The sequence below is a fragment of the Diuraphis noxia genome, unplaced genomic scaffold (genome assembly GCF_037042655.1).
Source record: "Diuraphis noxia isolate RWA-SAM2 unplaced genomic scaffold, SU_Dnox_SAM2 contig0003, whole genome shotgun sequence".
Lineage (NCBI taxonomy): Eukaryota > Metazoa > Arthropoda > Insecta > Hemiptera > Aphididae > Diuraphis > Diuraphis noxia.
The window spans coordinates 83,350,187-83,422,275 of NW_028301713.1; positions in this window are offsets into that span (position 1 = coordinate 83,350,187).

Here is a 72,089-nt window from a genome sequence, read left to right on the forward strand (position 1 = left end):
GGGTGAATACAAAAAATAGAAAAAAAATTTGGGAAAAAATTGGGTAAATAATGGTGATAATTCCGCTAAATATCGTTTAAAGTCATTTGTATTGAACTAATCATACTTTTTATATTTTTAACGTTAAGTTCACATTATTTTACATCTAAAACACGTATTTACAATACATTTGGGTGAATATAAAAGGTCGTAAAAAACTTTTGAAATACAGGTGATGAATCCGCTAAATATCGTCTTAAGTCATTTCTATTAAACTAATCATACTTTTTATATTTTTAACGTTAAGTTCACATTATTTTACATCTAAAACACGTATTTACAATACATTTGGGTGAATACAAAAAATAGAAAAAAAATTTGGGAAAAAATTTGGTAAACAATGGTGATAATTCCGCTAAATATCGTTTAAAGTCATTTGTATTGAACTAATCATACTTTTTATATTTTTATCGTTAAGTTCACATAATTTTACATCTAAAACACGTCTTTACAATACATTTAGGTGAATATAAAAGGTCGTAAAAGAACTTTGAAATACAGGTGATGAATCCGCTAAATATCGTCTTAAGTCATTTCTATTAAACTAATCATACTTTTTATATTTTTAACGTTAAGTTCACATTATTTTACATCTAAAACACGTATTTACAATACATTTGGGTGAATAGAAAAAATAGAAAAAAAATTTGGGAAAAAATTTGGTAAAAAATGGTGATAATTTCGCTAAATATCGATTAAAGTCATTTCTATTAAACTAATCATACTTTTTATATTTTTAACGTTAAGTTCACATTATTTTACATCTAAAACACGTATTTACAATACATTTGGGTGAATATAAAAGGTCGTAAAAAACTTTTGAAATACAGGTGATGAATCCGCTAAATATCGTCTTAAGTCATTTCTATTAAACTAATCATACTTTTTATATTTTTAACGTTAAGTTCACATTATTTTACATCTAAAACACGTATTTACAATACATTTGGGTGAATACAAAAAATAGAAAAAAAATTTGGGAAAAAATTGGGTAAAAATGGTGATAATTCCGCTAAATATCGTTTAAAGTCATTTGTATTGAACTAATCATACTTTTTATATTTTTATCGTTAAGTTCACATAATTTTACATCTAAAACACGTCTTTACAATACATTTGGGTGAATATAAAAGGTCGTAAAAGAATTTTGAAATACAGGTGATGAACCCGCTAAATATCGTCTTAAGTCATTTCTATTAAACTAATCATACTTTTTATATTTTTAACGTTAAGTTCACATTATTTTAAAACTAAAACACGTATTTACAATACATTTGGGTGAATACAAAAAATAGAAAAAAAATTTGGGAAAAAATTGGGTAAAAATGGTGATAATTCCGCTAAATATCGTTTAAAGTCATTTGTATTGAACTAATCATACTTTTTATATTTTTATCGTTAAGTTCACATAATTTTACATCTAAAACACGTCTTTACAATACATTTGGGTGAATATAAAAGGTCGTAAAAGAATTTTGAAATACAGGTGATGAATCCGCTAAATATCGTCTTAAGTCATTTCTATTAAACTAATCATACTTTTTATATTTTTAACGTTAAGTTCACATTATTTTAAAACTAAAACACGTATTTACAATACATTTGGGTGAATACAAAAAATAGAAAAAAAATTTGGGAAAAAATTGGGTAAAAAATGGTGATAATTCCGCTAAATATCGTTTAAAGTCATTTGTATTGAACTAATCATACTTTTTATATTTTTATCGTTAAGCTCACATTATTTTACATCTAAAACACGTCTTTACAATACATTTGGGTGAATACAAAAAATAGAAAAAAAATTTGGGAAAAAATTGGGTAAAAAATGGTGATAATTCCGCTAAATATCGTTTAAAGTCATTTGTATTGAACTAATCATACTTTTTATATTTTTATCGTTAAGCTCACATTATTTTACATCTAAAACACGTCTTTACAATACATTTGGGTGAATACAAAAAATAGAAAAAAAATTTGGGAAAAAATTGGGTAAAAAATGGTGATAATTCCGCTAAATATCGTTTAAAGTCATTTGTATTGAACTAATCATACTTTTTATATTTTTAACGTTAAGTTCACATTATTTTACATCTAAAACACGTATTTACAATACATTTGGGTGAATATAAAAGGTCGTAAAAAACTTTTGAAATACAGGTGATGAATCCGCTAAATATCGTCTTAAGTCATTCCTATTAAACTAATCATACTTTTTATATTTTTAACGTTAAGTTCACATTATTTTACATCTAAAACACGTATTTACAATACATTTGGGTGAATACAAAAAATAGAAAAAAATTTGGGAAAAAATTTGGTAAACAATGGTGATAATTCCGCTAAATATCGTTTAAAGTCATTTGTATTGAACTAATCATACTTTTTATATTTTTATCGTTAAGTTCACATAATTTTACATCTAAAACACGTCTTTACAATACATTTAGGTGAATATAAAAGGTCGTAAAAGAACTTTGAAATACAGGTGATGAATCCGCTAAATATCGTCTTAAGTCATTTCTATTAAACTAATCATACTTTTTATATTTTTAACGTTAAGTTCACATTATTTTACATCTAAAACACGTATTTACAATACATTTGGGTGAATAGAAAAAATAGAAAAAAAATTTGGGAAAAAATTTGGTAAAAAATGGTGATAATTTCGCTAAATATCGATTAAAGTCATTTCTATTAAACTAATCATACTTTTTATATTTTTAACGTTAAGTTCACATTATTTTACATCTAAAACACGTATTTACAATACATTTGGGTGAATATAAAAGGTCGTAAAAAACTTTTGAAATACAGGTGATGAATCCGCTAAATATCGTCTTAAGTCATTTCTATTAAACTAATCATACTTTTTATATTTTTAACGTTAAGTTCACATTATTTTACATCTAAAACACGTATTTACAATACATTTGGGTGAATACAAAAAATAGAAAAAAAATTTGGGAAAAAATTGGGTAAAAATGGTGATAATTCCGCTAAATATCGTTTAAAGTCATTTGTATTGAACTAATCATACTTTTTATATTTTTATCGTTAAGTTCACATAATTTTACATCTAAAACACGTCTTTACAATACATTTGGGTGAATATAAAAGGTCGTAAAAGAATTTTGAAATACAGGTGATGAATCCGCTAAATATCGTCTTAAGTCATTTCTATTAAACTAATCATACTTTTTATATTTTTAACGTTAAGTTCACATTATTTTAAAACTAAAACACGTATTTACAATACATTTGGGTGAATACAAAAAATAGAAAAAAAATTTGGGAAAAAATTGGGTAAAAATGGTGATAATTCCGCTAAATATCGTTTAAAGTCATTTGTATTGAACTAATCATACTTTTTATATTTTTATCGTTAAGTTCACATAATTTTACATCTAAAACACGTCTTTACAATACATTTGGGTGAATATAAAAGGTCGTAAAAGAATTTTGAAATACAGGTGATGAATCCGCTAAATATCGTCTTAAGTCATTTCTATTAAACTAATCATACTTTTTATATTTTTAACGTTAAGTTCACATTATTTTAAAACTAAAACACGTATTTACAATACATTTGGGTGAATACAAAAAATAGAAAAAAAATTTGGGAAAAAATTGGGTAAAAAATGGTGATAATTCCGCTAAATATCGTTTAAAGTCATTTGTATTGAACTAATCATACTTTTTATATTTTTATCGTTAAGCTCACATTATTTTACATCTAAAACACGTCTTTACAATACATTTGGGTGAATACAAAAAATAGAAAAAAAATTTGGGAAAAAATTGGGTAAAAAATGGTGATAATTCCGCTAAATATCGTTTAAAGTCATTTGTATTGAACTAATCATACTTTTTATATTTTTATCGTTAAGCTCACATTATTTTACATCTAAAACACGTCTTTACAATACATTTGGGTGAATACAAAAAATAGAAAAAAAATTTGGGAAAAAATTGGGTAAAAAATGGTGATAATTCCGCTAAATATCGTTTAAAGTCATTTGTATTGAACTAATCATACTTTTTATATTTTTAACGTTAAGTTCACATTATTTTACATCTAAAACACGTATTTACAATACATTTGGGTGAATATAAAAGGTCGTAAAAAACTTTTGAAATACAGGTGATGAATCCGCTAAATATCGTCTTAAGTCATTTCTATTAAACTAATCATACTTTTTATATTTTTAACGTTAAGTTCACATTATTTTACATCTAAAACACGTATTTACAATACATTTGGGTGAATACAAAAAATAGAAAAAAAATTTGGGAAAAAATTTGGTAAACAATGGTGATAATTCCGCTAAATATCGTTTAAAGTCATTTGTATTGAACTAATCATACTTTTTATATTTTTATCGTTAAGTTCACATAATTTTACATCTAAAACACGTCTTTACAATACATTTAGGTGAATATAAAAGGTCGTAAAAGAACTTTGAAATACAGGTGATGAATCCGCTAAATATCGTCTTAAGTCATTTCTATTAAACTAATCATACTTTTTATATTTTTAACGTTAAGTTCACATTATTTTACATCTAAAACACGTATTTACAATACATTTGGGTGAATAGAAAAAATAGAAAAAAAATTTGGGAAAAAATTTGGTAAAAAATGGTGATAATTTCGCTAAATATCGATTAAAGTCATTTCTATTAAACTAATCATACTTTTTATATTTTTAACGTTAAGTTCACATTATTTTACATCTAAAACACGTATTTACAATACATTTGGGTGAATATAAAAGGTCGTAAAAAACTTTTGAAATACAGGTGATGAATCCGCTAAATATCGTCTTAAGTCATTTCTATTAAACTAATCATACTTTTTATATTTTTAACGTTAAGTTCACATTATTTTACATCTAAAACACGTATTTACAATACATTTGGGTGAATACAAAAAATAGAAAAAAAATTTGGGAAAAAATTGGGTAAAAATGGTGATAATTCCGCTAAATATCGTTTAAAGTCATTTGTATTGAACTAATCATACTTTTTATATTTTTATCGTTAAGTTCACATAATTTTACATCTAAAACACGTCTTTACAATACATTTGGGTGAATATAAAAGGTCGTAAAAGAATTTTGAAATACAGGTGATGAATCCGCTAAATATCGTCTTAAGTCATTTCTATTAAACTAATCATACTTTTTATATTTTTAACGTTAAGTTCACATTATTTTAAAACTAAAACACGTATTTACAATACATTTGGGTGAATACAAAAAATAGAAAAAAAATTTGGGAAAAAATTGGGTAAAAATGGTGATAATTCCGCTAAATATCGTTTAAAGTCATTTGTATTGAACTAATCATACTTTTTATATTTTTATCGTTAAGTTCACATAATTTTACATCTAAAACACGTCTTTACAATACATTTGGGTGAATATAAAAGGTCGTAAAAGAATTTTGAAATACAGGTGATGAATCCGCTAAATATCGTCTTAAGTCATTTCTATTAAACTAATCATACTTTTTATATTTTTAACGTTAAGTTCACATTATTTTAAAATTAAAACACGTATTTACAATACATTTGGGTGAATACAAAAAATAGAAAAAAAATTTGGGAAAAAATTGGGTAAAAAATGGTGATAATTCCGCTAAATATCGTTTAAAGTCATTTGTATTGAACTAATCATACTTTTTATATTTTTATCGTTAAGCTCACATTATTTTACATCTAAAACACGTCTTTACAATACATTTGGGTGAATACAAAAAATAGAAAAAAAATTTGGGAAAAAATTGGGTAAAAAATGGTGATAATTCCGCTAAATATCGTTTAAAGTCATTTGTATTGAACTAATCATACTTTTTATATTTTTATCGTTAAGTTCACATAATTTTACATCTAAAACACGTCTTTACAATACATTTGGGTGAATATAAAAGGTCGTAAAAGAATTTTGAAATACAGGTGATGAATCCGCTAAATATCGTCTTAAGTCATTTCTATTAAACTAACCATACTTTTTATATTTTTAACGTTAAGTTCACATTATTTTACATCTAAAACACGTATTTACAATACATTTGGGTGAATACAAAAAATAGAAAAAAAATTTGGGAAAAAATGGTGATAATTTTGCTTAATATCGATTAAAGTCATTTCTCTTAAACTAATCATACTTTTTATATTTTTATCGTTAAAGTCACATTATTTTACATCTAAAACACGTCTTTACAATACATTTGGGTGAATACAAAAAATAGAAAAAAAATTTGGGAAAAAATTGGGTAAAAATGGTGATAATTCCGCTAAATATCGTTTAAAGTCATTTGTATTGAACTAATCATACTTTTTATATTTTTATCGTTAAGTTCACATAATTTTACATCTAAAACACGTCTTTACAATACATTTGGGTGAATATAAAAGGTCGTAAAAGAATTTTGAAATACAGGTGATGAATCCGCTAAATATCGTCTTAAGTCATTTCTATTAAACTAATCATACTTTTTATATTTTTAACGTTAAGTTCACATTATTTTACATCTAAAACACGTATTTACAATACATTTGGGTGAATACAAAAAATAGAAAAAAAATTTGGGAAAAAATTGGGTAAAAAATGGTGATAATTCCGCTAAATATCGTTTAAAGTCATTTGTATTGAACTAATCATACTTTTTATGTTTTTATCGTTAAGCTCACATTATTTTACATCTAAAACACGTCTTTACAATACATTTCGGTGAATACAAAAAATAGAAAAAAAATTTGGGAAAAAATTTGGTAAAAAATGGTGATAATTTCGCTAAATATCGATTAAAGTCATTTGTATTGAACTAATCATACTTTTTATATTTTTATCGTTAAGTTCACATAATTTTACATCTAAAACACGTCTTTACAATACATTTGGGTGAATATAAAAGGTCGTAAAAGAACTTTGAAATACAGGTGATGAATCCGCTAAATATCGTCTTAAGTCATTTCTATTAAACTAATCATACTTTTTATATTTTTAACGTTAAGTTCACATTATTTTACATCTAAAACACGTATTTACAATACATTTGGGTGAATACAAAAAATAGAAAAAAAATTTGGGAAAAAATTGGGTAAAAAATGGTGATAATTCCGCTAAATATCGTTTAAAGTCATTTGTATTGAACTAATCATACTTTTTATATTTTTATCGTTAAGCTAACATTATTTTACATCTAAAACACGTCTTTACAATACATTTGGGTGAATACAAAAAATAGAAAAAAAATTTGGGAAAAAATTGGGTAAAAAATGGTGATAATTCCGCTAAATATCGTTTAAAGTCATTTGTATTGAACTAATCATACTTTTTATATTTTTATCGTTAAGTTCACATAATTTTACATCTAAAACACGTCTTTACAATACATTTGGGTGAATATAAAAGGTCGTAAAAGAATTTTGAAATACAGGTGATGAATCCGCTAAATATCGTCTTAAGTCATTTCTATTAAACTAATCATACTTTTTATATTTTTAACGTTAAGTTCACATTATTTTACATCTAAAACACGTATTTACAATACATTTGGGTGAATACAAAAAATAGAAAAAAAATTTGGGAAAAAATTTGGTAAAAAATGGTGATAATTTTGCTTAATATCGATTAAAGTCATTTCTCTTAAACTAATCATACTTTTTATATTTTTATCGTTAAAGTCACATTATTTTACATCTAAAACACGTCTTTACAATACATTTGGGTGAATACAAAAAATAGAAAAAAAATTTGGGAAAAAATTGGGTAAAAATGGTGATAATTCCGCTAAATATCGTTTAAAGTCATTTGTATTGAACTAATCATACTTTTTATATTTTTATCGTTAAGTTCACATAATTTTACATCTAAAACACGTCTTTACAATACATTTGGGTGAATATAAAAGGTCGTAAAAGAATTTTGAAATACAGGTGATGAATCCGCTAAATATCGTCTTAAGTCATTTCTATTAAACTAATCATACTTTTTATATTTTTAACGTTAAGTTCACATTATTTTACATCTAAAACACGTATTTACAATACATTTGGGTGAATACAAAAAATAGAAAAAAAATTTGGGAAAAAATTGGGTAAAAAATGGTGATAATTCCGCTAAATATCGTTTAAAGTCATTTGTATTGAACTAATCATACTTTTTATATTTTTATCGTTAAGCTCACATTATTTTACATCTAAAACACGTCTTTACAATACATTTGGGTGAATACAAAAAATAGAAAAAAAATTTGGGAAAAAATTGGGTAAAAAATGGTGATAATTCCGCTAAATATCGTTTAAAGTCATTTGTATTGAACTAATCATACTTTTTATATTTTTATCGTTAAGTTCACATAATTTTACATCTAAAACACGTCTTTACAATACATTTGGGTGAATATAAAAGGTCGTAAAAGAATTTTGAAATACAGGTGATGAATCCGCTAAATATCGTCTTAAGTCATTTCTATTAAACTAACCATACTTTTTATATTTTTAACGTTAAGTTCACATTATTTTACATCTAAAACACGTATTTACAATACATTTGGGTGAATACAAAAAATAGAAAAAAAATTTGGGAAAAAATGGTGATAATTTTGCTTAATATCGATTAAAGTCATTTCTCTTAAACTAATCATACTTTTTATATTTTTATCGTTAAAGTCACATTATTTTACATCTAAAACACGTCTTTACAATACATTTGGGTGAATACAAAAAATAGAAAAAAAATTTGGGAAAAAATTGGGTAAAAATGGTGATAATTCCGCTAAATATCGTTTAAAGTCATTTGTATTGAACTAATCATACTTTTTATATTTTTATCGTTAAGTTCACATAATTTTACATCTAAAACACGTCTTTACAATACATTTGGGTGAATATAAAAGGTCGTAAAAGAATTTTGAAATACAGGTGATGAATCCGCTAAATATCGTCTTAAGTCATTTCTATTAAACTAATCATACTTTTTATATTTTTAACGTTAAGTTCACATTATTTTACATCTAAAACACGTATTTACAATACATTTGGGTGAATACAAAAAATAGAAAAAAAATTTGGGAAAAAATTGGGTAAAAAATGGTGATAATTCCGCTAAATATCGTTTAAAGTCATTTGTATTGAACTAATCATACTTTTTATGTTTTTATCGTTAAGCTCACATTATTTTACATCTAAAACACGTCTTTACAATACATTTCGGTGAATACAAAAAATAGAAAAAAAATTTGGGAAAAAATTTGGTAAAAAATGGTGATAATTTCGCTAAATATCGATTAAAGTCATTTGTATTGAACTAATCATACTTTTTATATTTTTATCGTTAAGTTCACATAATTTTACATCTAAAACACGTCTTTACAATACATTTGGGTGAATATAAAAGGTCGTAAAAGAACTTTGAAATACAGGTGATGAATCCGCTAAATATCGTCTTAAGTCATTTCTATTAAACTAATCATACTTTTTATATTTTTAACGTTAAGTTCACATTATTTTACATCTAAAACACGTATTTACAATACATTTGGGTGAATACAAAAAATAGAAAAAAAATTTGGGAAAAAATTGGGTAAAAAATGGTGATAATTCCGCTAAATATCGTTTAAAGTCATTTGTATTGAACTAATCATACTTTTTATATTTTTATCGTTAAGCTAACATTATTTTACATCTAAAACACGTCTTTACAATACATTTGGGTGAATACAAAAAATAGAAAAAAAATTTGGGAAAAAATTGGGTAAAAAATGGTGATAATTCCGCTAAATATCGTTTAAAGTCATTTGTATTGAACTAATCATACTTTTTATATTTTTATCGTTAAGTTCACATAATTTTACATCTAAAACACGTCTTTACAATACATTTGGGTGAATATAAAAGGTCGTAAAAGAATTTTGAAATACAGGTGATGAATCCGCTAAATATCGTCTTAAGTCATTTCTATTAAACTAATCATACTTTTTATATTTTTAACGTTAAGTTCACATTATTTTACATCTAAAACACGTATTTACAATACATTTGGGTGAATACAAAAAATAGAAAAAAAATTTGGGAAAAAATTTGGTAAAAAATGGTGATAATTTTGCTTAATATCGATTAAAGTCATTTCTCTTAAACTAATCATACTTTTTATATTTTTATCGTTAAAGTCACATTATTTTACATCTAAAACACGTCTTTACAATACATTTGGGTGAATACAAAAAATAGAAAAAAAATTTGGGAAAAAATTGGGTAAAAATGGTGATAATTCCGCTAAATATCGTTTAAAGTCATTTGTATTGAACTAATCATACTTTTTATATTTTTATCGTTAAGTTCACATAATTTTACATCTAAAACACGTCTTTACAATACATTTGGGTGAATATAAAAGGTCGTAAAAGAATTTTGAAATACAGGTGATGAATCCGCTAAATATCGTCTTAAGTCATTTCTATTAAACTAATCATACTTTTTATATTTTTAACGTTAAGTTCACATTATTTTACATCTAAAACACGTATTTACAATACATTTGGGTGAATACAAAAAATAGAAAAAAAATTTGGGAAAAAATTGGGTAAAAAATGGTGATAATTCCGCTAAATATCGTTTAAAGTCATTTGTATTGAACTAATCATACTTTTTATATTTTTATCGTTAAGCTCACATTATTTTACATCTAAAACACGTCTTTACAATACATTTGGGTGAATACAAAAAATAGAAAAAAAATTTGGGAAAAAATTGGGTAAAAAATTGTGATAATTCCGCAAAATATCGTTTAAAGTCATTTGTATTGAACTAATCATACTTTTTATATTTTTATCGTTAAGTTCACATAATTTTACATCTAAAACACGTCTTTACAATACATTTGGGTGAATATAAAAGGTCGTAAAAGAATTTTGAAATACAGGTGATGAATCCGCTAAATATCGTCTTAAGTCATTTCTATTAAACTAATCATACTTTTTATATTTTTAACGTTAAGTTCACATTATTTTACATCTAAAACACGTATTTACAATACATTTGGGTGAATACAAAAAATAGAAAAAAAATTTGGGAAAAAATTTGGTAAAAAATGGTGATAATTTCGCTAAATATCGATTAAAGTCATTTGTATTGAACTAATCATACTTTTTATATTTTTAACGTTAAGTTCACATTATTTTACATCTAAAACACGTATTTACAATACATTTCGGTGAATACAAAAAATAGAAAAAAAATTTGGGAAAAAATTTGGTAAAAAATGGTGATAATTTCGCTAAATATCGATTAAAGTCATTTGTATTGAACTAATCATACTTTTTATATTTTTATCGTTAAGTTCACATAATTTTACATCTAAAACACGTCTTTACAATACATTTGGGTGAATATAAAAGGTCGTAAAAGAACTTTGAAATACAGGTGATGAATCCGCTAAATATCGTCTTAAGTCATTTCTATTAAACTAATCATACTTTTTATATTTTTAACGTTAAGTTCACATTATTTTACATCTAAAACACGTATTTACAATACATTTGGGTGAATACAAAAAATAGAAAAAAAATTTGGGAAAAAATTGGGTAAAAAATGGTGATAATTCCGCTAAATATCGTTTAAAGTCATTTGTATTGAACTAATCATACTTTTTATATTTTTATCGTTAAGCTAACATTATTTTACATCTAAAACACGTCTTTACAATACATTTGGGTGAATACAAAAAATAGAAAAAAATTTGGGAAAAAATTGGGTAAAAAATGGTGATAATTCCGCTAAATATCGTTTAAAGTCATTTGTATTGAACTAATCATACTTTTTATATTTTTATCGTTAAGTTCACATAATTTTACATCTAAAACACGTCTTTACAATACATTTGGGTGAATATAAAAGGTCGTAAAAGAATTTTGAAATACAGGTGATGAATCCGCTAAATATCGTCTTAAGTCATTTCTATTAAACTAATCATACTTTTTATATTTTTAACGTTAAGTTCACATTATTTTACATCTAAAACACGTATTTACAATACATTTGGGTGAATACAAAAAATAGAAAAAAAATTTGGGAAAAAATTTGGTAAAAAATGGTGATAATTTCGCTAAATATCGATTAAAGTCATTTGTATTGAACTAATCATAATTTTTATATTTTTAACGTTAAGTTCACATTAAATTACATCTAAAACACGTATTTACAATACATTTCGGTGAATACAAAAAATAGAAAAAAAATTTGGGAAAAAATTTGGTAAAAAATGGTGATAATTTCGCTAAATATCGATTAAAGTCATTTGTATTGAACTAATCATACTTTTTATATTTTTATCGTTAAGTTCACATAATTTTACATCTAAAACACGTCTTTACAATACATTTGGGTGAATATAAAAGGTCGTAAAAGAACTTTGAAATACAGGTGATGAATCCGCTAAATATCGTCTTAAGTCATTTCTATTAAACTAATCATACTTTTTATATTTTTAACGTTAAGTTCACATTATTTTACATCTAAAACACGTATTTACAATACATTTGGGTGAATACAAAAAATAGAAAAAAAATTTGGGAAAAAATTTGGTAAAAAATGGTGATAATTTTGCTTAATATCGATTAAAGTCATTTCTCTTAAACTAATCATACTTTTTATATTTTTATCGTTAAAGTCACATTATTTTACATCTAAAACACGTCTTTACAATACATTTGGGTGAATACAAAAAATAGAAAAAAAATTTGGGAAAAAATTGGGTAAAAATGGTGATAATTCCGCTAAATATCGTTTAAAGTCATTTGTATTGAACTAATCATACTTTTTATATTTTTATCGTTAAGTTCACATAATTTTACATCTAAAACACGTCTTTACAATACATTTGGGTGAATATAAAAGGTCGTAAAAGAATTTTGAAATACAGGTGATGAATCCGCTAAATATCGTCTTAAGTCATTTCTATTAAACTAATCATACTTTTTATATTTTTAACGTTAAGTTCACATTATTTTACATCTAAAACACGTATTTACAATACATTTGGGTGAATACAAAAAATAGAAAAAAAATTTGGGAAAAAATTGGGTAAAAAATGGTGATAATTCCGCTAAATATCGTTTAAAGTCATTTGTATTGAACTAATCATACTTTTTATATTTTTATCGTTAAGCTCACATTATTTTACATCTAAAACACGTCTTTACAATACATTTGGGTGAATACAAAAAATAGAAAAAAAATTTGGGAAAAAATTGGGTAAAAAATTGTGATAATTCCGCAAAATATCGTTTAAAGTCATTTGTATTGAACTAATCATACTTTTTATATTTTTATCGTTAAGTTCACATAATTTTACATCTAAAACACGTCTTTACAATACATTTGGGTGAATATAAAAGGTCGTAAAAGAATTTTGAAATACAGGTGATGAATCCGCTAAATATCGTCTTAAGTCATTTCTATTAAACTAATCATACTTTTTATATTTTTAACGTTAAGTTCACATTATTTTACATCTAAAACACGTATTTACAATACATTTGGGTGAATACAAAAAATAGAAAAAAAATTTGGGAAAAAATTTGGTAAAAAATGGTGATAATTTCGCTAAATATCGATTAAAGTCATTTGTATTGAACTAATCATACTTTTTATATTTTTAACGTTAAGTTCACATTATTTTACATCTAAAACACGTATTTACAATACATTTCGGTGAATACAAAAAATAGAAAAAAAATTTGGGAAAAAATTCGGTAAAAAATGGTGATAATTTCGCTAAATATCGATTAAAGTCATTTGTATTGAACTAATCATACTTTTTATATTTTTATCGTTAAGTTCACATAATTTTACATCTAAAACACGTCTTTACAATACATTTGGGTGAATATAAAAGGTCGTAAAAGAACTTTGAAATACAGGTGATGAATCCGCTAAATATCGTCTTAAGTCATTTCTATTAAACTAATCATACTTTTTATATTTTTAACGTTAAGTTCACATTATTTTACATCTAAAACACGTATTTACAATACATTTGGGTGAATACAAAAAATAGAAAAAAAATTTGGGAAAAAATTGGGTAAAAAATGGTGATAATTCCGCTAAATATCGTTTAAAGTCATTTGTATTGAACTAATCATACTTTTTATATTTTTATCGTTAAGCTAACATTATTTTACATCTAAAACACGTCTTTACAATACATTTGGGTGAATACAAAAAATAGAAAAAAATTTGGGAAAAAATTGGGTAAAAAATGGTGATAATTCCGCTAAATATCGTTTAAAGTCATTTGTATTGAACTAATCATACTTTTTATATTTTTATCGTTAAGTTCACATAATTTTGCATCTAAAACACGTCTTTACAATACATTTGGGTGAATATAAAAGGTCGTAAAAGAATTTTGAAATACAGGTGATGAATCCGCTAAATATCGTCTTAAGTCATTTCTATTAAACTAATCATACTTTTTATATTTTTAACGTTAAGTTCACATTATTTTACATCTAAAACACGTATTTACAATACATTTGGGTGAATACAAAAAATAGAAAAAAAATTTGGGAAAAAATTTGGTAAAAAATGGTGATAATTTCGCTAAATATCGATTAAAGTCATTTGTATTGAACTAATCATAATTTTTATATTTTTAACGTTAAGTTCACATTAAATTACATCTAAAACACGTATTTACAATACATTTCGGTGAATACAAAAAATAGAAAAAAAATTTGGGAAAAAATTTGGTAAAAAATGGTGATAATTTCGCTAAATATCGATTAAAGTCATTTGTATTGAACTAATCATACTTTTTATATTTTTATCGTTAAGTTCACATAATTTTACATCTAAAACACGTCTTTACAATACATTTGGGTGAATATAAAAGGTCGTAAAAGAACTTTGAAATACAGGTGATGAATCCGCTAAATATCGTCTTAAGTCATTTCTATTAAACTAATCATACTTTTTATATTTTTAACGTTAAGTTCACATTATTTTACATCTAAAACACGTATTTACAATACATTTGGGTGAATAGAAAAAATAGAAAAAAAATTTGGGAAAAAATTTGGTAAAAAATGGTGATAATTTCGCTAAATATCGATTAAAGTCATTTCTATTAAACTAATCATACTTTTTATATTTTTAACGTTAAGTTCACATTATTTTACATCTAAAACACGTATTTACAATACATTTGGGTGAATACAAAAAAAAGAAAAAAAATTTGGGAAAAAATTTGGTAAAAAATGGTGATAATTTCGCTAAATATCGATTAAAGTCATTTGTATTGAACTAATCATACTTTTTATATTTTTATCGTTAAGTTCACATTATTTTACATCTAAAACACGTATTTACAATACATTTGGGTGAATACAAAAAATAGAAAAAAAATTTGGGAAAAAATTGGGTAAAAATGGTGATAATTCCGCTAAATATCGTTTAAAGTCATTTGTATTGAACTAATCATACTTTTTATATTTTTATCGTTAAGTTCACATAATTTTACATCTAAAACACGTCTTTACAATACATTTGGGTGAATATAAAAGGTCGTAAAAGAATTTTGAAATACAGGTGATGAATCCGCTAAATATCGTCTTAAGTCATTTCTATTAAACTAATCATACTTTTTATATTTTTAACGTTAAGTTCACATTATTTTACATCTAAAACACGTCTTTACAATACATTTGGGTGAATACAAAAAATAGAAAAAAAATTTGGGAAAAAATTGGGTAAAAAATGGTGATAATTCCGCTATATATCGTTTAAAGTCATTTGTATTGTTTTTATCATACTTTTTATATTTTTAACGTTAAGTTCACATTATTTTACATCTAAAACACGTATTTACAATACATTTGGGTGAATACAAAAAATAGAAAAAAAATTTGGGAAAAAATTTGGTAAAAAATGGTGATAATTTCGCTAAATATCGATTAAAGTCATTTCTATTAAACTAATCATACTTTTTATATTTTTAACGTTAAGTTCACATTATTTTACATCCAAAACACGTATTTACAATACATTTGGGTGAATACAAAAAATAGAAAAAAAATTTGGGAAAAAATTGGGTAAAAAATGGTGATAATTCCGCTAAATATCGTTTAAAGTCATTTGTATTGAACTAATCATACTTTTTATATTTTTAACGTTAAGTTCACATTATTTTACATCTAAAACACGTATTTACATTACATTTGGGTGAATACAAAAAATAGAAAAAAAATTTGGGAAAAAATTTGGTAAAAAATGGTGATAATTTCGCTAAATATCGATTAAAGTCATTTCTATTAAACTAATCATACTTTTTATATTTTTAACGTTAAGTTCACATTATTTTACATCTAAAACACGTATTTACAATACATTTGGGTGAATACAAAAAATAGAAAAAAAATTTGGGAAAAAATTGGATAAAAAATGGTGATAATTCCGCTAAATATCGTTTAAAGTCATTTGTATTGAACTAATCATACTTTTTATATTTTTATCGTTAAGCTCACATTATTTTACATCTAAAACACGTCTTTACAATACATTTGGGTGAATACAAAAAATAGAAAAAAATTTGGGAAAAAATTTGGTAAAAAATGGTGATAATTTCGCTAAATATCGATTAAAGTCATTTGTATTGAACTAATCATACTTTTTATATTTTTATCGTTAAGTTCACATAATTTTACATCTAAAACACGTCTTTACAATACATTTGGGTGAATATAAAAGGTCGTAAAAGAATTTTGAAATACAGGTGATGAATCCGCTAAATATCGTCTTAAGTCAGTTCTATTAAATTAATCATACTTTTTATATTTTTAACGTTAAGTTCACATTATTTTACATCTAAAACACGTATTTACAATACATTTGGGTGAATACAAAAAATAGAAAAAAAATTTGGGAAAAAATTTGGTAAAAAATGGTGATAATTTTGCTAAATATCGATTAAAGTCATTTCTCTTAAACTAATCATACTTTTTATATTTTTAACGTTAAGTTCACATTATTTTACATCTAAAACACGTATTTACAATACATTTGGGTGAATACAAAAAATAGAAAAAAAATTTGGGAAAAAATTGGGTAAAAAATGGTGATAATTCCGCTAAATATCGTTTAAAGTCATTTGTATTGAACTAATCATACTTTTTATATTTTTATCGTTAAGCTCACATTATTTTACATCTAAAACACGTCTTTACATTACATTTGGGTGAATACAAAAAATAGAAAAAAAATTTGGGAAAAAATTTGGTAAAAAATGGTGAGAATTTCGCTAAATATCGATTAAAGTCATTTGTATTGAACTAATCATACTTTTTATATTTTTATCGTTAAGTTCACATAATTTTACATCTAAAACACGTCTTTACAATACATTTGGGTGAATATAAAAGGTCGTAAAAAAATTTTGAAATACAGGTGATGAATCCGCTAAATATCGTCTTAAGTCATTTCTATTAAACTAATCATACTTTTATATTTTTAACGTTAAGTTCACATTATTTTACATCTAAAACACGTATTTACAATACATTTGGGTGAATACAAAAAATAGAAAAAAAATTTGGGAAAAAATTTGGTAAAAAATGGTGATAATTTCGCTAAATATCGATTAAAGTCATTTCTATTAAACTAATCATACTTTTTATATTTTTAACGTTAAGTTCCCATTATTTTACATCTAAAACACGTCTTTACAATACATTTGGGTGAATATAAAAGGTCGTAAAAAACTTTTGAAATACAGGTGATGAATCCGCTAAATATCGTCTTAAGTCATTTCTATTAAACTAATCATACTTTTTATATTTTTAACGTTAAGTTCACATTATTTTACATCTAAAACACGTATTTACAATACATTTGGGTGAATACAAAAAATAGAAAAAAAATTTGGGAAAAGATTTGGTAAACAATGGTGATAATTCCGCTAAATATCGTTTAAAGTCATTTGTATTGAACTAATCATACTTTTTATATTTTTATCGTTAAGTTCACATTATTTTACATCTAAAGCACGTCTTTACAATACATTTAGGTAAATATAAAAGGTCGTAAAAAAATTTTGAAATACAGGTGATGAATCCGCTAAATATCGTCTTAAGTCATTTCTATTAAACTAATCATACTTTTTATATTTTTAACGTTAAGTTCACAATATTTTACATCTAAAACACGTATTTACAATACATTTGAGTGAATAGAAAAAATAGAAAAAAAATTTGGGAAAAAATTTGGTAAATAATGGTGATAATTCCGCTAAATATCGTTTAAAGTCATTTGTATTGAACTAATCATACTTTTTATATTTTTATCGTTAAGGTCACATTATTTTACATCTAAAACACGTCTTTACAATACATTTGGGTGAATACAAAAAATAGAAAAAAAATTTGGGAAAAATTTGGTAAAAAATGGTGATAATTTCGCTAAATATCGATTAAAGTCATTTCTATTAAACTAATCATACTTTTTATATTTTTAACGTTAAGTTCACATTATTTTACATCCAAAACACGTATTTACAATACATTTGGGTGAATACAAAAAATAGAAAAAAAATTTGGGAAAAAATTGGGTAAAAAATGGTGATAATTCCGCTAAATATCGTTTAAAGTCATTTGTATTGAACTAATCATACTTTTTATATTTTTAACGTTAAGTTCACATTATTTTACATCTAAAACACGTATTTACATTACATTTGGGTGAATACCAAAAATAGAAAAAAAATTTGGGAAAAAATTTGGTAAAAAATGGTGATAATTTCGCTAAATATCGATTAAAGTCATTTCTATTAAACTAATCATACTTTTTATATTTTTAACGTTAAGTTCACATTATTTTACATCTAAAACACGTATTTACAATACATTTGGGTGAATACAAAAAATAGAAAAAAAATTTGGGAAAAAATTGGATAAAAAATGGTGATAATTCCGCTAAATATCGTTTAAAGTCATTTGTATTGAACTAATCATACTTTTTATATTTTTATCGTTAAGCTCACATTATTTTACATCTAAAACACGTCTTTACAATACATTTGGGTGAATACAAAAAATAGAAAAAAATTTGGGAAAAAATTTGGTAAAAAATGGTGATAATTTCGCTAAATATCGATTAAAGTCATTTGTATTGAACTAATCATACTTTTTATATTTTTATCGTTAAGTTCACATAATTTTAAATCTAAAACACGTCTTTACAATACATTTGGGTGAATATAAAAGGTCGTAAAAGAATTTTGAAATACAGGTGATGAATCCGCTAAATATCGTCTTAAGTCAGTTCTATTAAACTAATCATACTTTTTATATTTTTAACGTTAAGTTCACATTATTTTACATCTAAAACACGTATTTACAATACATTTGGATGAATACAAAAAATAGAAAAAAAATTTGGGAAAAAATTTGGTAAAAAATGGTTATAATTTTGCTAAATATCGATTAAAGTCATTTCTCTTAAACTAATCATACTTTTTATATTTTTAACGTTAAGTTCACATTATTTTACATCTAAAACACGTATTTACAATACATTTGGGTGAATACAAAAAATAGAAAAAAAATTTGGGAAAAAATTGGGTAAAAAATGGTGATAATTCCGCTAAATATCGTTTAAAGTCATTTGTATTGAACTAATCATACTTTTTATATTTTTATCGTTAAGCTCACATTATTTTACATCTAAAACACGTCTTTACATTACATTTGGGTGAATACAAAAAATAGAAAAAAAATTTGGGAAAAAATTTGGTAAAAAATGGTGAGAATTTCGCTAAATATCGATTAAAGTCATTTGTATTGAACTAATCATACTTTTTATATTTTTATCGTTAAGTTCACATAATTTTACATCTAAAACACGTCTTTACAATACATTTGGGTGAATATAAAAGGTCGTAAAAAAATTTTGAAATACAGGTGATGAATCCGCTAAATATCGTCTTAAGTCATTTCTATTAAACTAATCATACTTTTATATTTTTAACGTTAAGTTCACATTATTTTACATCTAAAACACGTATTTACAATACATTTGGGTGAATACAAAAAATAGAAAAAAAATTTGGGAAAAAATTTGGTAAACAATGGTGATAATTCCGCTAAATATCGTTTAAAGTCATTTGTATTGAACTAATCATACTTTTTATATTTTTATCGTTAAGTTCACATTATTTTACATCTAAAGCACGTCTTTACAATACATTTAGGTAAATATAAAAGGTCGTAAAAAAATTTTGAAATACAGGTGATGAATCCGCTAAATATCGTCTTAAGTCATTTCTATTAAACTAATCATACTTTTTATATTTTTAACGTTAAGTTCACATTATTTTACATCTAAAACTCGTCTTTACAATACATTTGGGTGAATACAAAAAATAGAAAAAAAATTTGGGAAAAAATTGGGTAAAAAATGGTGATAATTCCGCTAAATATCGTTTAAAGTCATTTGTATTGATTTAATCATACTTTTTATATTTTTAACGTTAAGTTCACATTATTTTACATCTAAAACACGTATTTACAATACATTTGGGTGAATACAAAAAATAGAAAAAAAATTTGGGAAAAAATTTGGTAAAAAATGGTGATAATTTCGCTAAATATCGATTAAAGTCATTTCTATTAAACTAATCATACTTTTTATATTTTTAACGTTAAGTTCACATTATTTTACATCTAAAACACGTATTTACAATACATTTGGGTGAATACAAAAAATAGAAAAAAAATTTGGGAAAAAATTTGGTAAAAAATGGTGATAATTTCGCTAAATATCGAATAAAGTCATTTCTATTAAACTAATCATACTTTTTATATTTTTAACGTTAAGTTCACATTATTTTACATCTAAAACACGTATTTACAATACATTTGGGTGAATACAAAAAATAGAAAAAAAATTTGGGAAAAAATTGGGTAAAAAATGGTGATAATTCCGCTAAATATAGTTTAAAGTCATTTGTATTGAACTAATCATACTTTTTATATTTTTAACGTTAAGTTCACATTATTTTACATCTAAAACACGTATTTACATTACATTTGGGTGAATACAAAAAATAGAAAAAAAATTTGGGAAAAAATTTGGTAAAAAATGGTGATAATTTCGCTAAATATCGATTAAAGTCATTTCTATTAAACTAATCATACTTTTTATATTTTTAACGTTAAGTTCACATTATTTTACATCTATAACACGTATTTACAATACATTTGGGTGAATACAAAAAATAGAAAAAAAATTTGGGAAAAAATTGTATAAAAAATGGTGATAATTCCGCTAAATATAGTTTAAAGTCATTTGTATTGAACTAATCATACTTTTTATATTTTTATCGTTAAGCTCACATTATTTTACATCTAAAACACGTCTTTACAATACATTTGGGTGAATACAAAAAATAGAAAAAAAATTTTGAAAAAATTTGGTAAAAAATGGTGATAATTTCGCTAAATATCGATTAAAGTCATTTGTATTGAACTAATCATACTTTTTATATTTTTATCGTTAAGTTCACATAATTTTACATCTAAAACACGTCTTTACAATACATTTGGGTGAATATAAAAGGTCGTAAAAGAATTTTGAAATACAGGTATTGAATCCGCTAAATATCGTCTTAAGTCATTTCTATTAAACTAATCATACTTTTTATATTTTTAACGTTAAGTTCACATTATTTTACATCTAAAACACGTCTTTACAATACATTTGGGTGAATATAAAAGGTCGTAAAAAAATTTTGAAATACAGGTGATGAATCCGCTAAATATCGTCTTAAGTCATTTCTATTAAACTAATCATACTTTTATATTTTTAACGTTAAGTTCACATTATTTTACATCTAAAACACGTATTTACAATACATTTGGGTGAATACAAAAAATAGAAAAAAAATTTGGGAAAAAATTTGGTAAAAAATGGTGATAATTTCGCTAAATATCGATTAAAGTCATTTGTATTGAACTAATCATACTTTTTATATTTTTATCGTTAAGTTCACATTATTTTACATCTAAAGCACGTCTTTACAATACATTTAGGTAAATATAAAAGGTCGTAAAAAAATTTTGAAATACAGGTGATGAATCCGCTAAATATCGTCTTAAGTCATTTCTATTAAACTAATCATACTTTTTATATTTTTAACGTTAAGTTCACAATATTTTACATCTAAAACACGTATTTACAATACATTTGAGTGAATAGAAAAAATAGAAAAAAAATTTGGGAAAAAATTTGGTAAATAATGGTGATAATTCCGCTAAATATCGTTTAAATTCATTTGTATTGAACTAATCATACTTTTTATATTTTTATCGTTAAGGTCACATTATTTTACATCTAAAACACGTCTTTACAATACATTTGGGTGAATACAAAAAATAGAAAAAAAATTTGGGAAAAAATTGGGTAAAAAATGGTGATAATTCCGCTAAATATCGTTTAAAGTCATTTGTATTGATTTAATCATACTTTTTATATTTTTAACGTTAAGTTCACATTATTTTACATCTAAAACACGTATTTACAATACATTTGGGTGAATACAAAAAATAGAAAAAAAATTTGGGAAAAAATTTGGTAAAAAATGGTGATAATTCCGCTAAATATCGTTTAAAGTCATTTGTATTGAACTAATCATACTTTTTATATTTTTATCGTTAAGCTCACATTATTTTACATCTAAAACACGTCTTTACATTACATTTGGGTGAATACAAAAAATAGAAAAAAAATTTGGGAAAAAATTTGGTAAAAAATGGTGATAATTTCGCTAAATATCGATTAAAGTCATTTGTATTGAACTAATCATACATTTTATATTTTTAACGTTAAGTTCACATTATTTTACATCTAAAACACGTATTTACATTACATTTGGGTGAATACAAAAAATAGAAAAAAAATTTGGGAAAAAATTTGGTAAATAATGGTGATAATTCCGCTAAATATCGTTTAAAGTCATTTGTATTGAACTAATCATACTTTTTATATTTTTATCGTTAAGGTCACATTATTTTACATCTAAAACACGTCTTTACAATACATTTGGGTGAATACAAAAAATAGAAAAAAAATTTGGGAAAAAATTGGGTTATAAAATGGTGATAATTCCGCTAAATATCGTTTAAAGTCATTTGTATTGATTTAATCATACTTTTTATATTTTTAACGTTAAGTTCACATTATTTTACATCTAAAACACGTATTTACATTACATTTGGGTGAATACAAAAAATAGAAAAAAAATTTGGGAAAAAATTTGGTAAAAAATGGTGATAATTTCGCTAAATATCGATTAAAGTCATTTCTATTAAACTAATCATACTTTTTATATTTTTAACGTTAAGTTCACATTATTTTACATCTAAAACACGTATTTACAATACATTTGGGTGAATACAAAAAATAGAAAAAAAATTTGGGAAAAAATTGGGTAAAAAATGGTGATAATTCCGCTAAATATAGTTTAAAGTCATTTGTATTGAACTAATCATACTTTTTATATTTTTAACGTTAAGTTCACATTATTTTACATCTAAAACACGTATTTACATTACATTTGGGTGAATACAAAAAATAGAAAAAAAATTTGGGAAAAAATTTGGTAAAAAATGGTGATAATTTCGCTAAATATCGATTAAAGTCATTTCTATTAAACTAATCATACTTTTTATATTTTTAACGTTAAGTTCACATTATTTTACATCTATAACACGTATTTACAATACATTTGGGTGAATACAAAAAATAGAAAAAAAATTTGGGAAAAAATTGTATAAAAAATGGTGATAATTCCGCTAAATATCGTTTAAAGTCATTTGTATTGAACTAATCATACTTTTTATATTTTTATCGTTAAGCTCACATTATTTTACATCTAAAACACGTCTTTACAATACATTTGGGTGAATACAAAAAATAGAAAAAAAATTTTGAAAAAATTTGGTAAAAAATGGTGATAATTTCGCTAAATATCGATTAAAGTCATTTGTATTGAACTAATCATACTTTTTATATTTTTATCGTTAAGTTCACATAATTTTACATCTAAAACACGTCTTTACAATACATTTGGGTGAATATAAAAGGTCGTAAAAGAATTTTGAAATACAGGTATTGAATCCGCTAAATATCGTCTTAAGTCATTTCTATTAAACTAATCATACTTTTTATATTTTTAACGTTAAGTTCACATTATTTTACATCTAAAACACGTCTTTACAATACATTTGGGTGAATATAAAAGGTCGTAAAAAAATTTTGAAATACAGGTGATGAATCCGCTAAATATCGTCTTAAGTCATTTCTATTAAACTAATCATACTTTTATATTTTTAACGTTAAGTTCACATTATTTTACATCTAAAACACGTATTTACAATACATTTGGGTGAATACAAAAAATAGAAAAAAAATTTGGGAAAAAATTTGGTAAAAAATGGTGATAATTTCGCTAAATATCGATTAAAGTCATTTGTATTGAACTAATCATACTTTTTATATTTTTATCGTTAAGTTCACATTATTTTACATCTAAAGCACGTCTTTACAATACATTTAGGTAAATATAAAAGGTCGTAAAAAAATTTTGAAATACAGGTGATGAATCCGCTAAATATCGTCTTAAGTCATTTCTATTAAACTAATCATACTTTTTATATTTTTAACGTTAAGTTCACAATATTTTACATCTAAAACACGTATTTACAATACATTTGAGTGAATAGAAAAAATAGAAAAAAAATTTGGGAAAAAATTTGGTAAATAATGGTGATAATTCCGCTAAATATCGTTTAAATTCATTTGTATTGAACTAATCATACTTTTTATATTTTTATCGTTAAGGTCACATTATTTTACATCTAAAACACGTCTTTACAATACATTTGGGTGAATACAAAAAATAGAAAAAAAATTTGGGAAAAAATTGGGTAAAAAATGGTGATAATTCCGCTAAATATCGTTTAAAGTCATTTGTATTGATTTAATCATACTTTTTATATTTTTAACGTTAAGTTCACATTATTTTACATCTAAAACACGTATTTACAATACATTTGGGTGAATACAAAAAATAGAAAAAAAATTTGGGAAAAAATTTGGTAAAAAATGGTGATAATTCCGCTAAATATCGTTTAAAGTCATTTGTATTGAACTAATCATACTTTTTATATTTTTATCGTTAAGCTCACATTATTTTACATCTAAAACACGTCTTTACATTACATTTGGGTGAATACAAAAAATAGAAAAAAAATTTGGGAAAAAATTTGGTAAAAAATGGTGATAATTTCGCTAAATATCGATTAAAGTCATTTGTATTGAACTAATCATACTTTTTATATTTTTATCGTTAAGTTCACATAATTTTACATCTAAAACACGTCTTTACAATACATTTGGGTGAATATAAAAGGTCGTAAAAGAATTTTGAAATACAGGTGATGAATCCGCTAAATATCGTCTTAAGTCATTTCTATTAAACTAATCATACTTTTTATATTTTTAACGTTAAGTTCACATTATTTTACATCTAAAACACGTATTTACAATACATTTGGGTGAATACAAAAAATAGAAAAAAAATTTGGGAAAAAATTTGGTAAAAAATGGTGATAATTCCGCTAAATATCGTTTAAAGTCATTTGTATTGAACTAATCATACTTTTTATATTTTTATCGTTAAGCTCACATTATTTTACATCTAAAACACGTCTTTACATTACATTTGGGTGAATACAAAAAATAGAAAAAAAATTTGGGAAAAAATTTGGTAAAAAATGGTGATAATTTCGCTAAATATCGATTAAAGTCATTTGTATTGAACTAATCATACTTTTTATATTTTTATCGTTAAGTTCACATAATTTTACATCTAAAACACGTCTTTACAATACATTTGGGTGAATATAAAAGGTCGTAAAAAAATTTTGAAATACAGGTGATGAATCCGCTAAATATCGTCTTAAGTCATTTCTATTAAACTAATCATACTTTTATATTTTTAACGTTAAGTTCACATTATTTTACATCTAAAACACGTGTTTACAATACATTTGGGTGAATACAAAAAATCGAAAAAAAATTTGGGAAAAAATTTGGTAAAAAATGGTGATAATTCCGCTAAATATCGTTTAAAGTCATTTGTATTGAACTAATCATACTTTTTATATTTTTATCGTTAAGTTCACATTATTTTACATCTAAAACACGTCTTTACAATATATTTGGATGAATATAAAAGGTCGTAAAAAAATTTTGAAATACAGGTGATGAATCCGCTAAATATCGTCTTAAGTCATTTCTATTAAACTAATCATACTTTTTATATTTTTAACGTTAAGTTCACATTATTTTACATCTAAAACACGTATTTACAATACATTTGGGTGAATACAAAAAATAGAAAAAAAATTTGGGAAAAAATTTGGTAAAAAATGGTGATAATTTCGCTAAATATCGATTAAAGTCATTTCTATTAAACTAATCATACTTTTTATATTTTTAACGTTAAGTTCACATTATTTTACATCTAAAACACGTATTTACAATACATTTGGGTGAATACAAAAAATAGAAAAAAAATTTGGAAAAAATTGGGTAAAAAATGGTGATAATTCCGCTAAATATAGTTTAAAGTCATTTGTATTGAACTAATCATACTTTTTATATTTTTAACGTTAAGTTCACATTATTTTACATCTAAAACACGTATTTACATTAAATTTGGGTGAATACAAAAAAAAGAAAAAAAATTTGGGAAAAACTTTGGTAAAAAATGGTGATAATTTCGCTAAATATCGATTAAAGTCATTTCTATTAAACTAATCATACTTTTTATATTTTTAACATTAAGTTCACATTATTTTACATCTAAAACACGTATTTACAATACATTTGGGTGAATACAAAAAATAGAAAAAAAATTTGGGAAAAAATTGGATAAAAAATGGTGATAATTTCGCTAAATATCGATTAAAGTCATTTGTATTGAACTAATCATACTTTTTATATTTTTATCGTTAAGTTCACATAATTTTACATCTAAAACACGTCTTTACAATACATTTGGGTGAATATAAAAGGTCGTAAAAGAATTTTGAAATACAGGTGATGAATCCGCTAAATATCGTCTTAAGTCATTTCTATTAAACTAATCATACTTTTTATATTTTTAACGTTAAGTTCACATTATTTTACATCTAAAACACGTATTTATAATACATTTGGGTGAATACAAAAAATAGAAAAAAAATTTGGGAAAAAATTTGGTAAAAAATGGTGATAATTTTGCTAAATATCGATTAAAGTCATTTCTCTTAAACTAATCATACTTTTTATATTTTTAACGTTAAGTTCACATTATTTTACATCTAAAACACGTATTTACAATACATTTGGGTGAATACAAAAAATAGAAAAAAAATTTGGGAAAAAATTGGGTAAAAAATGGTGATAATTCCGCTAAATATCGTTTAAAGTCATTTGTATTGAACTAATCATACTTTTTATATTTTTATCGTTAAGCTCACATTATTTTACATCTAAAACACGTCTTTACATTACATTTGGGTGAATACAAAAAATAGAAAAAAAATTTGGGAAAAAATTTGGTAAAAAATGGTGATAATTTCGCTAAATATCGATTAAAGTCATTTGTATTGAACTAATCATACTTTTTATATTTTTATCGTTAAGTTCACATAATTTTACATCTAAAACACGTCTTTACAATACATTTGGGTGAATATAAAAGGTCGTAAAAGAATTTTGAAATACAGGTGATGAATCCGCTAAATATCGTCTTAAGTCATTTCTATTAAACTAATCATACTTTTTATATTTTTAACGTTAAGTTCACATTATTTTACATCTAAAACACGTATTTACAATACATTTGGGTGAATACAAAAAATAGAAAAAAAATTTGGGAAAAAATTTGGTAAAAAATGGTGATAATTCCGCTAAATATCGTTTAAAGTCATTTGTATTGAACTAATCATACTTTTTATATTTTTATCGTTAAGCTCACATTATTTTACATCTAAAACACGTCTTTACATTACATTTGGGTGAATACAAAAAATAGAAAAAAAATTTGGGAAAAAATTTGGTAAAAAATGGTGATAATTTCGCTAAATATCGATTAAAGTCATTTGTATTGAACTAATCATACTTTTTATATTTTTATCGTTAAGTTCACATAATTTTACATCTAAAACACGTCTTTACAATACATTTGGGTGAATATAAAAGGTCGTAAAAAAATTTTGAAATACAGATGATGAATCCGCTAAATATCGTCTTAAGTCATTTCTATTAAACTAATCATACTTTTATATTTTTAACGTTAAGTTCACATTATTTTACATCTAAAACACGTGTTTACAATACATTTGGGTGAATACAAAAAATAGAAAAAAAATTTGGGAAAAAATTTGGTAAAAAATGGTGATAATTCCGCTAAATATCGTTTAAAGTCATTTGTATTGAACTAATCATACTTTTTATATTTTTAACGTTAAGTTCACATTATTTTACATCTAAAACACGTATTTACATTAAATTTGGAAGAATACAAAAAATAGAAAAAAAATTTGGGAAAAAATTTGGTAAAAAATGGTGATAATTTCGCTAAATATCGATTAAAGTCATTTCTATTAAACTAATCATACTTTTTATATTTTTAACGTTAAGTTCACATTATTTTACATCTAAAACACGTATTTACAATACATTTGGGTGAATACAAAAAATAGAAAAAAAATTTGGGAAAAAATTGGATAAAAAATGGTGATAATTTCGCTAAATATCGATTAAAGTCATTTGTATTGAACTAATCATACTTTTTATATTTTTATCGTTAAGTTCACATAATTTTACATCTAAAACACGTCTTTACAATACATTTGGGTGAATATAAAAGGTCGTAAAAGAATTTTGAAATACAGGTGATGAATCCGCTAAATATCGTCTTAAGTCATTTCTATTAAACTAATCATACTTTTTATATTTTTAACGTTAAGTTCACATTATTTTACATCTAAAACACGTATTTACAATACATTTGGGTGAATACAAAAAATAGAAAAAAAATTTGGGAAAAAATTTGGTAAAAAATGGTGATAATTCCGCTAAATATCGTTTAAAGTCATTTGTATTGAACTAATCATACTTTTTATATTTTTATCGTTAAGCTCACATTATTTTACATCTAAAACACGTCTTTACATTACATTTGGGTGAATACAAAAAATAGAAAAAAAATTTGGGAAAAAATTTGGTAAAAAATGGTGATAATTTCGCTAAATATCGATTAAAGTCATTTGTATTGAACTAATCATACTTTTTATATTTTTATCGTTAAGCTCACATAATTTTACATCTAAAACACGTCTCTACAATACATTTGGGTGAATATAAAAGGTCGTAAAAAAATTTTGAAATACAGGTGATGAATCCGCTAAATATCGTCTTAAGTCATTTCTATTAAACTAATCATACTTTTATATTTTTAACGTTAAGTTCACATTATTTTACATCTAAAACACGTGTTTACAATACATTTGGGTGAATACAAAAAATAGAAAAAAAATTTGGGAAAAAATTTGGTAAAAAATGGTGATAATTCCGCTAAATATCGTTTAAAGTCATTTGTATTGAACTAATCATACTTTTTATATTTTTATCGTTAAGTTCACATTATTTTACATCTAAAACACGTCTTTACAATATATTTGGATGAATATAAAAGGTCGTAAAAAAATTTTGAAATACAGGTGATGAATCCGCTAAATATCGTCTTAAGTCATTTCTATTAAACTAATCATACTTTTTATATTTTTAACGTTAAGTTCACATTATTTTACATCTAAAACACGTATTTACAATACATTTGGGTGAATACAAAAAATAGAAAAAAAATTTGGGAAAAAATTTGGTAAAAAATGGTGATAATTTCGCTAAATATCGATTAAAGTCATTTCTATTAAACTAATCATACTTTTTATATTTTTAACGTTAAGTTCACATTATTTTACATCTAAAACACGTATTTACAATACATTTGGGTGAATACAAAAAATAGAAAAAAAATTTGGGAAAAAATTGGGTAAAAAATGGTGATAATTCCGCTAAATATAGTTTAAAGTCATTTGTATTGAACTAATCATACTTTTTATATTTTTAACGTTAAGTTCACATTATTTTACATCTAAAACACGTATTTACATTACATTTGGGTGAATACAAAAAATAGAAAAAAAATTTGGGAAAAAATTTGGTAAAAAATGGTGATAATTTCGCTAAATATCGATTAAAGTCATTTCTATTAAACTAATCATACTTTTTATATTTTTAACGTTAAGTTCACATTATTTTACATCTAAAACACGTATTTACAATACATTTGGGTGAATACAAAAAATAGAAAAAAAATTTGGGAAAAAATTGGATAAAAAATGGTGATAATTTCGCTAAATATCGATTAAAGTCATTTGTATTGAACTAATCATACTTTTTATATTTTTATCGTTAAGTTCACATAATTTTACATCTAAAACACGTCTTTACAATACATTTGGGTGAATATAAAAGGTCGTAAAAGAATTTTGAAATACAGGTGATGAATCCGCTAAATATCGTCTTAAGTCATTTCTATTAAACTAATCATACTTTTTATATTTTTAACGTTAAGTTCACATTATTTTACATCTAAAACACGTCTTTACAATACATTTGGGTGAATACAAAAAATAGAAAAAAAATTTGGGAAAAAATTTGGTAAAAAATGGTGATAATTTCGCTAAATATCGATTAAAGTCATTTGTATTGAACTAATCATACTTTTTATATTTTTAACGTTAAGTTCACATTATTTTACATCTAAAACACGTATTTACAATACATTTGGGTGAATACAAAAAATAGAAAAAAAATTTGGGAAAAAATTGGGTAAAAAATTGTGATAATTCCGCTAAATATCGTTTAAAGTCATTTGTATTGAACTAATCATACCTTTTATATTTTTATCGTTAAGCTCACATTATTTTACATCTAAAACACGTCTTTACATTACATTTGGGTGAATACAAAAAATAGAAATAAAATTTGGGAAAAAATTTGGTAAAAAATGGTGATAATTTCGCTAAATATCGATTAAAGTCATTTGTATTGAACTAATCATACTTTTTATATTTTTATCGTTAAGTTCACATAATTTTACATCTAAAACACGTCTTTACAATACATTTGGGTGAATATAAAAGGTCGTAAAAGAATTTTGAAATACAGGTGATGAATCCGCTAAATATCGTCTTAAGTCATTTCTATTAAACTAATCATACTTTTTATATTTTTAACGTTAAGTTCACATTATTTTACATCTAAAACACGTATTTACAATACATTTGGGTGAATACAAAAAATAGAAAAAAAATTTGGGAAAAAATTTGGTAAAAAATGGTGATAATTCCGCTAAATATCGTTTAAAGTCATTTGTATTGAACTAATCATACTTTTTATATTTTTATCGTTAAGCTCACATTATTTTACATCTAAAACACGTCTTTACATTACATTTGGGTGAATACAAAAAATAGAAAAAAAATTTGGGAAAAAATTTGGTAAAAAATGGTGATAATTTCGCTAAATATCGATTAAAGTCATTTGTATTGAACTAATCATACTTTTTATATTTTTATCGTTAAGCTCACATAATTTTACATCTAAAACACGTCTCTACAATACATTTGGGTGAATATAAAAGGTCGTAAAAAAATTTTGAAATACAGGTGATGAATCCGCTAAATATCGTCTTAAGTCATTTCTATTAAACTAATCATACTTTTATATTTTTAACGTTAAGTTCACATTATTTTACATCTAAAACACGTGTTTACAATACATTTGGGTGAATACAAAAAATAGAAAAAAAATTTGGGAAAAAATTTGGTAAAAAATGGTGATAATTCCGCTAAATATCGTTTAAAGTCATTTGTATTGAACTAATCATACTTTTTATATTTTTATCGTTAAGTTCACATTATTTTACATCTAAAACACGTCTTTACAATATATTTGGATGAATATAAAAGGTCGTAAAAAAATTTTGAAATACAGGTGATGAATCCGCTAAATATCGTCTTAAGTCATTTCTATTAAACTAATCATACTTTTTATATTTTTAACGTTAAGTTCACATTATTTTACATCTAAAACACGTATTTACAATAGATTTGGGTGAATACAAAAAATAGAAAAAAAATTTGGGAAAAAATTTGGTAAAAAATGGTGATAATTTCGCTAAATATCGATTAAAGTCATTTCTATTAAACTAATCATACTTTTTATATTTTTAACGTTAAGTTCACATTATTTTACATCTAAAACACGTATTTACAATACATTTGGGTGAATACAAAAAATAGAAAAAAAATTTGGGAAAAAATTGGGTAAAAAATGGTGATAATTCCGCTAAATATAGTTTAAAGTCATTTGTATTGAACTAATCATACTTTTTATATTTTTAACGTTAAGTTCACATTATTTTACATCTAAAACACGTATTTACATTACATTTGGGTGAATACAAAAAATAGAAAAAAAATTTGGGAAAAAATTTGGTAAAAAATGGTGATAATTTCGCTAAATATCGATTAAAGTCATTTCTATTAAACTAATCATACTTTTTATATTTTTAACGTTAAGTTCACATTATTTTACATCTAAAACACGTATTTACAATACATTTGGGTGAATACAAAAAATAGAAAAAAAATTTGGGAAAAAATTGGATAAAAAATGGTGATAATTTCGCTAAATATCGATTAAAGTCATTTGTATTGAACTAATCATACTTTTTATATTTTTATCGTTAAGTTCACATAATTTTACATCTAAAACACGTCTTTACAATACATTTGGGTGAATATAAAAGGTCGTAAAAGAATTTTGAAATACAGGTGATGAATCCGCTAAATATCGTTTTAAGTCATTTCTATTAAACTAATCATACTTTTTATATTTTTAACGTTAAGTTCACATTATTTTACATCTAAAACACGTATTTATAATACATTTGGGTGAATACAAAAAATAGAAAAAAAATTTGGGAAAAAATTTGGTAAAAAATGGTGATAATTTTGCTAAATATCGATTAAAGTCATTTCTCTTAAACTAATCATACTTTTTATATTTTTAACGTTAAGTTCACATTATTTTACATCTAAAACACGTATTTACAATACATTTGGGTGAATACAAAAAATAGAAAAAAAATTTGGGAAAAAATTGGGTAAAAAATGGTGATAATTCCGCTAAATATCGTTTAAAGTCATTTGTATTGAACTAATCATACTTTTTATATTTTTATCGTTAAGCTCACATTATTTTACATCTAAAACACGTCTTTACATTACATTTGGGTGAATACAAAAAATAGAAAAAAAATTTGGGAAAAAATTTGGTAAAAAATGGTGATAATTACGCTAAATATCGATTAAAGTCATTTGTATTGAACTAATCATACTTTTTATATTTTTATCGTTAAGTTCACATAATTTTACATCTAAAACACGTCTTTACAATACATTTGGGTGAATATAAAAGTTCGTAAAAAAATTTTGAAATACAGGTGATGAATCCGCTAAATATCGTCTTAAGTCATTTCTATTAAACTAATCATACTTTTATATTTTTAACGTTAAGTTCACATTATTTTACATCTAAAACACGTATTTACAATACATTTGGGTGAATACAAAAAATAGAAAAAAAATTTGGGAAAAAATTTGGTAAAAAATGGTGATAATTTCGCTAAATATCGATTAAAGTCATTTGTATTGAACTAATCATACTTTTTATATTTTTAACGTTAAGTTCACATTATTTTACATCTGAAACACGTATTTACAATACATTTGGGTGAATACAAAAAATAGAAAAAAAATTTGGGAAAAAATTTGGTAAAAAATGGTGATAATTTCGCTAAATATCGATTAAAGTCATTTCTATTAAACTAATCATACTTTTTATATTTTTAACGTTAAGTTCACATTATTTTACATCTAAAACACGTATTTACAATACATTTGGGTGAATACAAAAAATAGAAAAAAAATTTGGGAAAAAATTGGATAAAAAATGGTGATAATTTCGCTAAATATCGATTAAAGTCATTTGTATTGAACTAATCATACTTTTTATATTTTTATCGTTAAGTTCACATAATTTTACATCTAAAACACGTCTTTACAATACATTTGGGTGAATATAAAAGGTCGTAAAAGAATTTTGAAATACAGGTGATGAATCCGCTAAATATCGTTTTAAGTCATTTCTATTAAACTAATCATACTTTTTATATTTTTAACGTTAAGTTCACATTATTTTACATCTAAAACACGTATTTACAATACATTTGGGTGAATACAAAAAATAGAAAAAAAATTTGGGAAAAAATTGGATAAAAAATGGTGATAATTTCGCTAAATATCGATTAAAGTCATTTGTATTGAACTAATCATACTTTTTATATTTTTATCGTTAAGTTCACATAATTTTACATCTAAAACACGTCTTTACAATACATTTGGGTGAATATAAAAGGTCGTAAAAGAATTTTGAAATACAGGTGATGAATCCGCTAAATATCGTTTTAAGTCATTTCTATTAAACTAATCATACTTTTTATATTTTTAACGTTAAGTTCACATTATTTTACATCTAAAACACGTATTTATAATACATTTGGGTGAATACAAAAAATAGAAAAAAAATTTGGGAAAAAATTTGGTAAAAAATGGTGATAATTTTGCTAAATATCGATTAAAGTCATTTCTCTTAAACTAATCATACTTTTTATATTTTTAACGTTAAGTTCACATTATTTTACATCTAAAACACGTATTTACAATACATTTGGGTGAATACAAAAAATAGAAAAAAAATTTGGGAAAAAATTGGGTAAAAAATGGTGATAATTCCGCTAAATATCGTTTAAAGTCATTTGTATTGAACTAATCATACTTTTTATATTTTTATCGTTAAGCTCACATTATTTTACATCTAAAACACGTCTTTACATTACATTTGGGTGAATACAAAAAATAGAAAAAAAATTTGGGAAAAAATTTGGTAAAAAATGGTGATAATTACGCTAAATATCGATTAAAGTCATTTGTATTGAACTAATCATACTTTTTATATTTTTATCGTTAAGTTCACATAATTTTACATCTAAAACACGTCTTTACAATACATTTGGGTGAATATAAAAGGTCGTAAAAAAATTTTGAAATACAGGTGATGAATCCGCTAAATATCGTCTTAAGTCATTTCTATTAAACTAATCATACTTTTATATTTTTAACGTTAAGTTCACATTATTTTACATCTAAAACACGTATTTACAATACATTTGGGTGAATACAAAAAATAGAAAAAAAATTTGGGAAAAAATTTGGTAAAAAATGGTGATAATTTCGCTAAATATCGATTAAAGTCATTTGTATTGAACTAATCATACTTTTTATATTTTTAACGTTAAGTTCACATTATTTTACATCTGAAACACGTATTTACAATACATTTGGGTGAATACAAAAAATAGAAAAAAAATTTGGGAAAAAATTTGGTAAAAAATGGTGATAATTTCGCTAAATATCGATTAAAGTCATTTCTATTAAACTAATCATACTTTTTATATTTTTAACGTTAAGTTCACATTATTTTACATCTAAAACACGTATTTACAATACATTTGGGTGAATACAAAAAATAGAAAAAAAATTTGGGAAAAAATTGGATAAAAAATGGTGATAATTTCGCTAAATATCGATTAAAGTCATTTGTATTGAACTAATCATACTTTTTATATTTTTATCGTTAAGTTCACATAATTTTACATCTAAAACACGTCTTTACAATACATTTGGGTGAATATAAAAGGTCGTAAAAGAATTTTGAAATACAGGTGATGAATCCGCTAAATATCGTTTTAAGTCATTTCTATTAAACTAATCATACTTTTTATATTTTTAACGTTAAGTTCACATTATTTTACATCTAAAACACGTATTTATAATACATTTGGGTGAATACAAAAAATAGAAAAAAAATTTGGGAAAAAATTTGGTAAAAAATGGTGATAATTTTGCTAAATATCGATTAAAGTCATTTCTCTTAAACTAATCATACTTTTTATATTTTTAACGTTAAGTTCACATTATTTTACATCTAAAACACGTATTTACAATACATTTGGGTGAATACAAAAAATAGAAAAAAAATTTGGGAAAAAATTGGGTAAAAAATGGTGATAATTCCGCTAAATATCGTTTAAAGTCATTTGTATTGAACTAATCATACTTTTTATATTTTTATCGTTAAGCTCACATTATTTTACATCTAAAACACGTCTTTACATTACATTTGGGTGAATACAAAAAATAGAAAAAAAATTTGGGAAAAAATTTGGTAAAAAATGGTGATAATTACGCTAAATATCGATTAAAGTCATTTGTATTGAACTAATCATACTTTTTATATTTTTATCGTTAAGTTCACATAATTTTACATCTAAAACACGTCTTTACAATACATTTGGGTGAATATAAAAGGTCGTAAAAAAATTTTGAAATACAGGTGATGAATCCGCTAAATATCGTCTTAAGTCATTTCTATTAAACTAATCATACTTTTATATTTTTAACGTTAAGTTCACATTATTTTACATCTAAAACACGTATTTACAATACATTTGGGTGAATACAAAAAATAGAAAAAAAATTTGGGAAAAAATTTGGTAAAAAATGGTGATAATTTCGCTAAATATCGATTAAAGTCATTTGTATTGAACTAATCATACTTTTTATATTTTTAACGTTAAGTTCACATTATTTTACATCTGAAACACGTATTTACAATACATTTGGGTGAATACAAAAAATAGAAAAAAAATTTGGGAAAAAATTTGGTAAAAAATGGTGATAATTTCGCTAAATATCGATTAAAGTCATTTCTATTAAACTAATCATACTTTTTATATTTTTAACGTTAAGTTCACATTATTTTACATCTAAAACACGTATTTACAATACATTTGGGTGAATACAAAAAATAGAAAAAAAATTTGGGAAAAAATTGGATAAAAAATGGTGATAATTTCGCTAAATATCGATTAAAGTCATTTGTATTGAACTAATCATACTTTTTATATTTTTATCGTTAAGTTCACATAATTTTACATCTAAAACACGTCTTTACAATACATTTGGGTGAATATAAAAGGTCGTAAAAGAATTTTGAAATACAGGTGATGAATCCGCTAAATATCGTTTTAAGTCATTTCTATTAAACTAATCATACTTTTTATATTTTTAACGTTAAGTTCACATTATTTTACATCTAAAACACGTATTTATAATACATTTGGGTGAATACAAAAAATAGAAAAAAAATTTGGGAAAAAATTTGGTAAAAAATGGTGATAATTTTGCTAAATATCGATTAAAGTCATTTCTCTTAAACTAATCATACTTTTTATATTTTTAACGTTAAGTTCACATTATTTTACATCTAAAACACGTATTTACAATACATTTGGGTGAATACAAAAAATAGAAAAAAAATTTGGGAAAAAATTGGGTAAAAAATGGTGATAATTCCGCTAAATATCGTTTAAAGTCATTTGTATTGAACTAATCATACTTTTTATATTTTTATCGTTAAGCTCACATTATTTTACATCTAAAACACGTCTTTACATTACATTTGGGTGAATACAAAAAATAGAAAAAAAATTTGGGAAAAAATTTGGTAAAAAATGGTGATAATTACGCTAAATATCGATTAAAGTCATTTGTATTGAACTAATCATACTTTTTATATTTTTATCGTTAAGTTCACATAATTTTACATCTAAAACACGTCTTTACAATACATTTGGGTGAATATAAAAGGTCGTAAAAAAATTTTGAAATACAGGTGATGAATCCGCTAAATATCGTCTTAAGTCATTTCTATTAAACTAATCATACTTTTATATTTTTAACGTTAAGTTCACATTATTTTACATCTAAAACACGTATTTACAATACATTTGGGTGAATACAAAAAATAGAAAAAAAATTTGGGAAAAAATTTGGTAAAAAATGGTGATAATTTCGCTAAATATCGATTAAAGTCATTTGTATTGAACTAATCATACTTTTTATATTTTTAACGTTAAGTTCACATTATTTTACATCTGAAACACGTATTTACAATACATTTGGGTGAATACAAAAAATAGAAAAAAAATTTGGGAAAAAATTTGGTAAAAAATGGTGATAATTTCGCTAAATATCGATTAAAGTCATTTCTATTAAACTAATCATACTTTTTATATTTTTAACGTTAAGTTCACATTATTTTACATCTAAAACACGTATTTACAATACATTTGGGTGAATACAAAAAATAGAAAAAAAATTTGGGAAAAAATTGGGTAAAAAATGGTGATAATTCCACTAAATATCGTTTAAAGTCATTTGTATTGAACTAATCATACTTTTTTTATTTTTAACGTTAAGTTCACATTATTTTACATCTAAAACACGTATTTACATTACATTTGGGTGAATACAAAAAATAGAAAAAAAATTTGGGAAAAAATTTGGTAAAAAATGGTGATAATTTCGCTAAATATCGATTAAAGTCATTTCTATTAAACTAATCATACTTTTTATATTTTTAACGTTATGTTCACATTATTTTACATCTAAAACACGTATTTACAATACATTTGGGTGAATACAAAAAATAGAAAAAAAATTTGGGAAAAAATTGGATAAAAAATGGTGATAATTCCGCTAAATATCGTTTAAAGTCATTTGTATTGAACTAATCATACTTTTTATATTTTTATCGTTAAGCTCACATTATTTTACATCTAAAACACGTCTTTACAATACATTTGGGTGAATACAAAAAATAGAAAAAAAATTTGGGAAAAAATTTGGTAAAAAATGGTGATAATTTCGCTAATTATCGATTAAAGTCATTTGTATTGAACTAATCATACTTTTTATATTTTTATCGTTAAGTTCACATTATTTTACATCTTAAGCACGTCTTTACAATACATTTAGGTAAATATAAAAGGTCGTAAAAAAATTTTGAAATACAGGTGATGAATCCGCTAAATATCGTCTTAAGTCATTTCTATTAAACTAATCATACTTTTTATATTTTTAACGTTAAGCTCACATAATTTTACATCTAAAACACGTCTTTACAATACATTTGGGTGAATATAAAAGGTCGTAAAAGAATTTTGAAATACAGGTGATGAATCCGCTAAATATCGTCTTAAGTCATTTCTATTAAACTAATCATACTTTTTATATTTTTAACGTTAAGTTCACATTATTTTACATCTAAAACACGTATTTACAATACATTTGGGTGAATACAAAAAATAGAAAAAAAATTTGGTAAAAAATGGTGATAATTTCGCTAAATATCGATTAAAGTCATTTCTATTAATCTAATCATACTTTTTATATTTTTAACGTTAAGTTAACATTATTTTACATCTAAAACACGTATTTACAATACATTTGGGTGAATAAAAAAAATAGAAAAAAAATTTGGGAAAAAATTTGGTAAAAAATGGTGATAATTTCGCTAAATATCGATTAAAGTCATTTGTATTGAACTAATCATACTTTTTATATTTTTATCGTTAAGTTCACATAATTTAACATCTAACACACGTCTTTACAATACATTTGGGTGAATATAAAAGGTCGTAAAAGAATTTTGAAATACAGGTGATGAATCCGCTAAATATCGTCTTAAGTCATTTCTATTAAACTAATCATACTTTTTATATTTTTAACGTTAAGTTCACATTATTTTACATCTAAAACACGTATTTACAATACATTTGGGTGAATACAAAAAATAGAAAAAAAATTTGGTAAAAAATGGTGATAATTTCGCTAAATATCGTTTAAAGTCATTTGTATTGAACTAATCATACTTTTTATATTTTTAACGTTAAGTTCACATTATTTTACATCTAAAACACGTATTTACAATACATTTGGGTGAATACAAAAAATAGAAAAAAAATTTGGGAAAAAATTTGGTAAAAAATGGTGATAATTTCGCTAAATATCGATTAAAGTCATTTCTATTAAACTAATCATACTTTTTATATTTTTAACGTTAAGTTCACATTATTTTACATCTAAAACACGTATTTACAATACATTTGGGTGAATACAAAAAATAGAAAAAAAATTTGGGAAAAAATTGGGTAAAAAATGGTGATAATTCCACTAAATATCGTTTAAAGTCATTTGTATTGAACTAATCATACTTTTTTTATTTTTAACGTTAAGTTCACATTATTTTACATCTAAAACACGTATTTACATTACATTTGGGTGAATACAAAAAATAGAAAAAAAATTTGGGAAAAAATTTGGTAAAAAATGGTGATAATTTCGCTAAATATCGATTAAAGTCATTTCTATTAAACTAATCATACTTTTTATATTTTTAACGTTATGTTCACATTATTTTACATCTAAAACACGTATTTACAATACATTTGGGTGAATACAAAAAATAGAAAAAAAATTTGGGAAAAAATTGGATAAAAAATGGTGATAATTCCGCTAAATATCGTTTAAAGTCATTTGTATTGAACTAATCATACTTTTTATATTTTTATCGTTAAGCTCACATTATTTTACATCTAAAACACGTCTTTACAATACATTTGGGTGAATACAAAAAATAGAAAAAAAATTTGGGAAAAAATTTGGTAAAAAATGGTGATAATTTCGCTAATTATCGATTAAAGTCATTTGTATTGAACTAATCATACTTTTTATATTTTTATCGTTAAGTTCACATTATTTTACATCTTAAGCACGTCTTTACAATACATTTAGGTAAATATAAAAGGTCGTAAAAAAATTTTGAAATACAGGTGATGAATCCGCTAAATATCGTCTTAAGTCATTTCTATTAAACTAATCATACTTTTTATATTTTTAACGTTAAGCTCACAATATTTTACATCTAAAACACGTATTTACAATACATTTGAGTGAATTGAAAAAATAGAAAAAAAATTTGGGAAAAAATTTGGTAAATAATGGTGATAATTCCGCTAAATATCGTTTAAAGTCATTTGTATTGAACTAATCATACTTTTTATATTTTTATCGTTAAGGTCACATTATTTTACATCTAAAACACGTCTTTACAATACATTTGGGTGAATACAAAAAATAGAAAAAAAATTTGGGAAAAAATTGGGTAAAAAATGGTGATAATTCCGCTAAATATCGTTTAAAGTCATTTGTATTGATTTAATCATACTTTTTATATTTTTAACGTTAAGTTCACATTATTTTACATCTAAAACACGTATTTACAATACATTTGGGTGAATACGAAAAATAGAAAAAAAATTTGGGAAAAAATTTGGTAAAAAATGGTGATAATTTCGCTAAATATCGATTAAAGTCATTTCTATTAAACTAATCATACTTTTTATATTTTTAACGTTAAGTTCACATTATTTTACATCTAAAACACGTATTTACAATACATTTGGGTGAATACAAAAAATAGAAAAAAAATTTGGGAAAAAATTGGATAAAAAATGGTGATAATTCCGCTAAATATCGTTTAAAGTCATTTGTATTGAACTAATCATACTTTTTATATTTTTATCGTTAAGCTCACATTATTTTACATCTAAAACACGTCTTTACAATACATTTGGGTGAATACAAAAAATAGAAAAAAAATTTGGGAAAAAATTTGGTAAAAAATGGTGATAATTTCGCTAAATATCGATTAAAGTCATTTGTATTGAACTAATCATACTTTTTATATTTTTATCGTTAAGTTCACATAATTTTACATCTAAAACACGTCTTTACAATACATTTGGGTGAATATAAAAGGTCGTAAAAGAATTTTGAAATACAGGTGATGAATCCGCTAAATATCGTCTTAAGTCATTTCTATTAAACTAATCATACTTTTTATATTTTTAACGTTAAGTTCACATTATTTTACATCTAAAACACGTATTTACAATACATTTGGGTGAATACAAAAAATAGAAAAAAAATTTGGTAAAAAATGGTGATAATTTCGCTAAATATCGATTAAAGTCATTTCTATTAATCTAATCATACTTTTTATATTTTTAACGTTAAGTTAACATTATTTTACATCTAAAACACGTATTTACAATACATTTGGGTGAATAAAAAAAATAGAAAAAAAATTTGGGAAAAAATTTGGTAAAAAATGGTGATAATTTCGCTAAATATCGATTAAAGTCATTTGTATTGAACTAATCATACTTTTTATATTTTTATCGTTAAGTTCACATAATTTAACATCTAACACACGTCTTTACAATACATTTGGGTGAATATAAAAGGTCGTAAAAGAATTTTGAAATACAGGTGATGAATCCGCTAAATATCGTCTTAAGTCATTTCTATTAAACTAATCATACTTTTTATATTTTTAACGTTAAGTTCACATTATTTTACATCTAAAACACGTATTTACAATACATTTGGGTGAATACAAAAAATAGAAAAAAAATTTGGTAAAAAATGGTGATAATTTCGCTAAATATCGTTTAAAGTCATTTGTATTGAACTAATCATACTTTTTATATTTTTATCGTTAAGCTCACATTATTTTACATCTAAAAAACGTCTTTACATTACATTCGGGTGAATACAAAAAATAGAAAAAAAATTTGGGAAAAAATTTGGTAAAAAATGGTGATAATTTCGCTAAATATCGATTAAAGTCATTTGTATTGAACTAATCATACTTTTTATATTTTTATCGTTAAGTTCACATAATTTTACATCTAAAACACGTCTTTACAATACATTTGGGTGAATATAAAAGGTCGTAAAAAAATTTTAAAATACAGGTGATGAATCCGCTAAATATCGTCTTAAGTCATTTCTATTAAACTAATCATACTTTTATATTTTTAACGTTAAGTTCACATTATTTTACATCTAAAACACGTATTTACAATACATTTGGGTGAATACAAAAAATAGAAAAAAAATTTGGGAAAAAATTTGGTAAAAAATGGTGATAATTTCGCTAAATATCGATTAAAGTCATTTGTATTGAACTAATCATACTTTTTATATTTTTATCGTTAAGTTCACATTATTTTACATCTAAAGCACGTCTTTACAATACATTTAGGTAAATATAAAAGGTCGTAAAAAAATTTTGAAATACAGGTGATGAATCCGCTAAATATCGTCTTAAGTCATTTCTATTAAACTAATCATACTTTTTATATTTTTAACGTTAAGCTCACAATATTTTACATCTAAAACACGTATTTACAATACATTTGAGTGAATAGAAAAAATAGAAAAAAAATTTGGGAAAAAATTTGGTAAATAATGGTGATAATTCCGCTAAATATCGTTTAAAGTCATTTGTATTAAACTAATCATACTTTTTATATTTTTAACGTTAAGTTCACATTATTTTACATCTAAAACACGTATTTACAATACATTTGGGTGAATACAAAAAATAGAAAAAAAATTTGGGAAAAAATTGGGTAAAAAATGGTGATAATTCCGCTAAATATCGTTTAAAGTCATTTGTATTGAACTAATCATACTTTTTATATTTTTAACGTTAAGTTCACATTATTTTACATCTAAAACACGTATTTACAATACATTTGGGTGAATACAAAAAATAGAAAAAAAATTTGGGAAAAAATTGGATAAAAAATGGTGATAATTCCGCTAAATATCGTTTAAAGTCATTTGTATTGAACTAATCATACTTTTTATATTTTTATCGTTAAGCTCACATTATTTTACATCTAAAACACGTCTTTACAATACATTTGGGTGAATACAAAAAATAGAAAAAAAATTTGGGAAAAAATTTGGTAAAAAATGGTGATAATTTCGCTAAATATCGATTAAAGTCATTTGTATTGAACTAATCATACTTTTTATATTTTTATCGTTAAGTTCACATAATTTTACATCTAAAACACGTCTTTACAATACATTTGGGTGAATATAAAAGGTCGTAAAAGAATTTTGAAATACAGGTGATGAATCCGCTAAATATCGTCTTAAGTCATTTCTATTAAACTAATCATACTTTTTATATTTTTAACGTTAAGCTCACAATATTTTACATCTAAAACACGTATTTATAATACATTTGGATGAATACAAAAAATAGAAAAAAAATTTGGGAAAAAATTTGGTAAAAAATGGTGATAATTTTGCTAAATATCGATTAAAGTCATTTCTCTTAAACTAATCATACTTTTTATATTTTTATCGTTAAAGTCACATTATTTTACATCTAAAACACGTCTTTACAATACATTTGGGTGAATACAAAAAATAGAAAAAAAATTTGGGAAAAAATTGGGTAAAAAATGGTGATAATTCCGCTAAATATCGTTTAAAGTCATTTGTATTGATTTAATCATACTTTTTATATTTTTAACGTTAAGTTCACATTATTTTACATCTAAAACACGTATTTACAATACATTTGGGTGAATAAAAAAAATAGAAAAAAAATTTGGGAAAAAATTGGGTAAAAAATGGTGATAATTCCGCTAAATATCGTTTAAAGTCATTTGTATTGAACTAATCATACTTTTTATATTTTTAACGTTAAGTTCACATTATTTTACATCTAAAACACGTATTTACATTACATTTAGGTGAATACAAAAAATAGAAAAAAAATTTGGGAAAAAATTTGGTAAAAAATGGTGATAATTTCGCTAAATATCGATTAAAGTCATTTCTATTAAACTAATCATACTTTTTATATTTTTAACGTTAAGTTCACATTATTTTACATCTAAAACACGTATTTACAATACATTTGGGTGAATACAAAAAATAGAAAAAAAATTTGGGAAAAAATTGGATAAAAAATGGTGATAATTCCGCTAAATATCGTTTAAAGTCATTTGTATTGAACTAATCATACTTTTTATATTTTTATCGTTAAGCTCACATTATTTTACATCTAAAACACGTCTTTACAATACATTTGGGTGAATACAAAAAATAGAAAAAAAATTTGGGAAAAAATTTGGTAAAAAATGGTGATAATTTCGCTAAATATCGATTAAAGTCATTTGTATTGAACTAATCATACTTTTTATATTTTTATCGTTAAGTTCACATAATTTTACATCTAAAACACGTCTTTACAATACATTTGGGTGAATATAAAAGGTCGTAAAAGAATTTTGAAATACAGGTGATGAATCCGCTAAATATCGTCTTAAGTCATTTCTATTAAACTAATCATACTTTTTATATTTTTAACGTTAAGTTCACATTATTTTACATCTAAAACACGTATTTATAATACATTTGGGTGAATACAAAAAATAGAAAAAAAATTTGGGAAAAAATTTGGTAAAAAATGGTGATAATTTTGCTAAATATCGATTAAAGTCATTTCTCTTAAACTAATCATACTTTTTATATTTTTAACGTTAAGTTCACATTATTTTACATCTAAAACACGTATTTACAATACATTTGGGTGAATACAAAAAATAGAAAAAAAATTTGGGAAAAAATTGGGTAAAAAATGGTGATAATTCCGCTAAATATCGTTTAAAGTCATTTGTATTGAACTAATCATACTTTTTATATTTTTATCGTTAAGTTCACATTATTTTACATCTAAAGCACGTCTTTACAATACATTTAGGTAAATATAAAAGGTCGTAAAAAAATTTTGAAATACAGGTGATGAATCCGCTAAATATCGTCTTAAGTCATTTCTATTAAACTAATCATACTTTTTATATTTTTAACGTTAAGCTCACAATATTTTACATCTAAAACACGTATTTACAATACATTTGAGTGAATAGAAAAAATAGAAAAAAAATTTGGGAAAAAATTTGCTAAATAATGGTGATAATTCCGCTAAATATCGTTTAAAGTCATTTGTATTAAACTAATCATACTTTTTATATTTTTAACGTTAAGTTCACATTATTTTACATCTAAAACACGTATTTACAATACATTTGGGTGAATACAAAAAATAGAAAAAAAATTTGGGAAAAAATTGGGTAAAAAATGGTGATAATTCCGCTAAATATCGTTTAAAGTCATTTGTATTGAACTAATCATACTTTTTATATTTTTAACGTTAAGTTCACATTATTTTACATCTAAAACACGTATTTACAATACATTTGGGTGAATACAAAAAATAGAAAAAAAATTTGGGAAAAAATTGGATAAAAAATGGTGATAATTCCGCTAAATATCGTTTAAAGTCATTTGTATTGAACTAATCATACTTTTTATATTTTTATCGTTAAGCTCACATTATTTTACATCTAAAACACGTCTTTACAATACATTTGGGTGAATACAAAAAATAGAAAAAAAATTTGGGAAAAAATTTGGTAAAAAATGGTGATAATTTCGCTAAATATCGATTAAAGTCATTTGTATTGAACTAATCATACTTTTTATATTTTTATCGTTAAGTTCACATAATTTTACATCTAAAACACGTCTTTACAATACATTTGGGTGAATATAAAAGGTCGTAAAAGAATTTTGAAATACAGGTGATGAATCCGCTAAATATCGTCTTAAGTCATTTCTATTAAACTAATCATACTTTTTATATTTTTAACGTTAAGCTCACAATATTTTACATCTAAAACACGTATTTATAATACATTTGGATGAATACAAAAAATAGAAAAAAAATTTGGGAAAAAATTTGGTAAAAAATGGTGATAATTTTGCTAAATATCGATTAAAGTCATTTCTCTTAAACTAATCATACTTTTTATATTTTTATCGTTAAAGTCACATTATTTTACATCTAAAACACGTCTTTACAATACATTTGGGTGAATACAAAAAATAGAAAAAAAATTTGGGAAAAAATTGGGTAAAAAATGGTGATAATTCCGCTAAATATCGTTTAAAGTCATTTGTATTGATTTAATCATACTTTTTATATTTTTAACGTTAAGTTCACATTATTTTACATCTAAAACACGTATTTACAATACATTTGGGTGAATAAAAAAAATAGAAAAAAAATTTGGGAAAAAATTGGGTAAAAAATGGTGATAATTCCGCTAAATATCGTTTAAAGTCATTTGTATTGAACTAATCATACTTTTTATATTTTTAACGTTAAGTTCACATTATTTTACATCTAAAACACGTATTTACATTACATTTAGGTGAATACAAAAAATAGAAAAAAAATTTGGGAAAAAATTTGGTAAAAAATGGTGATAATTTCGCTAAATATCGATTAAAGTCATTTCTATTAAACTAATCATACTTTTTATATTTTTAACGTTAAGTTCACATTATTTTACATCTAAAACACGTATTTACAATACATTTGGGTGAATACAAAAAATAGAAAAAAAATTTGGGAAAAAATTGGATAAAAAATGGTGATAATTCCGCTAAATATCGTTTAAAGTCATTTGTATTGAACTAATCATACTTTTTATATTTTTATCGTTAAGCTCACATTATTTTACATCTAAAACACGTCTTTACAATACATTTGGGTGAATACAAAAAATAGAAAAAAAATTTGGGAAAAAATTTGGTAAAAAATGGTGATAATTTCGCTAAATATCGATTAAAGTCATTTGTATTGAACTAATCATACTTTTTATATTTTTATCGTTAAGTTCACATAATTTTACATCTAAAACACGTCTTTACAATACATTTGGGTGAATATAAAAGGTCGTAAAAGAATTTTGAAATACAGGTGATGAATCCGCTAAATATCGTCTTAAGTCATTTCTATTAAACTAATCATACTTTTTATATTTTTAACGTTAAGTTCACATTATTTTACATCTAAAACACGTATTTATAATACATTTGGGTGAATACAAAAAATAGAAAAAAAATTTGGGAAAAAATTTGGTAAAAAATGGTGATAATTTTGCTAAATATCGATTAAAGTCATTTCTCTTAAACTAATCATACTTTTTATATTTTTAACGTTAAGTTCACAATATTTTACATCTAAAACACGTATTTACAATACATTTGGGTGAATACAAAAAATAGAAAAAAAATTTGGGAAAAAATTGGGTAAAAAATGGTGATAATTCCGCTAAATATCGTTTAAAGTCATTTGTATTGAACTAATCATACTTTTTATATTTTTATCGTTAAGCTCACATTATTTTACATCTAAAACACGTCTTTACATTACATTTGGGTGAATACAAAAAATAGAAAAAAAATTTGGGAAAAAATTTGGTAAAAAATGGTGATAATTTCGCTAAATATCGATTAAAGTCATTTGTATTGAACTAATCATACTTTTTATATTTTTATCGTTAAGTTCACATAATTTTACATCTAAAACACGTCTTTACAATACATTTGGGTGAATATAAAAGGTCGTAAAAAAATTTTGAAATACAGGTGATGAATCCGCTAAATATCGTCTTAAGTCATTTCTATTAAACTAATCATACTTTTATATTTTTAACGTTAAGTTCACATTATTTTACATCTAAAACACGTGTTTACAATACATTTGGGTGAATACAAAAAATAGAAAAAAAATTTGGGAAAAAATTTGGTAAAAAATGGTGATAATTCCGCTAAATATCGTTTAAAGTCATTTGTATTGAACTAATCATACTTTTTATATTTTTATCGTTAAGTTCACATTATTTTACATCTAAAACACGTCTTTACAATATATTTGGATGAATATAAAAGTCGTAAAAAAATTTTGAAATACAGGTGATGAATCCGCTAAATATCGTCTTAAGTCATTTCTATTAAACTAATCATACTTTTTATATTTTTAACGTTAAGTTCACATTATTTTACATCTAAAACACGTATTTACAATACATTTGGGTGAATACAAAAAATAGAAAAAAAATTTGGGAAAAAATTTGGTAAAAAATGGTGATAATTTCGCTAAATATCGATTAAAGTCATTTCTATTAAACTAATCATACTTTTTATATTTTTAACGTTAAGTTCACATTATTTTACATCTAAAACACGTATTTACAATACATTTGGGTGAATACAAAAAATAGAAAAAAAATTTGGGAAAAAATTGGGTAAAAAATGGTGATAATTCCGCTAAATATAGTTTAAAGTCATTTGTATTGAACTAATCATACTTTTTATATTTTTAACGTTAAGTTCACATTATTTTACATCTAAAACACGTATTTACATTAAATTTGGGTGAATACAAAAAATAGAAAAAAAATTTGGGAAAAAATTTGGTAAAAAATGGTGATAATTTCGCTAAATATCGATTAAAGTCATTTCTATTAAACTAATCATACTTTTTATATTTTTAACGTTAAGTTCACATTATTTTACATCTAAAACACGTATTTACAATACATTTGGGTGAATACAAAAAATAGAAAAAAAATTTGGGAAAAAATTGGATAAAAAATGGTGATAATTTCGCTAAATATCGAATAAAGTCATTTGTATTGAACTAATCATACTTTTTATATTTTTATCGTTAAGTTCACATAATTTTACATCTAAAACACGTCTTTACAATACATTTGGGTGAATATAAAAGGTCGTAAAAGAATTTTGAAATACAGGTGATGAATCCGCTAAATATCGTCTTAAGTCATTTCTATTAAACTAATCATACTTTTTATATTTTTAACGTTAAGTTCACATTATTTTACATCTAAAACACGTATTTATAATACATTTGGGTGAATACAAAAAATAGAAAAAAAATTTGGGAAAAAATTTGGTAAAAAATGGTGATAATTTTGCTAAATATCGATTAAAGTCATTTCTCTTAAACTAATCATACTTTTTATATTTTTAACGTTAAGTTCACATTATTTTACATCTAAAACACGTATTTACAATACATTTGGGTGAATACAAAAAATAGAAAAAAAATTTGGGAAAAAATTGGGTAAAAAATGGTGATAATTCCGCTAAATATAGTTTAAAGTCATTTGTATTGAACTAATCATACTTTTTATATTTTTAACGTTAAGTTCACATTATTTTACATCTAAAACACGTATTTACATTAAATTTGGGTGAATACAAAAAATAGAAAAAAAATTTGGGAAAAAATTTGGTAAAAAATGGTGATAATTTCGCTAAATATCGATTAAAGTCATTTCTATTAAACTAATCATACTTTTTATATTTTTAACGTTAAGTTCACATTATTTTACATCTAAAACACGTATTTACAATACATTTGGGTGAATACAAAAAATAGAAAAAAAATTTGGGAAAAAATTGGATAAAAAATGGTGATAATTTCGCTAAATATCGAATAAAGTCATTTGTATTGAACTAATCATACTTTTTATATTTTTATCGTTAAGTTCACATAATTTTACATCTAAAACACGTCTTTACAATACATTTGGGTGAATATAAAAGGTCGTAAAAGAATTTTGAAATACAGGTGATGAATCCGCTAAATATCGTCTTAAGTCATTTCTATTAAACTAATCATACTTTTTATATTTTTAACGTTAAGTTCACATTATTTTACATCTAAAACACGTATTTATAATACATTTGGGTGAATACAAAAAATAGAAAAAAAATTTGGGAAAAAATTTGGTAAAAAATGGTGATAATTTTGCTAAATATCGATTAAAGTCATTTCTCTTAAACTAATCATACTTTTTATATTTTTAACGTTAAGTTCACATTATTTTACATCTAAAACACGTATTTACAATACATTTGGGTGAATACAAAAAATAGAAAAAAAATTTGGGAAAAAATTGGGTAAAAAATGGTGATAATTCCGCTAAATATCGTTTAAAGTCATTTGTATTGAACTAATCATACTTTTTATATTTTTATCGTTAAGCTCACATTATTTTACATCTAAAACACGTCTTTACATTACATTTGGGTGAATACAAAAAATAGAAAAAAAATTTGGGAAAAAATTTGGTAAAAAATGGTGATAATTTCGCTAAATATCGATTAAAGTCATTTGTATTGAACTAATCATACTTTTTATATTTTTATCGTTAAGTTCACATAATTTTACATCTAAAACACGTCTTTACAATACATTTGGGTGAATATAAAAGGTCGTAAAAAAATTTTGAAATACAGGTGATGAATCCGCTAAATATCGTCTTAAGTCATTTCTATTAAACTAATCATACTTTTATATTTTTAACGTTAAGTTCACATTATTTTACATCTAAAACACGTGTTTACAATACATTTGGGTGAATACAAAAAATAGAAAAAAAATTTGGGAAAAAATTTGGTAAAAAATGGTGATAATTCCGCTAAATATCGTTTAAAGTCATTTGTATTGAACTAATCATACTTTTTATATTTTTATCGTTAAGTTCACATTATTTTACATCTAAAACACGTCTTTACAATATATTTGGATGAATATAAAAGGTCGTAAAAAAATTTTGAAATACAGGTGATGAATCCGCTAAATATCGTCTTAAGTCATTTCTATTAAACTAATCATACTTTTTATATTTTTAACGTTAAGTTCACATTATTTTACATCTAAAACACGTATTTACAATACATTTGGGTGAATACAAAAAATAGAAAAAAAATTTGGGAAAAAATTTGGTAAAAAATGGTGATAATTTCGCTAAATATCGATTAAAGTCATTTCTATTAAACTAATCATACTTTTTATATTTTTAACGTTAAGTTCACATTATTTTACATCTAAAACACGTATTTACAATACATTTGGGTGAATACAAAAAATAGAAAAAAAATTTGGGAAAAAATTGGGTAAAAAATGGTGATAATTCCGCTAAATATAGTTTAAAGTCATTTGTATTGAACTAATCATACTTTTTATATTTTTAACGTTAAGTTCACATTATTTTACATCTAAAACACGTATTTACATTAAATTTGGGTGAATACAAAAAATAGAAAAAAAATTTGGGAAAAAATTTGGTAAAAAATGGTGATAATTTCGCTAAATATCGATTAAAGTCATTTCTATTAAACTAATCATACTTTTTATATTTTTAACGTTAAGTTCACATTATTTTACATCTAAAACACGTATTTACAATACATTTGGGTGAATACAAAAAATAGAAAAAAAATTTGGGAAAAAATTGGATAAAAAATGGTGATAATTTCGCTAAATATCGAATAAAGTCATTTGTATTGAACTAATCATACTTTTTATATTTTTATCGTTAAGTTCACATAATTTTACATCTAAAACACGTCTTTACAATACATTTGGGTGAATATAAAAGGTCGTAAAAAAATTTTGAAATACAGGTGATGAATCCGCTAAATATCGTCTTAAGTCATTTCTATTAAACTAATCATACTTTTTATATTTTTAACGTTAAGTTCACATTATTTTACATCTAAAACACGTATTTACAATACATTTGGGTGAATACAAAAAATAGAAAAAAAATTTGGGAAAAAATTTGGTAAAAAATGGTGATAATTTCGCTAAATATCGATTAAAGTCATTTCTATTAAACTAATCATACTTTTTATATTTTTAACGTTAAGTTCACATTATTTTACATCTAAAACACGTATTTACAATACATTTGGGTGAATACAAAAAATAGAAAAAAAATTTGGGAAAAAATTGGGTAAAAAATGGTGATAATTCCGCTAAATATAGTTTAAAGTCATTTGTATTGAACTAATCATACTTTTTATATTTTTAACGTTAAGTTCACATTATTTTACATCTAAAACACGTATTTACATTAAATTTGGGTGAATACAAAAAATAGAAAAAAAATTTGGGAAAAAATTTGGTAAAAAATGGTGATAATTTCGCTAAATATCGATTAAAGTCATTTCTATTAAACTAATCATACTTTTTATATTTTTAACGTTAAGTTCACATTATTTTACATCTAAAACACGTATTTACAATACATTTGGGTGAATACAAAAAATAGAAAAAAAATTTGGGAAAAAATTGGATAAAAAATGGTGATAATTTCGCTAAATATCGAATAAAGTCATTTGTATTGAACTAATCATACTTTTTATATTTTTATCGTTAAGTTCACATAATTTTACATCTAAAACACGTCTTTACAATACATTTGGGTGAATATAAAAGGTCGTAAAAGAATTTTGAAATACAGGTGATGAATCCGCTAAATATCGTCTTAAGTCATTTCTATTAAACTAATCATACTTTTTATATTTTTAACGTTAAGTTCACATTATTTTACATCTAACACACGTATTTATAATACATTTGGGTGAATACAAAAAATAGAAAAAAAATTTGGGAAAAAATTTGGTAAAAAATGGTGATAATTTTGCTAAATATCGATTAAAGTCATTTCTCTTAAACTAATCATACTTTTTATATTTTTAACGTTAAGTTCACATTATTTTACATCTAAAACACGTATTTACAATACATTTGGGTGAATACAAAAAATAGAAAAAAAATTTGGGAAAAAATTGGGTAAAAAATGGTGATAATTCCGCTAAATATCGTTTAAAGTCATTTGTATTGAACTAATCATACTTTTTATATTTTTATCGTTAAGTTCACATTATTTTACATCTAAAACACGTATTTACATTACATTTAGGTGAATACAAAAAATAGAAAAAAAATTTGGGAAAAAATTTGGTAAAAAATGGTGATAATTTCGCTAAATATCGATTAAAGTCATTTCTATTAAACTAATCATACTTTTTATATTTTTAACGTTAAGTTCACATTATTTTACATCTAAAACACGTATTTACAATACATTTGGGTGAATACAAAAAATAGAAAAAAAATTTGGGAAAAAATTGGATAAAAAATGGTGATAATTCCGCTAAATATCGTTTAAAGTCATTTGTATTGAACTAATCATACTTTTTATATTTTTATCGTTAAGCTCACATTATTTTACATCTAAAACACGTCTTTACAATACATTTGGGTGAATACAAAAAATAGAAAAAAAATTTGGGAAAAAATTTGGTAAAAAATGGTGATAATTTCGCTAAATATCGATTAAAGTCATTTGTATTGAACTAATCATACTTTTTATATTTTTATCGTTAAGTTCACATAATTTTACATCTAAAACACGTCTTTACAATACATTTGGGTGAATATAAAAGGTCGTAAAAGAATTTTGAAATACAGGTGATGAATCCGCTAAATATCGTCTTAAGTCATTTCTATTAAACTAATCATACTTTTTATATTTTTAACGTTAAGTTCACATTATTTTACATCTAAAACACGTATTTATAATACATTTGGGTGAATACAAAAAATAGAAAAAAAATTTGGGAAAAAATTTGGTAAAAAATGGTGATAATTTTGCTAAATATCGATTAAAGTCATTTCTCTTAAACTAATCATACTTTTTATATTATTAACGTTAAGTTCACATTATTTTACATCTAAAACACGTATTTACAATACATTTGGGTGAATACAAAAAATAGAAAAAAAATTTGGGAAAAAATTGGGTAAAAAATGGTGATAATTCCGCTAAATATCGTTTAAAGTCATTTGTATTGATTTAATCATACTTTTTATATTTTTAACGTTAAGTTCACATTATTTTACATCTAAAACACGTATTTACAATACATTTGGGTGAATACAAAAAATAGAAAAAAAATTTGGGAAAAAATTTGGTAAAAAATGGTGATAATTTCGCTAAATATCGATTAAAGTCATTTCTATTAAACTAATCATACTTTTTATATTTTTAACGTTAAGTTCACATTATTTTACATCTAAAACACGTATTTACAATACATTTGGGTGAATACAAAAAATAGAAAAAAAATTTGGGAAAAAATTGGGTAAAAAATGGTGATAATTCCGCTAAATATCGTTTAAAGTCATTTGTATTGAACTAATCATACTTTTTATATTTTTATCGTTAAGTTCACATAATTTTACATCTAAAACACGTCTTTACAATACATTTGGGTGAATATAAAAGGTCGTAAAAGAATTTTGAAATACAGGTGATGAATCCGCTAAATATCGTCTTAAGTCATTTCTATTAAACTAATCATACTTTTTATATTTTTAACGTTAAGTTCACATTATTTTACATCTAAAACACGTATTTACAATACATTTGGGTGAATACAAAAAATAGAAAAAAAATTTGGGAAAAAATTGGGTAAAAAATGGTGATAATTCCGCTAAATATAGTTTAAAGTCATTTGTATTGAACTAATCATACTTTTTATATTTTTAACGTTAAGTTCACATTATTTTACATCTAAAACACGTATTTACATTAAATTTGGGTGAATACAAAAAATAGAAAAAAAATTTGGGATAAAATTTGGTAAAAAATGGTGATAATTTCGCTAAATATCGATTAAAGTCATTTCTATTAAACTAATCATACTTTTTATATTTTTAACGTTAAGTTCACATTATTTTACATCTAAAACACGTATTTACAATACATTTGGGTGAATACAAAAAATAGAAAAAAAATTTGGGAAAAAATTGGATAAAAAATGGTGATAATTTCGCTAAATATCGAATAAAGTCATTTGTATTGAACTAATCATACTTTTTATATTTTTATCGTTAAGTTCACATAATTTTACATCTAAAACACGTCTTTACAATACATTTGGGTGAATATAAAAGGTCGTAAAAGAATTTTGAAATACAGGTGATGAATCCGCTAAATATCGTCTTAAGTCATTTCTATTAAACTAATCATACTTTTTATATTTTTAACGTTAAGTTCACATTATTTTACATCTAAAACACGTATTTATAATACATTTGGGTGAATACAAAAAATAGAAAAAAAATTTGGGAAAAAATTTGGTAAAAAATGGTGATAATTTTGCTAAATATCGATTAAAGTCATTTCTCTTAAACTAATCATACTTTTTATATTTTTAACGTTAAGTTCACATTATTTTACATCTAAAACACGTATTTACAATACATTTGGGTGAATACAAAAAATAGAAAAAAAATTTGGGAAAAAATTGGGTAAAAAATGGTGATAATTCCGCTAAATATCGTTTAAAGTCATTTGTATTGAACTAATCATACTTTTTATATTTTTATCGTTAAGTTCACATTATTTTACATCTAAAACACGTATTTACATTACATTTAGGTGAATACAAAAAATAGAAAAAAAATTTGGGAAAAAATTTGGTAAAAAATGGTGATAATTTCGCTAAATATCGATTAAAGTCATTTCTATTAAACTAATCATACTTTTTATATTTTTAACGTTAAGTTCACATTATTTTACATCTAAAACACGTATTTACAATACATTTGGGTGAATACAAAAAATAGAAAAAAAATTTGGGAAAAAATTGGATAAAAAATGGTGATAATTTCGCTAAATATCGAATAAAGTCATTTGTATTGAACTAATCATACTTTTTATATTTTTATCGTTAAGTTCACATAATTTTACATCTAAAACACGTCTTTACAATACATTTGGGTGAATATAAAAGGTCGTAAAAGAATTTTGAAATACAGGTGATGAATCCGCTAAATATCGTCTTAAGTCATTTCTATTAAACTAATCATACTTTTTATATTTTTAACGTTAAGTTCACATTATTTTACATCTAACACACGTATTTATAATACATTTGGGTGAATACAAAAAATAGAAAAAAAATTTGGGAAAAAATTTGGTAAAAAATGGTGATAATTTTGCTAAATATCGATTAAAGTCATTTCTCTTAAACTAATCATACTTTTTATATTTTTAACGTTAAGTTCACATTATTTTACATCTAAAACACGTATTTACAATACATTTGGGTGAATACAAAAAATAGAAAAAAAATTTGGGAAAAAATTGGGTAAAAAATGGTGATAATTCCGCTAAATATCGTTTAAAGTCATTTGTATTGAACTAATCATACTTTTTATATTTTTATCGTTAAGTTCACATTATTTTACATCTAAAACACGTATTTACATTACATTTAGGTGAATACAAAAAATAGAAAAAAAATTTGGGAAAAAATTTGGTAAAAAATGGTGATAATTTCGCTAAATATCGATTAAAGTCATTTCTATTAAACTAATCATACTTTTTATATTTTTAACGTTAAGTTCACATTATTTTACATCTAAAACACGTATTTACAATACATTTGGGTGAATACAAAAAATAGAAAAAAAATTTGGGAAAAAATTGGATAAAAAATGGTGATAATTCCGCTAAATATCGTTTAAAGTCATTTGTATTGAACTAATCATACTTTTTATATTTTTATCGTTAAGCTCACATTATTTTACATCTAAAACACGTCTTTACAATACATTTGGGTGAATACAAAAAATAGAAAAAAAATTTGGGAAAAAATTTGGTAAAAAATGGTGATAATTTCGCTAAATATCGATTAAAGTCATTTGTATTGAACTAATCATACTTTTTATATTTTTATCGTTAAGTTCACATAATTTTACATCTAAAACACGTCTTTACAATACATTTGGGTGAATATAAAAGGTCGTAAAAGAATTTTGAAATACAGGTGATGAATCCGCTAAATATCGTCTTAAGTCATTTCTATTAAACTAATCATACTTTTTATATTTTTAACGTTAAGTTCACATTATTTTACATCTAAAACACGTATTTATAATACATTTGGGTGAATACAAAAAATAGAAAAAAAATTTGGGAAAAAATTTGGTAAAAAATGGTGATAATTTTGCTAAATATCGATTAAAGTCATTTCTCTTAAACTAATCATACTTTTTATATTATTAACGTTAAGTTCACATTATTTTACATCTAAAACACGTATTTACAATACATTTGGGTGAATACAAAAAATAGAAAAAAAATTTGGGAAAAAATTGGGTAAAAAATGGTGATAATTCCGCTAAATATCGTTTAAAGTCATTTGTATTGATTTAATCATACTTTTTATATTTTTAACGTTAAGTTCACATTATTTTACATCTAAAACACGTATTTACAATACATTTGGGTGAATACAAAAAATAGAAAAAAAATTTGGGAAAAAATTTGGTAAAAAATGGTGATAATTTCGCTAAATATCGATTAAAGTCATTTCTATTAAACTAATCATACTTTTTATATTTTTAACGTTAAGTTCACATTATTTTACATCTAAAACACGTATTTACAATACATTTGGGTGAATACAAAAAATAGAAAAAAAATTTGGGAAAAAATTGGGTAAAAAATGGTGATAATTCCGCTAAATATCGTTTAAAGTCATTTGTATTGAACTAATCATACTTTTTATATTTTTATCGTTAAGTTCACATAATTTTACATCTAAAACACGTCTTTACAATACATTTGGGTGAATATAAAAGGTCGTAAAAGAATTTTGAAATACAGGTGATGAATCCGCTAAATATCGTCTTAAGTCATTTCTATTAAACTAATCATACTTTTTATATTTTTAACGTTAAGTTCACATTATTTTACATCTAAAACACGTATTTACAATACATTTGGGTGAATACAAAAAATAGAAAAAAAATTTGGGAAAAAATTGGGTAAAAAATGGTGATAATTCCGCTAAATATAGTTTAAAGTCATTTGTATTGAACTAATCATACTTTTTATATTTTTAACGTTAAGTTCACATTATTTTACATCTAAAACACGTATTTACATTAAATTTGGGTGAATACAAAAAATAGAAAAAAAATTTGGGAAAAAATTTGGTAAAAAATGGTGATAATTTCGCTAAATATCGATTAAAGTCATTTCTATTAAACTAATCATACTTTTTATATTTTTAACGTTAAGTTCACATTATTTTACATCTAAAACACGTATTTACAATACATTTGGGTGAATACAAAAAATAGAAAAAAAATTTGGGAAAAAATTGGATAAAAAATGGTGATAATTTCGCTAAATATCGAATAAAGTCATTTGTATTGAACTAATCATACTTTTTATATTTTTATCGTTAAGTTCACATAATTTTACATCTAAAACACGTCTTTACAATACATTTGGGTGAATATAAAAGGTCGTAAAAGAATTTTGAAATACAGGTGATGAATCCGCTAAATATCGTCTTAAGTCATTTCTATTAAACTAATCATACTTTTTATATTTTTAACGTTAAGTTCACATTATTTTACATCTAAAACACGTATTTATAATACATTTGGGTGAATACAAAAAATAGAAAAAAAATTTGGGAAAAAATTTGGTAAAAAATGGTGATAATTTTGCTAAATATCGATTAAAGTCATTTCTCTTAAACTAATCATACTTTTTATATTTTTAACGTTAAGTTCACATTATTTTACATCTAAAACACGTATTTACAATACATTTGGGTGAATACAAAAAATAGAAAAAAAATTTGGGAAAAAATTGGGTAAAAAATGGTGATAATTCCGCTAAATATCGTTTAAAGTCATTTGTATTGAACTAATCATACTTTTTATATTTTTATCGTTAAGTTCACATTATTTTACATCTAAAACACGTATTTACATTACATTTAGGTGAATACAAAAAATAGAAAAAAAATTTGGGAAAAAATTTGGTAAAAAATGGTGATAATTTCGCTAAATATCGATTAAAGTCATTTCTATTAAACTAATCATACTTTTTATATTTTTAACGTTAAGTTCACATTATTTTACATCTAAAACACGTATTTACAATACATTTGGGTGAATACAAAAAATAGAAAAAAAATTTGGGAAAAAATTGGATAAAAAATGGTGATAATTCCGCTAAATATCGTTTAAAGTCATTTGTATTGAACTAATCATACTTTTTATATTTTTATCGTTAAGCTCACATTATTTTACATCTAAAACACGTCTTTACAATACATTTGGGTGAATACAAAAAATAGAAAAAAAATTTGGGAAAAAATTTGGTAAAAAATGGTGATAATTTCGCTAAATATCGATTAAAGTCATTTGTATTGAACTAATCATACTTTTTATATTTTTATCGTTAAGTTCACATAATTTTACATCTAAAACACGTCTTTACAATACATTTGGGTGAATATAAAAGGTCGTAAAAGAATTTTGAAATACAGGTGATGAATCCGCTAAATATCGTCTTAAGTCATTTCTATTAAACTAATCATACTTTTTATATTTTTAACGTTAAGTTCACATTATTTTACATCTAAAACACGTATTTATAATACATTTGGGTGAATACAAAAAATAGAAAAAAAATTTGGGAAAAAATTTGGTAAAAAATGGTGATAATTTTGCTAAATATCGATTAAAGTCATTTCTCTTAAACTAATCATACTTTTTATATTATTAACGTTAAGTTCACATTATTTTACATCTAAAACACGTATTTACAATACATTTGGGTGAATACAAAAAATAGAAAAAAAATTTGGGAAAAAATTGGGTAAAAAATGGTGATAATTCCGCTAAATATCGTTTAAAGTCATTTGTATTGATTTAATCATACTTTTTATATTTTTAACGTTAAGTTCACATTATTTTACATCTAAAACACGTATTTACAATACATTTGGGTGAATACAAAAAATAGAAAAAAAATTTGGGAAAAAATTTGGTAAAAAATGGTGATAATTTCGCTAAATATCGATTAAAGTCATTTCTATTAAACTAATCATACTTTTTATATTTTTAACGTTAAGTTCACATTATTTTACATCTAAAACACGTATTTACAATACATTTGGGTGAATACAAAAAATAGAAAAAAAATTTGGGAAAAAATTGGGTAAAAAATGGTGATAATTCCGCTAAATATCGTTTAAAGTCATTTGTATTGAACTAATCATACTTTTTATATTTTTATCGTTAAGTTCACATAATTTTACATCTAAAACACGTCTTTACAATACATTTGGGTGAATATAAAAGGTCGTAAAAGAATTTTGAAATACAGGTGATGAATCCGCTAAATATCGTCTTAAGTCATTTCTATTAAACTAATCATACTTTTTATATTTTTAACGTTAAGTTCACATTATTTTACATCTAAAACACGTATTTATAATACATTTGGGTGAATACAAAAAATAGAAAAAAAATTTGGGAAAAAATTTGGTAAAAAATGGTGATAATTTTGCTAAATATCGATTAAAGTCATTTCTCTTAAACTAATCATACTTTTTATATTTTTAACGTTAAGTTCACATTATTTTACATCTAAAACACGTATTTACAATACATTTGGGTGAATACAAAAAATAGAAAAAAAATTTGGGAAAAAATTGGGTAAAAAATGGTGATAATTCCGCTAAATATCGTTTAAAGTCATTTGTATTGAACTAATCATACTTTTTATATTTTTATCGTTAAGCTCACATTATTTTACATCTAAAACACGTCTTTACAATACATTTGGGTGAATACAAAAAATAGAAAAAAAATTTGGGAAAAAATTTGGTAAAAAATGGTGATAATTTCGCTAAATATCGATTAAAGTCATTTGTATTGAACTAATCATACTTTTTATATTTTTATCGTTAAGTTCACATAATTTTACATCTAAAACACGTCTTTACAATACATTTGGGTGAATATAAAAGGTCGTAAAAGAATTTGGAAATACAGGTGATGAATCCGCTAAATATCGTCTTAAGTCATTTCTATTAAACTAATCATACTTTTTATATTTTTAACGTTAAGTTCACATTATTTTACATCTAAAACACGTATTTATAATACATTTGGGTGAATACAAAAAATAGAAAAAAAATTGGGAAAAAATTTGGTAAAAAATGGTGATAATTTTGCTAAATATCGATTAAAGTCATTTCTCTTAAACTAATCATACTTTTTATATTTTTAACGTTAAGTTCACATTATTTTACATCTAAAACACGTATTTACAATACATTTGGGTGAATACAAAAAATAGAAAAAAAATTTGGGAAAAAATTGGGTAAAAAATGGTGATAATTCCGCTAAATATCGTTTAAAGTCATTTGTATTGAACTAATCATACTTTTTATATTTTTATCGTTAAGTTCACATAATTTTACATCTAAAACACGTATTTATAATACATTTGGGTGAATACAAAAAATAGAAAAAAAATTGGGAAAAAATTTGGTAAAAAATGGTGATAATTTTGCTAAATATCGATTAAAGTCATTTCTCTTAAACTAATCATACTTTTTATATTTTTAACGTTAAGTTCACATTATTTTACATCTAAAACACGTATTTACAATACATTTGGGTGAATACAAAAAATAGAAAAAAAATTTGGGAAAAAATTTGGTAAAAAATGGTGATAATTCCGCTAAATATCGTTTAAAGTCATTTGTATTGAACTAATCATACTTTTTATATTTTTATCGTTAAGCTCACATTATTTTACATCTAAAACACGTCTTTACAATACATTTGGGTGAATACAAAAAATAGAAAAAAAATTTGGGAAAAAATTTGGTAAAAAATGGTGATAATTTCGCTAAATATCGATTAAAGTCATTTGTATTGAACTAATCATACTTTTTATATTTTTATCGTTAAGTTCACATAATTTTACATCTAAAACACGTCTTTACAATACATTTGGGTGAATATAAAAGGTCGTAAAAGAATTTTGAAATACAGGTGATGAATCCGCTAAATATCGTCTTAAGTCATTTCTATTAAACTAATCATACTTTTTATATTTTTAACGTTAAGTTCACATTATTTTACATCTAAAACACGTATTTATAATACATTTGGGTGAATACAAAAAATAGAAAAAAAATTGGGAAAAAATTTGGTAAAAAATGGTGATAATTTTGCTAAATATCGATTAAAGTCATTTCTCTTAAACTAATCATACTTTTTATATTTTTAACGTTAAGTTCACATTATTTTACATCTAAAACACGTATTTACAATACATTTGGGTGAATACAAAAAATAGAAAAAAAATTTGGGAAAAAATTGGGTAAAAAATGGTGATAATTCCGCTAAATATCGTTTAAAGTCATTTGTATTGAACTAATCATACTTTTTATATTTTTATCGTTAAGCTCACATTATTTTACATCTAAAACACGTCTTTACATTACATTTGGGTGAATACAAAAAATAGAAAAAAAATTTGGGAAAAAATTTGGTAAAAAATGGTGATAATTTCGCTAAATATCGATTAAAGTCATTTGTATTGAACTAATCATACTTTTTATATTTTTATCGTTAAGTTCACATAATTTTACATCTAAAACACGTCTTTACAATACATTTGGGTGAATATAAAAGGTCGTAAAAAAATTTTGAAATACAGGTGATGAATCCGCTAAATATCGTCTTAAGTCATTTCTATTAATTTAATCATACTTTTATATTTTTAACGTTAAGTTCACATTATTTTACATCTAAAACACGTATTTACAATACATTTGGGTGAATACAAAAAATAGAAAAAAAATTTGGGAAAAAATTTGGTAAAAAATGGTGATAATTCCGCTAAATATCGTTTAAAGTCATTTGTATTGAACTAATCATACTTTTTATATTTTTATCGTTAAGGTCACATTATTTTACATCTAAAACACGTCTTTACAATACATTTGGGTGAATACAAAAAATAGAAATAAAATTTGGGAAAAAATTGGGTAAAAAATGGTGATAATTCCGCTAAATATCGTTTAAAGTCATTTGTATTGATTTAATCATACTTTTTATATTTTTAACGTTAAGTTCACATTATTTTACATCTAAAACACGTATTTACAATACATTTGGGTGAATACAAAAAATAGAAAAAAAATTTGGGAAAAAATTTGGTAAAAAATGGTGATAATTTCGCTAAATATCGTCTTAAGTCATTTCTATTAAACTAATCATACTTTTTATATTTTTAACGTTAAGTTCACAATATTTTACATCTAAAACACGTATTTACAATACATTTGAGTGAACAGAAAAAATAGAAAAAAAATTTGGGAAACAATTTGGTAAATAATGGTGATAATTCCGCTAAATATCGTTTAAAGTCATTTGTATTGAACTAATCATACTTTTTATATTTTTATCGTTAAGGTCACATTATTTTACATCTAAAACACGTCTTTACAATACATTTGGGTGAATACAAAAAATAGAAAAAAAATTTGGGAAAAAATTTGGTATAAAATGGTGATAATTTCGCTAAATATCGATTAAAGTCATTTGTATTGAACTAATCATACTTTTTATATTTTTATCGTTAAGTTCACATAATTTTACATCTAAAACACGTCTTTACAATACATTTGGGTGAATATAAAAGGTCGTAAAAGAATTTTGAAATACAGGTGATGAATCCGCTAAATATCGTCTTAAGTCATTTCTATTAAACTAATCATACTTTTTATATTTTTAACGTTAAGTTCACATTATTTTACATCTAAAACACGTATTTATAATACATTTGGGTGAATACAAAAAATAGAAAAAAAATTGGGAAAAAATTTGGTAAAAAATGGTGATAATTTTGCTAAATATCGATTAAAGTCATTTCTCTTAAACTAATCATACTTTTTATATTTTTAACGTTAAGTTCACATTATTTTACATCTAAAACACGTATTTACAATACATTTGGGTGAATACAAAAAATAGAAAAAAAATTTGGGAAAAAATTTGGTAAAAAATGGTGATAATTCCGCTAAATATCGTTTAAAGTCATTTGTATTGAACTAATCATACTTTTTATATTTTTATCGTTAAGCTCACATTATTTTACATCTAAAACACGTCTTTACAATACATTTGGGTGAATACAAAAAATAGAAAAAAAATTTGGGAAAAAATTTGGTAAAAAATGGTGATAATTTCGCTAAATATCGATTAAAGTCATTTGTATTGAACTAATCATACTTTTTATATTTTTATCGTTAAGTTCACATAATTTTACATCTAAAACACGTCTTTACAATACATTTGGGTGAATATAAAAGGTCGTAAAAGAATTTTGAAATACAGGTGATGAATCCGCTAAATATCGTCTTAAGTCATTTCTATTAAACTAATCATACTTTTTATATTTTTAACGTTAAGTTCACATTATTTTACATCTAAAACACGTATTTATAATACATTTGGGTGAATACAAAAAATAGAAAAAAAATTGGGAAAAAATTTGGTAAAAAATGGTGATAATTTTGCTAAATATCGATTAAAGTCATTTCTCTTAAACTAATCATACTTTTTATATTTTTAACGTTATGTTCACATTATTTTACATCTAAAACACGTATTTACAATACATTTGGGTGAATACAAAAAATAGAAAAAAAATTTGGGAAAAAATTGGGTAAAAAATGGTGATAATTCCGCTAAATATCGTTTAAAGTCATTTGTATTGAACTAATCATACTTTTTATATTTTTATCGTTAAGTTCACATAATTTTACATCTAAAACACGTATTTATAATACATTTGGGTGAATACAAAAAATAGAAAAAAAATTGGGAAAAAATTTGGTAAAAAATGGTGATAATTTTGCTAAATATCGATTAAAGTCATTTCTCTTAAACTAATCATACTTTTTATATTTTTAACGTTAAGTTCACATTATTTTACATCTAAAACACGTATTTACAATACATTTGGGTGAATACAAAAAATAGAAAAAAAATTTGGGAAAAAATTGGGTAAAAAATGGTGATAATTCCGCTAAATATCGTTTAAAGTCATTTGTATTGTACTAATCATACTTTTTATATTTTTATCGTTAAGCTCACATTATTTTACATCTAAAACACGTCTTTACAATACATTTGGGTGAATACAAAAAATAGAAAAAAAATTTGGGAAAAAATTTGGTAAAAAATGGTGATAATTTCGCTAAATATCGATTAAAGTCATTTGTATTGAACTAATCATACTTTTTATATTTTTATCGTTAAGTTCACATAATTTTACATCTAAAACACGTCTTTACAATACATTTGGGTGAATATAAAAGGTCGTAAAAGAATTTTGAAATACAGGTGATGAATCCGCTAAATATCGTCTTAAGTCATTTCTATTAAACTAATCATACTTTTTATATTTTTAACGTTAAGTTCACATTATTTTACATCTAAAACACGTATTTATAATACATTTGGGTGAATACAAAAAATAGAAAAAAAATTGGGAAAAAATTTGGTAAAAAATGGTGATAATTTTGCTAAATATCGATTAAAGTCATTTCTCTTAAACTAATCATACTTTTTATATTTTTAACGTTAAGTTCACATTATTTTACATCTAAAACACGTATTTACAATACATTTGGGTGAATACAAAAAATAGAAAAAAAATTTGGGAAAAAATTGGGTAAAAAATGGTGATAATTCCGCTAAATATCGTTTAAAGTCATTTGTATTGAACTAATCATACTTTTTATATTTTTATCGTTAAGTTCACATAATTTTACATCTAAAACACGTATTTATAATACATTTGGGTGAATACAAAAAATAGAAAAAAAATTGGGAAAAAATTTGGTAAAAAATGGTGATAATTTTGCTAAATATCGATTAAAGTCATTTCTCTTAAACTAATCATACTTTTTATATTTTTAACGTTAAGTTCACATTATTTTACATCTAAAACACGTATTTACAATACATTTGGGTGAATACAAAAAATAGAAAAAAAATTTGGGAAAAAATTTGGTAAAAAATGGTGATAATTCCGCTAAATATCGTTTAAAGTCATTTGTATTGAACTAATCATACTTTTTATATTTTTATCGTTAAGCTCACATTATTTTACATCTAAAACACGTCTTTACAATACATTTGGGTGAATACAAAAAATAGAAAAAAAATTTGGGAAAAAATTTGGTAAAAAATGGTGATAATTTCGCTAAATATCGATTAAAGTCATTTGTATTGAACTAATCATACTTTTTATATTTTTATCGTTAAGTTCACATAATTTTACATCTAAAACACGTCTTTACAATACATTTGGGTGAATATAAAAGGTCGTAAAAGAATTTTGAAATACAGGTGATGAATCCGCTAAATATCGTCTTAAGTCATTTCTATTAAACTAATCATACTTTTTATATTTTTAACGTTAAGTTCACATTATTTTACATCTAAAACACGTATTTATAATACATTTGGGTGAATACAAAAAATAGAAAAAAAATTGGGAAAAAATTTGGTAAAAAATGGTGATAATTTTGCTAAATATCGATTAAAGTCATTTCTCTTAAACTAATCATACTTTTTATATTTTTAACGTTAAGTTCACATTATTTTACATCTAAAACACGTATTTACAATACATTTGGGTGAATACAAAAAATAGAAAAAAAATTTGGGAAAAAATTGGGTAAAAAATGGTGATAATTCCGCTAAATATCGTTTAAAGTCATTTGTATTGTACTAATCATACTTTTTATATTTTTATCGTTAAGCTCACATTATTTTACATCTAAAACACGTCTTTACAATACATTTGGGTGAATACAAAAAATAGAAAAAAAATTTGGGAAAAAATTTGGTAAAAAATGGTGATAATTTCGCTAAATATCGATTAAAGTCATTTGTATTGAACTAATCATACTTTTTATATTTTTATCGTTAAGTTCACATAATTTTACATCTAAAACACGTCTTTACAATACATTTGGGTGAATATAAAAGGTCGTAAAAGAATTTTGAAATACAGGTGATGAATCCGCTAAATATCGTCTTAAGTCATTTCTATTAAACTAATCATACTTTTTATATTTTTAACGTTAAGTTCACATTATTTTACATCTAAAACACGTATTTATAATACATTTGGGTGAATACAAAAAATAGAAAAAAAATTGGGAAAAAATTTGGTAAAAAATGGTGATAATTTTGCTAAATATCGATTAAAGTCATTTCTCTTAAACTAATCATACTTTTTATATTTTTAACGTTAAGTTCACATTATTTTACATCTAAAACACGTATTTACAATACATTTGGGTGAATACAAAAAATAGAAAAAAAATTTGGGAAAAAATTGGGTAAAAAATGGTGATAATTCCGCTAAATATCGTTTAAAGTCATTTGTATTGAACTAATCATACTTTTTATATTTTTATCGTTAAGTTCACATAATTTTACATCTAAAACACGTATTTATAATACATTTGGGTGAATACAAAAAATAGAAAAAAAATTGGGAAAAAATTTGGTAAAAAATGGTGATAATTTTGCTAAATATCGATTAAAGTCATTTCTCTTAAACTAATCATACTTTTTATATTTTTAACGTTAAGTTCACATTATTTTACATCTAAAACACGTATTTACAATACATTTGGGTGAATACAAAAAATAGAAAAAAAATTTGGGAAAAAATTTGGTAAAAAATGGTGATAATTCCGCTAAATATCGTTTAAAGTCATTTGTATTGAACTAATCATACTTTTTATATTTTTATCGTTAAGCTCACATTATTTTACATCTAAAACACGTCTTTACAATACATTTGGGTGAATACAAAAAATAGAAAAAAAATTTGGGAAAAAATTTGGTAAAAAATGGTGATAATTTCGCTAAATATCGATTAAAGTCATTTGTATTGAACTAATCATACTTTTTATATTTTTATCGTTAAGTTCACATAATTTTACATCTAAAACACGTCTTTACAATACATTTGGGTGAATATAAAAGGTCGTAAAAGAATTTTGAAATACAGGTGATGAATCCGCTAAATATCGTCTTAAGTCATTTCTATTAAACTAATCATACTTTTTATATTTTTAACGTTAAGTTCACATTATTTTACATCTAAAACACGTATTTATAATACATTTGGGTGAATACAAAAAATAGAAAAAAAATTGGGAAAAAATTTGGTAAAAAATGGTGATAATTTTGCTAAATATCGATTAAAGTCATTTCTCTTAAACTAATCATACTTTTTATATTTTTAACGTTAAGTTCACATTATTTTACATCTAAAACACGTATTTACAATACATTTGGGTGAATACAAAAAATAGAAAAAAAATTTGGGAAAAAATTGGGTAAAAAATGGTGATAATTCCGCTAAATATCGTTTAAAGTCATTTGTATTGAACTAATCATACTTTTTATATTTTTATCGTTAAGTTCACATAATTTTACATCTAAAACACGTATTTATAATACATTTGGGTGAATACAAAAAATAGAAAAAAAATTGGGAAAAAATTTGGTAAAAAATGGTGATAATTTTGCTAAATATCGATTAAAGTCATTTCTCTTAAACTAATCATACTTTTTATATTTTTAACGTTAAGTTCACATTATTTTACATCTAAAACACGTATTTACAATACATTTGGGTGAATACAAAAAATAGAAAAAAAATTTGGGAAAAAATTGGGTAAAAAATGGTGATAATTCCGCTAAATATCGTTTAAAGTCATTTGTATTGTACTAATCATACTTTTTATATTTTTATCGTTAAGCTCACATTATTTTACATCTAAAACACGTCTTTACAATACATTTGGGTGAATACAAAAAATAGAAAAAAAATTTGGGAAAAAATTTGGTAAAAAATGGTGATAATTTCGCTAAATATCGATTAAAGTCATTTGTATTGAACTAATCATACTTTTTATATTTTTATCGTTAAGTTCACATAATTTTACATCTAAAACACGTCTTTACAATACATTTGGGTGAATATAAAAGGTCGTAAAAGAATTTTGAAATACAGGTGATGAATCCGCTAAATATCGTCTTAAGTCATTTCTATTAAACTAATCATACTTTTTATATTTTTAACGTTAAGTTCACATTATTTTACATCTAAAACACGTATTTATAATACATTTGGGTGAATACAAAAAATAGAAAAAAAATTGGGAAAAAATTTGGTAAAAAATGGTGATAATTTTGCTAAATATCGATTAAAGTCATTTCTCTTAAACTAATCATACTTTTTATATTTTTAACGTTAAGTTCACATTATTTTACATCTAAAACACGTATTTACAATACATTTGGGTGAATACAAAAAATAGAAAAAAAATTTGGGAAAAAATTGGGTAAAAAATGGTGATAATTCCGCTAAATATCGTTTAAAGTCATTTGTATTGAACTAATCATACTTTTTATATTTTTATCGTTAAGTTCACATAATTTTACATCTAAAACACGTATTTATAATACATTTGGGTGAATACAAAAAATAGAAAAAAAATTGGGAAAAAATTTGGTAAAAAATGGTGATAATTTTGCTAAATATCGATTAAAGTCATTTCTCTTAAACTAATCATACTTTTTATATTTTTAACGTTAAGTTCACATTATTTTACATCTAAAACACGTATTTACAATACATTTGGGTGAATACAAAAAATAGAAAAAAAATTTGGGAAAAAATTTGGTAAAAAATGGTGATAATTCCGCTAAATATCGTTTAAAGTCATTTGTATTGAACTAATCATACTTTTTATATTTTTATCGTTAAGCTCACATTATTTTACATCTAAAACACGTCTTTACAATACATTTGGGTGAATACAAAAAATAGAAAAAAAATTTGGGAAAAAATTTGGTAAAAAATGGTGATAATTTCGCTAAATATCGATTAAAGTCATTTGTATTGAACTAATCATACTTTTTATATTTTTATCGTTAAGTTCACATAATTTTACATCTAAAACACGTCTTTACAATACATTTGGGTGAATATAAAAGGTCGTAAAAGAATTTTGAAATACAGGTGATGAATCCGCTAAATATCGTCTTAAGTCATTTCTATTAAACTAATCATACTTTTTATATTTTTAACGTTAAGTTCACATTATTTTACATCTAAAACACGTATTTATAATACATTTGGGTGAATACAAAAAATAGAAAAAAAATTGGGAAAAAATTTGGTAAAAAATGGTGATAATTTTGCTAAATATCGATTAAAGTCATTTCTCTTAAACTAATCATACTTTTTATATTTTTAACGTTAAGTTCACATTATTTTACATCTAAAACACGTATTTACAATACATTTGGGTGAATACAAAAAATAGAAAAAAAATTTGGGAAAAAATTGGGTAAAAAATGGTGATAATTCCGCTAAATATCGTTTAAAGTCATTTGTATTGATTTAATCATACTTTTTATATTTTTAACGTTAAGTTCACATTATTTTACATCTAAAACACGTATTTACAATACATTTGGGTGAATACAAAAAATAGAAAAAAAATTTGGGAAAAAATTTGGTAAAAAATGGTGATAATTCCGCTAAATATCGTTTAAAGTCATTTGTATTGAACTAATCATACTTTTTATATTTTTATCGTTAAGCTCACATTATTTTACATCTAAAACACGTCTTTACAATACATTTGGGTGAATACAAAAAATAGAAAAAAAATTTGGGAAAAAATTTGGTAAAAAATGGTGATAATTTCGCTAAATATCGATTAAAGTCATTTGTATTGAACTAATCATACTTTTTATATTTTTATCGTTAAGTTCACATAATTTTACATCTAAAACACGTCTTTACAATACATTTGGGTGAATATAAAAGGTCGTAAAAGAATTTTGAAATACAGGTGATGAATCCGCTAAATATCGTCTTAAGTCATTTCTATTAAACTAATCATACTTTTTATATTTTTAACGTTAAGTTCACATTATTTTACATCTAAAACACGTATTTACAATACATTCGGGTGAATACAAAAAATAGAAATAAAATTTGGGAAAAAATTGGGTAAAAAATGGTGATAATTCCGCTAAATATCGTTTAAAGTCATTTGTATTGAACTAATCATACTTTTTATATTTTTATCGTTAAGTTCACATAATTTTACATCTAAAACACGTCTTTACAATACATTTGGGTGAATATAAAAGGTCGTAAAAGAATTTTGAAATACAGGTGATGAATCCGCTAAATATCGTCTTAAGTCATTTCTATTAAACTAATCATACTTTTTATATTTTTAACGTTAAGTTCACATTATTTTACATCTAAAACA